Source organism: Malania oleifera, chromosome 3, assembly GCF_029873635.1.
Source record: "Malania oleifera isolate guangnan ecotype guangnan chromosome 3, ASM2987363v1, whole genome shotgun sequence".
Taxonomy (NCBI): Eukaryota; Viridiplantae; Streptophyta; class Magnoliopsida; order Santalales; family Ximeniaceae; genus Malania; species Malania oleifera.
This window is the reverse complement of record NC_080419.1, coordinates 103,554,439-103,626,527: the sequence shown is the minus strand read 5'-3', so window position 1 is coordinate 103,626,527 and position 72,089 is coordinate 103,554,439. Positions and strand designations below refer to the sequence as shown.

General features: G+C 36.1%; 2 protein-coding genes across 2 annotated transcripts; one reads left to right on the top strand and one right to left on the bottom strand.

The window, feature by feature from the left end:
• Positions 1-22,092: 22,092 nt before the first annotated feature.
• Positions 22,093-70,080, top strand: LOC131151646 (uncharacterized). Its single transcript, XM_058102926.1, has 7 exons — positions 22,093-22,379; positions 34,619-34,823; positions 50,236-50,437; positions 59,987-60,180; positions 66,631-66,784; positions 68,626-68,790; positions 69,373-70,080. The coding sequence occupies exons 1-7, from the start codon at positions 22,124-22,126 to the stop codon at positions 69,832-69,834; spliced, it is 1,638 nt and encodes a 545-aa protein (XP_057958909.1). The 5' UTR covers positions 22,093-22,123; the 3' UTR covers positions 69,835-70,080.
• On the bottom strand, positions 27,189-30,004 carry LOC131151645 (uncharacterized). The gene is made up of 5 exons (XM_058102925.1): positions 29,710-30,004; positions 28,933-29,612; positions 28,694-28,830; positions 28,500-28,575; positions 27,189-28,381 (listed from the first exon to the last, which is right to left on the bottom strand). Exons 1-5 carry the CDS (start codon positions 30,000-30,002, stop codon positions 27,276-27,278), a joined length of 2,292 nt encoding a protein of 763 aa, XP_057958908.1. The 5' UTR covers positions 30,003-30,004; the 3' UTR covers positions 27,189-27,275.
• Positions 70,081-72,089: the final 2,009 nt, after the last annotated feature.

The following is a 72,089-nucleotide window of genomic DNA, read 5'->3' as shown; positions in this document are numbered from 1 at the left end:
GAATTCTAATAAAATCAGGACTTAAATTGAGCTTTAAAAGGGCTTCGGCCAACCAAACATAGGGCGTTAAAAATGCCTCGGTCGACCGAATTGGTAAAAAGTAAATACTTTGACTTGGTACGGGCGATCGGGCCCGTATTTGAACTAAATGTCCATGATCAACCGAACCTTAGAGCTAACTCTTTTTACCAGCCCCGGAAGCCCGACCCTCTAGTTTAAAATGATCTCGGGCGACCGAATAGCAAGAATCGGCAATCCAAACCATGAACCGAGTGGCTGAACCTACAAAGGTTTGGGAAATCACCTTGGCCCAGCCAACCGGTTCTCTTCACAGTCACCCAAACCCAGAACCAACTTTGTATCTGTTCGGGCGACCGGCCCTAAGATCGGGCGACTGAACCTCTCGGGTTCACTTAAAATAACCACGGTAATTAGGGTAAAAATGATAACTAAACTTTTCTAATTCCCTTTGAGTCCCAACAATTATTTTTTGAGGAGAAACTATATATATCACTCCATATGCTCTAATTAGGCATGAGATTAACAAATTGATTAAGGAAAAATCCTATCAAATTCTTATACTCCCATTTGCCCATACAACATGTTTTCAAGCAAATTTTTTCATACTCTCTTTTACATTACTTGCTAAAATCTTTTTAAGAATGGAGAGATTTATTTGCTTATACTTCTCACTTGCAAATTAATTGCAAGTTGAAGGGTAGTTTTGAGCTTTATTGTTGCGAGTATTTTCCTACACAAATCTCTATATACTCTCAAATTTCTATGCTAATTTGATAATTCTTCATGGAGAGTTCGCTTGGTCATTTTTCCCATATTGTTCTTGATTGATTAGCATTGTTTGGGAAAATTATTTTAACTTGTGAGTTTCTTGCAAACAAATTGCAAGAACTGAAAGTTTGCTTTAATCCTTGATAAATATTTTGCAAACTTAATCCATAACCTCTTTTGTGCTTCATTTTTTAAATATATTATTGAGGTATTTGATTAAGGTTATTTAGATTCTTTAATTGCTTACACTGTGAATATATCTTCTAGAATCAAAACCTCACTTTACTCACAAATATACATATATACATATATACATATATACATATATATATATATATATATATATATACATATATATATCTTGTTTTGAGTTGATACATTGTTTAGACCAAATCTCACTTGAGCATTAATTCTTTATCATATGTGAGTGTATTGAGCATATTGTTGTACATCATTTGCTTAGTGTAAGAAGCATCTTTATTGTATACAAATATTGATATTTATTGTATTCCCGACGTGTGGTCGGAAGAGGGAGACTAACCCTGTGACTAGTCCTGGACTTGCTCAGACCCGATTAGGAGAGCACCAGACTTTCAGACCCGGTTAGGAGAACTAGGTGCACCATCCTGGTAAGGTATTGTAAATGGTGTTGCTCCACTCGCAAGTGAACAATTTAATGGAATCTTTTTGCTTATGAACTTGAGGCAGGGACGTAAGCATTGTTGGCCGAACCCCGATAACATTTCTTGTGCTTGATTTTAATTTCCTCAATTTAAATTTCTACACTTGAATGTTTATGTTTTATCATTTTGAATGAATGGGAAAAACTGAGTCTGCCATACTTGCTCTGATTATTTGCTCAATTAAATTCTTATTGGATAATTAGTATTCGTTTAGACAAACCCTAGGTTGAGCTATACTGAATGTGAATTTAAATTGAACCTTGGTATAAATTTTAAAATACCCCTTCTTGGGAATACACCAATTCCAACACATCCCTAAATGAGCTAACGGACATTCGGACCCAATAAACTTCTCAAAATTCGGGATTTTGAACTTCGGGGGGGAGGGGGGAGAATCAAATTTGACACTGAACAAGGGATAAAAGCATTCCCCGAATCAAACATGTTTGCTTCTTGCAACTATTCTCCCCGTATTTCACTTTTATGATTCGTTTCCAAACTAAGGGTTTGTTCTACATTTGTTTCTTCAGCTATTGCCCCTTCTTGGACATCAAGATTGATGACTGGCGGTGCCTGAACATTACTCTTCAGTTGGAGTCCCGGGTCCTAAGTCGTCATGATAAACGTGTGTAGGCTTAAGCCCAAACCAGCTAACAACTCCACTGACTGTGATGAAAGATGCTCACTAACAAGTGTAGATCGTGGCGGAAGCAAAGGCTTGCTTTCAGTTGCATGTTTTGGAGATTGTGTAGTTTGGTCGAAGAGGTGACTATCTCCATTATCTTACCCATCTGATCCTTAATCTCTCGAACATCTTGAAGGATATTCTCATAACTTTGCTTAAGAGCTCTTATGCGGTTTTCTAATTGATTCCACATTGTTCCAACTTTTCGTCTGGAAAGAGGGTGTAGAGAGATTGTCCTTGCTCTACTTAAGATTGGAATCTCGAATCTTGATTCTATCGTCTCAATGCACTGATTTTACAAAAAAATTGGGATGTGATTAATGACCCGTTGGAGAAGGTTCTTATGCATGGTTATGCGTGAAATTATGCATGAAGTGCATGAATGCAATGCACCCTAAATAACCATTTTTTTTTTCCAGAATTCTGGGAAAAACCTTTTCAACTAATGAAAGACTTCAAGATTAAACCAACCCTTAATGGACCACCATTTCAATTCAATTCCTCCCTCAAACATTCCTTTCCTTGGTGAGGTTCCATGCACCCTAGATACTGTGAAGGATCAGATTATGATCTGGATTTGGGGTTGACCTGGGTGAGTCAACCCATTGGATTTGTTTAATGTCGGCTTGTGGACTTTGATGTGCACTTGGACCTCGAGTGTTTTAAAACATGGGCTCCAAGCTACTTTTTGATGGGTTCAAACCTGAGTTTAAAAAGAGTTGGACTTGGATTGCTTAAAAGTATTGGCCTGGATTTTTAGGTAATAGGGTCGAGAGCCACTTTTTGAAATATGGATTTGACTTTTTGAAAATTAGACCTGGGCCTGGTTGTTTTTTTAAAAAACTAGACCGACCCACTTTTAAAATGATTAGGCCAAGTGCTTTATTTTTGAAAAATTGGGTCATGGTCTCACTATCAGGCTTTTCCGGAATATTGACTAAGTAGTATACATGTCCAAAATGGAAGCAAGATGCATGATATAGCACAAAAACATATACACAAAGGACTGGATTAAATCACATGGAGAAGGATGAGGATCCTATCCCAACCCAAGGTAGATGCACCTATTTTATAGGGTTTTCTCAAGGCTCTATCCTAGGGAGGGAATCATGTGGATAATTATGTGTGGGTAGGCTCTAGTCCCTATTGACAAAAGGTTCTTAGCGTGAACCCCATCCTTTCCCGAAGGGTTCAGACAAAGTTCAAACTGAGCGAAGTGGTTCGCGCGCCCCCAAAGAGCGAGTTACATGAGGGCTAACAGTACTCTGCTCCTTTCTATTCCTAAGAGTGAAACCCAAGTAGAAGGCTTGTGAAAGTGTGTGAATTCATAAGCTTAGCCTAATCCCACTATCCCAACATTTATTCACATGCTAATTGAAACATACATGAAAGAAAATATTCACAATTGAACAAAGATACTCACATGCTGACTCAAAAATATAGGAACAAATATTCACATTAATGAAAATATTCACATGCTTATTCAACAATATGAAGACAAATATTCACAATTCACATGTTTATTCAAAAATATGGAAGCAAATATTTACAATTCACATGCTTATTCAAAAATGTTGAAACAAATATTCACAATTCACATGTTTATTCAAAAATATGGAAACTAATATTCACAATTCACATGCTTATTAAAAAATGTTGAAACAAATATTCACATTTAATCAATCATATTCAAACCTATATACACAATTAAATGGTTTACCACAATATTCACAAAATATATACAACAGGTAAATATTCAAACATATATGAACAAGTAATCACAAGTATACATACAATATCCACAAAATAAAGAGTAATTAAAAGACTAATTAAATTTGAATTTGGGATAATTGACAATTAATTACTAGCTTAACTCTCTAAAGTCCCTAGCGGAGTCGCCAAGCTGTCGTGACGTTCTCGCACGAAGCGAAGCAAATTGAACAAGGTGGTTTTAAATTTCGAAGAAAACATGGTGTGATGGAGTCACCACTAACCTTTTGGAGTGTGGTTAAAATACTTGTTTACTACCCAATTAAGGGTAAAAGCAGTCTGTGTTACCAAAGTCGAGTTCGGGAGTTCAGTTACGCGAAGGGAAGGTATTAGCACTCCCTATGCGCCCGTTCTATGAACGGTACCTAATTAATCAAAAATTATCCCACAAATTAAATTTAATAAACCTGTGAAATTACTCCATTTCAAAAATTGTAAAGAAATACACAATATAAATGATATATAAGTATTCCCTCAGAACTGGGGTACACAAAACTGGAAAAGTTCATACCCTTGTGTTGCAATCATAGGGATATGAAAATCAAGAATATATTGTACAAAAATAGCTCCCAGAATTGCTTCACAAACTCCATAGAATTTTTCAAAATATCAAATTGTATTTTCCAAATTTTTCTAGGAGGGTTTTAAACTCATTCGAGATAAAAAGTTTGCAAAATAATTTTCTGGACCTCACAAACACTTTTTGGATTTTTTTTTTTTAGTTTTTCTGAATTTTTCGTGATTTTCCCGCATTTTTGGATTTTCGAACGATTAAATAATATGATACAAAAAATAAATAGAGAAAATAAGAAAACCGGTGTGAAATCGGTTTAGTGGGCCAACTGTGCAAATGTTCGTGGCGGTGTTTTAAAATGGGTGTAAGAGTTAGTGTAAGTGTGTGCATGAGTGTGTGTGTGTAAGTGTGTGTGTGTGTGTGTGTATGGGTGTGTGTTAAAGTGTGTGTAAGAGTGTGTGCATGGGTGTGTGTTAAAGAGTGTGTATATGTGCAACAATGTGTGTATGAAAAAGTGGGTGCATGCATGTGTGTTAATAGTATGTGTAAAATGTGCGTGTAGATGTGTGTGGATAAATGTCTATAAAAAGTGTGTGTAAATGTGTGTGGAAGTAATGTGTGTAAATGTGTGTGGACAAATGTGTGTAAGGAGTGTGTGTAAATGTGTAGGGGCAAATGTGTGTAAAAAATGTGTGTAAATGTGTGTAAGAAGTGTGTATAAACAGTGTGTGAGTAAAGTGTGTGTAAGAGTAAGTGAGTTAGTATATAAGTTAGTGGGGGAGTTGGTATACAAGTTAGTGAGTTAGTATATAAGTTAGTAAGAGTTAGCATGTCAGTTAGCATGGATTAGCATGAGAGTTACCATTGGTGCAAATGTGTGTATTGTGTGTGTAACAGTGGGTGTTGTGTCTTCATAGATTCCAGCTTAATAACCACTCCAAGTAGCAAAAAGATCAAATTAATGATCAATCATGGCTATATCAAACCCAACTACTACCACCTCCTTAGCTTCAATAAACTAGAGGCAACGTGGAAATCAAGCAAATTCTCTTCACTGTAGTGCCTACCTTTAAGCAATCTTACTCCTAGAGAGGTTTCTCATTGAATTCCATGCCATCATCAAGCTCCAAGAAGCTGCATCTCTTTGTGGCATTTCATCAAACACCTTTCATGCAAATCAGATTTCACAATAATAGAAACCAGAGGAGAAAACCGAAAACCAAAATAACAATCAGAAACAGTAGTGCTGAAGGTAGATTCTTCCTCTTGTTCAGATTCTCTTGAAAATATTACATGACTTCAAGAGTGGGTTTCCAAAGGCTCGGTCAGACATCTACTTCATGACTGGATTTCAGAAAGCCGCGGCAGCAATGTATACGGTGGAATTCTGTGGTGTTGAGCGGTTTGGGAGATTGTCGTGTGGCTACGGGAGGAGATGGGAGCGGAGGTGAGGATGTTGGAGAGGGTGGCCGTGGAGATGGTGTGAGGGAAGAAAAGGATGATGAAGAGCTACGTGGTGAAGCCTGGCGGCCGTGACGATGGTGTGGTGCTTGGCTGTTTGTGGTGTCGTGAGAGAGGAGGTGTGTGTGGTGAAGCCCAGCGACCATGAAGATGGTGTGGTGCTCAAAGGTTGCTGCGACGACCGACTGTGGTGTAGGGTGGCGACAATGGTGGTGGTTCTGCTGGATTTGCAGAGGTTCGATATGATGGTGATGGTTGTTGGGCAGAAAGCAGAGAGTCTGATCGAGGATGGTTGGAGGGGAGGTGGATGCTGGCTACGACTCTATTTGATGCCGGAGAGAGAGAGAGAGAGAGAGAGAGAGCGAGAGAAAGATAGGTAGTGAGGTTGATGGTGGTGCCGTGGTGCATGGGCAGCGGCGATGTGTGGGCTGCCTGGTGTGTGGCATGTTTGTGTGGAGATGGTGTGGAGCGTGGATTTTTCTTGCAGAGGGACAAGAGGCTGTGCGAGAATGGAGAATAAGGGAGATGGGACAGTGGAGAAAGAGAGGCAGTGAGGTTGACGGTGGTGTCGTGGGGCGTAGGCAACGACGATGGCGATGTGTGGGCTGCTTGGTGTGTGGCATGTTTGTGTGGAGCATGGATTTTGCTTGCATAGGGACAAGAAGTTGTGCGAGAATGGAGAATAAGGTAGATGGGATGGTGGAGATGAGGGAGAGACGGAGATCGAGGATTGAAAAGAAGAGGGTGATGATGTGCGCTGCTCAATCTATGGATGAGAGACCGAGAGAGATGGGAGATGCCGAGGGTGAGCTGTGATGGCAAATTAGAGAGAGGATGGAGAAATGAGAGATTCCGATCCGGCTGTTGAGAGCAGAAAGCAAGGAAAGAAAAAAAAATGGAGAGTGGGAGAATGGAGAGTTGGTGAGGCCGGATGGTGGCCGCTGGCCGTGAGGGATGCCCGGAGCATGTCGGAGAAGCACTCATTTTGTATACACTTTGTATTTTGAATTGGTTGTATTTTAAGCGTGGCTGTTAATCCAACCCAGAAGGATTGGTTATTAAGGTTGAGGTCAGCCCGACTTTAATTTGACCTAGTTGTATTAGGTGCTGCTCCACCCATTAAGTGAGTAATAGTGGTAATCCTCGGGCTTGCGAGCCGAGGTGGGGACGTAGGCATGTTTGCCGAACCTCGATAACATATTTGGTATTATTTTTACTTTACTCGCTTTTCTGTGAATACTTAATTGTATAATTTAAATTATAGTTGCATTTATTGGTTTACCTGATTATCTGCTCTAGATTGACCCTAGGATTGTGAAATACTAGGACTGAATAATTCCTAGGGGAGAAATTTTTTAAAATACCAATTCACCTCCCTCTTGAGATTGCACCAAAGTCAACAAACACCACACAAGGCCTTCACCATCCCTTACTACACAAGCAAATCCTTCACTCTCCTCTGCCACAAACCGAAGTTTCTGGTTCCGTTAAATTTAACAACATCAAATTTCGCCGATGAATTGCCTGATGCCATAACAACAACGCTCTGATACCAATTGTTGTGAATATGAACTTGAAAATTGCACAGCGGAATATAAACACAGCAATAATGAAGAAAAAGTAAAGAACAAACACGCAGTATATCTGAAAGCAAAGTAACAGCATGAAGATTTACGTGGTGCGGTAATGTTCGCATCTACTGGAGCAATTGACAAAGGTTTTCACTATGAGAATGTCAAAGAAAACAATACAATCCAATACAATGATCTTTCACTCTCAAAATATACCTAGAAAGGTATATTTATAAACACTTTGGAGGTTTCCCTCCAAACACCCAACCATATTTATGTTCACATTCAAATTTTGAAATCAGTCTCGCTGCCCCGAGCCAATTAGTCGACTAATTGAGCCAGTCAGTTAACTAATTCAGGCATAATGTAATTGTCTGCATTCTGGATTAATTATTCGATTGATTTGGCCAATAAGTCGACGGTTTACTGCTGCTTCTCTGCACAAGTGATTTCAATTATGTTATCTTTCTTTGTTTATGTACTCCATCAAATATAAAAGCCACAAAAAAACAACAATTTGATTAAATGCGCTGATGTATTAATTCAAGTTTGAACCATCAACCATCTTAAGCCAATAAAGGCACTGCTTAAGAAATAATTTGTTGGTAAGGGATTTGGACATGTACCGGCTTTCAAGCTTTTGCCAAACAGCCGCAGGAGAATCTTCCTCCATGATATGATAGAGTACTTCATCGGCCAAACATAATCATATTGTAGCAACAACTTTTGCCTCTAATTCTCTCCAATTAGCCTCATCCATACCTTCCGGCTGAACACCATACAAGACCTTCATCATCCCTTGATGCACAAGCAAATCCTTCATTCTCCTCTACTACAAACTGAAGTTTCCGGTTCCATCAAATTTGACAACATCAAATTTCACAGATGAAGTGCCAATGCCATAACAACAATGCTTTGATACCAATTGTTGTGAATATGAACTCGAAAATTGCATAGCGTAATATAAACACAGCAATACTAAAGAACAAGTAAAGAACAAACATGCAGTATATCTAAAAGCAAAATAACAATACAAAGATTTACGTGGTTCGACAATGGTTACATCCATGGGAGCAATCGACAAAGGTTTTCACTATGAGAATGTCAAAGAACACAATACAATCCAATACAATGATCTTCAACACTCATAATATACCCATAATGGTATATTTATAAACACTTCGGAGGCTTCCCTCCAAACACCCAACCATATTAACGCCCACATTAAAATTTTGAAATCAGCCTCACTGCCCTGAGCAAATCAGTCAGCTAATTGAGCCAATCAATCGACTAATTCAGATAGAATGTAATTGTTTGCATTTTGGATTAGTCAGTCGACTGATTTGCCCAATCAGCTGATGGTATACTACTGCTCCTTTGCCCAAGTGATTTCAAATATGTTTTCTTTCTTTGTTTATGTACTCCATCAAGTATATAAGCCACAAAAACACAACACTAATGAATAAAGGAATATCTTTCATACATCTCTTATTATCATCATTTTAAGGATAATAAGCCTTCGAGAGTCTCTCACATCTCAAGATGGATGCAACATAAGGTGAACAAGATTGCATATTTAAAATGTTTAAAATCTCTCTCAACTTAGGTCTTCTAATACAAGCCACGAATACTTGATGTAGACACCCCATTTTTACCCAGGCCCAATATATGTATTACTATTATTATTATTATTGTTATTTTATTATTATTATTATTATTATTATTATTATTATTTTATTTATTCTTATTATTATTATTATTAATTTTCACTAATCTTATTATTATTATTATTATTATTTTCTTTATTATTATTATTATTTTTCATTAGTATTATTAATATTACTTTTATTTTTATTTTTTACGTCTATTTTATTATTATTATTATTTAATATTTTCATTATTATTTTTATTATCATTATTATTAGTATTTTTATTACTATTATTACTATTATCTTATTTATTATTATTATTATTATTATTATTATTATTTTTCATTAGTATTATTATTATTACTTTTATTTTTTACTTCTATTTTATTATTATTATTATTTATTATTTTTATCCCTATTAATATTATTTTTAATTCTTATTATCATTATTTATTATTATTATTATTATTTTTCATTAGTATTATTATTATTACTTTTATTTTTATTTCTTATTATTATTATTATTATTTATTATTTTCATTATTATTGACATTATTTTTAATTATTATTATTATTAGTATTTTTATCTTTATTATTACTATTATTATTATTATTTTATTTATTATTATTATTATTATTATTATTTTACTATTATTATTTTTTATTTATTTATCTTTGTTATTACTATTATTTTTATTTTATTATTATTATTATTTTTACCTTATTATTATTATTATTATTATTATTTCCTTATAACCATAATAGTAGTATATATTATTTCCAAAAAAAGAAAAATACCAAAAACCGAAAAAGGAAATGTTTTTAGGGTTTTTTTTCAAAAATTATTTTTATAAGAGGGGGGCGCTGCACAAGGGGGCTGGGCACAGCCGGCAGGAAGCCAAAAAAAAAAAAAAAAAACCTCGCCTCTTATCTTACTCGCCACCATCTCCAAACCCTCAATCTCACTCTCATTCACACACAACCACTCCCAGCTGCATCAAACCCAGCAACCCTAGCCTCTCTCATCTCCGACTCTCCTCAAATCTCATTCTCTCTTCTCCCCCTCTGCTCTCTGTTTCTCCCGCTGCCCCCTCAGTTCCCACAGATTTGCAGCACCAGCGGACTCCTACAACACCATCTTCCTCGGCCGCTGCTGCAACGCTAGTCACCGCTGCAACTCCGGCGACCACGAGCAGCCCCTCCAGTCCACGCCGTGAACAGTCACCGGTGGCCTCCCCTTGCCGCCTCTGCCAGTAGCCACCACTGGCAACAGCTCCGTCAACCTCGGCCGAGTCCAGTCTCGGTTCTCTGTCGTCACTCCCCGCAGACCAGCATCGCCCCACTCCGGCCGCCCCATCAACTCGTGCTACTCGTACTCGCCGTCATCATCTCTCACGCTACTCGTCGTTGTCTCCATCACCGCACCCAGCTCCGGTCTTAAACTCCGGCTACAACCCAGTTCCTGCAAACCCAGACCCGTACCAACTCCTGCAAATCCAGCCCTAGCCACCGCACGGCCAGCCTCCAACCCTTGCTGTGAGTTCCTTCCACCTATTAACACATACGCACTAACCCACACACACACCACAAACACATACATACACTCTGTATACATGGAACTATTTGTTAGGTTATATTTTGTATATATGCAAGATTGTATATTTATTTTTGCAGGAATTAAATTACTGGTATATATTCATGTTATTTTTGTATTATTATTATTATTATTTTGTATGTGCAGTGTATGTTCATGTTATGGTATATTCAGAATTTTTTTTTTATATTTATATTGCATGTTTATTTTATTCATTAGGTTGAGATCATGATGGTGTTCTACATCTAGGTTATTTTCGTATATTTAAGCTATTATGAAAGTGCGGTGTATTCATGCTATTGGTTCGTTTGCATATTTTTTTTCACATATTTGTGTTATCATTAATGTGCGATATATTTATGTTGGTGGTATTTTATTGTATATGCATTTTTTTATTTTATTGCTTGTATATTGTTTAGTGGGGATTTAGTATTTTATTATGGTTATTCATTTGTTTGTATATGTATTTAGGGGGTTTATATGACAATGCATTTATTTTTATTTGTATATTTACTCAGGATGTCCATATTAATGTTTAATCGTTTAAGGCTTTATCCTTATTATGCATTTGTGTTTATATTGTATATTATTGCATATTTAAAATTATTGCATTGCTGTTATATATTTTTAACATTGTATATCATATTCTGATTTATTGTATTATTATTTATGCATATTAATGTTAGGGTTGATGTTGTTACCATAATTCCATTAATTATTTTCCATATTTATTATTGTAAATTTACACGTTGATTTTCAAGGCGATTTGTCTCCATAATTTCCATATTTATTATTTTTTGTATTTACACTAATTTTAGGGTTGACTAGTTTTCCATATATATATATATATATATATATATATATATTAATGTATACATTTACAGATTAATCTTAGGGCTACTTGATTTCCATAATTTGATAAGTAGATTGTTTCCTTAGTTTTAGTAATATTATTTCTATATGTATTTAGTAGGTCATTGATTGTGTGTTCATATTAAGGTAAGTGTCTTATAGTTAAAATATGCATATTATCTTTGTTACTATTGTAATATTGTTATTATTATTGTATTACTTCTATTACTACTAATACTACTATTATCAGTATTATTACTATTATTATTATCAGTTTTAATATTGGTATCAATATCGTATTAATTATTATCACTATTATTAATATTATTATTATTAATTAATATTATCATTATTATCACTATTAATATTATTATTACTATTGTTAATATTTTTTGTTATTTGGTCTTATATGCATCAGAGCATTTATTTTTATTAAAATATTTTCTTGATTTTTAAATTCCTATGATTTTATTGCGGGGGGTATTAGCCTTCGGGCTTCACGTACCCTTAGCTCTGAGGGAATATCTATATATATATATATATTATCTTTATTTATTTATTATTTTATTTATTTATTTATTTATTTATTACATGTACTTATAAATTCATAAAAAATGAGTAATTTAAAGAATTATTAGATTAACTTAGGGATAATTTTAAATTAAATAGGTACCGTTCGTAAGAACGGGCGCGTAGGGAGTGCTCGTACCTTCCCCTCGAGTAACCGAACTCCCGAGCCTAACTCTGGTAATGTAGACCGATTCTACCCCTAACGGGGTAGTAATCATGTGTTCTAACCGCACTAAAAGTTAGTGGCGACTCCTACACCATATTTTTCTATGAAAATATTAAAATTAATTTTAATTTCGTCACCCGGGGCACACGCGCTCCCGAGACGTCGCGACACTTGAGATTTGTCATGATGGATTTGTAGTCCTAAGCAAAAGAGACATCACCAAAAATGCTTCTTGTCAAACTATTGTGACAATGGTTGCTACATTTTGTTTAATAGACCATAAGTAATGCTAGCAAGTAATATATTATCAACCAATAGTATGAGAATCACAAAATTGCTCCCCCTTCACCTTTAGGTATGCACAAGGATTGACATTTTTTTTAGCAACATTTTCTTTAAACACAAATGAATCAAACTTTAAACATCACTATGTTAAAACTTATTTTTAGTTTATAAATAAACTTTCTCAATTTGTACATGAAATGTTCCTTACCTATTTCCTCAAAACCATTGGGCTACTCCATATGAACATCCTCAAAGAAGTCACCATTGAGAAAAGTTATTTTTACATCCATCTAGGGAAGCTTTAGATCAAGACAAGCTACCAAAACCATAAAACGAGTCATTCTTAAATACCTGATAGAAGGTCTTTTTGTATCAATGCCCTTTATTTGATTATGATTCTTTTATAGTAATTTGACCTATATCTTTCATTTATGAAATCATGCTTGGTTCAACATTTACAAGCAATTATCTTGCATTAGCCAGCAAACAACTCTATAAAAATCTAAGATTTGATTATGATAAAAAAAATTCCAACTCATCTCGTATAACAACCATCCATTACATGCTAGTTGGACCAAAACCAACCAATCCTTATTTCATACTATCATTTCATGTAAATATAATATGAAATCATCTAAAATTACATGTTTATAAAATATCTAGGATCTCTTAAATGGAGATAGCATGATTTGACTCAATTACTCTCGTAGTATTGGAAGGACAATGAAACCTAGAGCTTCTTGAGTTACTGCAATAGCCAATAACGAAATTTAAGGTCAAACTTCTTAATTATTGACTATATGACTTACTTCCACTTTGCACCCCAAACATGGAAGTGTCCCAATCTATGTTTTTACACCACAGTCACAAATAAATCTAACTGATCAAAGGGTTCATAATTCCACACAATTTCATTATGCCTCTTACAACCTCACCACCCAATATGACCTTATAATTTTCATTAATTTCCCTTACCTGAACTTAATATAAGCTTCAATGTTTTTAGACATATTTAAGGAGTTTTATATATATATATATATATATATATATATATATATATATATATATATATATATACATTTATTTATTAATGAGATCAACAAAACCATAGTATTAGGACTAGAAAGTAATAAATATGGTGGAATATTAATTTATAACCAATCATTGCTATGAGAGTAAGAGGATCGTAGTTGCCTGTGTGAATTAGTTCTAGAACATTATGGCTTTTGTTAGCCACTTTGATTCTAGATTTAGCTCAAGTTCCAACTCACACAGTTAGCACAAGTACCTAAATCGGTGAAATCTAGATTATGTAACCTTGATTAACCTTTTTCATTTTCTCTTCTATGCTATGATATATAAGACTAAGAGTTTTCATTTGCTTTACTACTTTTACAAATCAAAAACAACATTATCCACCCATGAAGAAAGAAAATCAACTAATTAAGGGTCCAAATCAATTATGTGTAAGCCATCAAACAGAGTATTAGATCCAATGACAACAAAATTAAACTTAAAATAACTTTTTTCATTATCAAATCGATAAGTATAACCACATTTTCTAAAAAGAGAAATGGAAATCAAATTTCTCTTTATAAAGGGTATTCAACTCCAAACTCAACATTAGAAAAAATAATTGAAGTCTAACTACTCCTATATGTTCCACTTTGAATTTGATTCCATTTTCTATGTTGATTTTTTTAAAATCTTATTCAATTGCGATACACAACCTCTGAATCTCTTCACACCAATCATTAAATTTTGAAATGAGTAATTTATTTATGTTGTAAGTTTCTCAAAGCATAGATTGTTTCAAAAGAAAATTTCCACCATTTGACATTATAGGTTTTATCCTTCCTCATTGTTCTTCATTTTAAACTACAGTGAAACCCATTTGATTTGAACTCCTTTCTTCTTTATGTGCACCAGAAAAAAGTTTTAAAGATATCAAACATCGATGGAGGAGACTTTACAATCTAATAAATTAGAAAAATCTTTCCATAAGTTGATTTCATTTCATTCAATTCGCTATTGATAATAGTTACTAAAGTTTAGAATATGCCCCTGCATCCTACTCCTTGTCAAGCACACTCTGTCGCATGGGGTTTTCTCCATTGAATGCTAAATAAGCATAAACATACTCTATCAGAGAGCTCACATTTTTTTAAAATAAGCCTTATCATTATCAAAGGCTATCTTGGGTTTTTTTTCTTGCTCATCAATATTTATAATTAGAAGAATGTCAAAAAATAACAACATGGAATCAAAGTGACTCAATATTTATGGTCCTCACAATTTGGTTCCAAAGAAGATTTTGAAGGTAGAAGGCTACATAGATAAAGCAATTGAAATAATAAAAAATCATTACGCTATGGATGTGGTAGCAAAATCATGCTATGAACTATGTTCCTTCTAATCCTAAGGGTCCCAAATTACAATGTTAAATCAATTTTCTCATGGTAAAAGCAATTTTGGGTATAAAATCAAAATCCACAAGTAATAAAAAGTCCAACCTAAGGGCACTAAACTACCATGGCAAACCAATTTCATTCATGGCAAAACAAAGCAATAAAATCTCATAACATCCAAAATTTTGATATTAATAAGATACATAAACTTTTGAATGTACAACACATAATTAACTTTCTTTTTCTTCAATGGAAATTTCATAATTATCAATATGCTGAGATGATAATGAACATCAATTATAGAATTTTCGACACCAATTATAATTCATAGATAATTTCACACGACCATTTCATGCACAAGAATAATTCCACACATAATGACCATCATTCATTAGGCTCACAACTAGTAAGAATGCAGTGAATATGTTCATTAATTCAAAACAACCTTAGTCAAGTTGGATTGGTATCAAAATTCTAAATTTTATTCCAAAATTATTCAATTTAGAATTTTCTCAAAATTGCATCATTGCTTGGGTTTAACATCAAAAACCCTCTAATGTTAAGAAAAACAAAAATGTGCTAATTCTATGAGTGTCTGCTAACAAAAAAGGTGGCATGAGTGTGTGTATACACATAAAATTGAATGAAAATACAAATGTACACTTGTTTATAAATATTCACAATTTAATTTTATTTTCCAACCAAATTCCATCAACACTGACCTATGTTTGGAGATGTTGAGATATGAATCGTATAATGAAGACGCACAGCGGAATAAACAACAAGAAATAAATAACACACAACCAAAATAAGATCAACACAAAGATTTACGTGGTTCGGCAAAGCTTACATCCACGGAAGCAATGACACACAAATTTCACTAAGGAAACCAAATTGTACACAATACACTTCAATAATGACCACTCTTTCTCTCAAAATATGCCTAGATGACATATATAGAGTTTCCTCAGAGGTTTCTCCCCATTTGCCCAACCACCCAACTTTCAAAAATTCAAAATTTCAAAAAACTGCCTCAGCCCAGGCGCCTCTTGTTGACGAACACAGAGCCTCATCGACGAGACCAAGAATACCCTTCGTTGATGAATATAGAGTTCTCGTCGATGAGTCCTAAAGTTTGAAAATGTCCTGCTCTCGGTAATTGTTCGTCAACGAGCTTCAGCACCTTCATCGACGAACCTCTACTGTTCCCTTATCGACGAGCATAGGCTCTCGTCGACGAGTCCTACTGTGCTGCCCCTTTCATGTTTTTCTTCATTCCTTCTTTGCTTACCAAAATAGAAGTATAAGAGCCACAACTAACAATCTCCACTTTGGCGATTATACGCCCCTTAAAAGAATTTCAAAAACATAAACTGTTTCTCTTTGAACTTAAAAACGTTTTGTTGGGTATGTCTCCCTTCTATTACTTGGAGACATAGAGTAAGTACAAGCAATGCATGAACTTCTATAAAGTAACTGATTTCGTCAGAATATCTGTTGTATTATCAGATGTGTGAACTTTCTCCAACACAAGTTCACCCGAAGCAATCAATTCCTGAACCTTGTGGAGCCTCACATCAATGTGCTTGATCCTAGTATGGTATACCTGATTCTTCGCCAAGTAAATGACACTTTGACTAACACAATACAACACCACACCATCTTGTTGTAACCCCAGCTTTCTGACTAAACCAGTAAGCCATAAGGCTTCCTTTGTAGCTTCGGTAACTGCCATATATTTCGTGTCAGTCATGGATAGTGCAACCAGAAACTGTACCATGGATCTCCAATATACTGGTCCTCCTACAAGGGTAAATACATATCCCGTTGTAGACCTTCTATCATCCATATCCCCAGCATAATCTACATCAAAAAATCCCATAACTGAAGGATAATCGTGTTGCTTGCCGAACATGATGCCATATCCCGATGTACCCCGCAAGTATCTAAGTATCCATTTGATGGCTTCCCAATGCTGCCTTCCTGAATTAGAGAGGAACTTGCTCACCACGCTCACAACATGAGTTAAATCTGGCCTCGTACATACCATGGCATACATTAAACTCCCCACAGCACTAGCATAGGGGACCTTTGACATATCCTAAATTTCCTCATCCGAACTTAGGCAATTTGCAATAGACAACTTGAAATGATTCACTAGAGGTGTACACACCGGTCTTGCATTAGTCATGTTAAACCTCTCAAACACCTTCTGAACATAACCATCCTAAGATAACCATAATCTCCCTGCAGTCTTGTCACAGCAAATCTCCATCCCAAGTATTTTCTTGGCTGAACCAAGATCCTTCATGTCAAATTCCTTATGCAACAGGTCCTTTAACTGATTCACCTCAGTTAAATCCTTTGCAGTTATCAACATGTCATCGACGTACAATAACATGAAAACAAGAGAACCATTCTCAAGTTTATTCACATAAACGAAACAATCATACTCACACCGTTTGTAGTCAATCTTCATCATGTACAAATCAAACCGTTTATACCATTACCTTAGAGACTGTTTCAGCCCATAAGAGATTTCTTCAATTTGCAAACAAAATTTTCTTTTCCTGGTTCAATGAATCCCTCCGGTTGTACCATGTAGATTTGTTCCTCCAAGTCACCGTGAAGAAATGCTGTCTTCACATCTATTTGTTCCAAATAAAGATCGTAATAAACTACCAACCCCAACACAACTCTAATAGAAGTATGTCGGACCACTGGAAAAAAATCTCATCATAATCTATCCCCTTCTTTTGTGAGTATCCTTTTGCCACCAACCGTGCCTTGAATTTCTCTTATTCATTTTCTAAAATTGCTTCCTTTTTCCTATACACCCATTTGCAACCTATCGATCTCTGCCCATCTGGAAGCTCCACCAAATCCCAAGTTAGGTTCTTATGTAATGATTCCATCTCCTCAATCATCGCTCCCATCCATCTATCTTTCTCATGGTCGTGTACTACCTCTTGAAAATAAGTTGGATTGTTGCAACCAGTAAGGAAAGCATAAGATACTAACTCATCAAAACCATACCTTGATTGAGGCCTGATAGTGCGTTAGGATCTCCGTATAGGAATATCATCAATTTGTTGGTTTCCCGAGCTAAAGCTCCCTACAACCATGGGACCATGATCATTTTCATTGCCTTGAGCTTCCAACTCCATCTACACAACATGTTCATCACTGCCCCAACATTCTGGCTCTTGTTTCTGTTCAAACTCTTGAGTACGCTTCATCATAACCTTCTCATCAAAGACTACATCTTTATTGATCACCACCTTGTTTGCCATTAGGTCTCACAACTTATACCCCTTCACACCCTTTGGATATCCCAAGAAGAAGCAATGACGGGACTTTAGGTCAAGCTTAGACCTCTCCTCATTAGACACGTGGACATAGACTGGACACTCAAATACCTTCAATTCAGAGTAGTCTACTGCACTTCCCGTCCAAACCTTTTTCGCCACTTTACCAGCTAGTGATGCCCTTGGTGATCGGTTAACTAAAAAACAAGCCATACTAATTGCTTCGGTCTAGAAGTTCTTCAGTAGCCTTGCATTTAATATGAGACACCAAACCCTATTAACAAAAGTTCGGTTCATCCGTTCTGCCACACCATTTTGCTGAGGTGTCCGATGAACTATAAAATGTCTCTTTTGATGCCCTGCTTCGTACAAAAGTCCATAAACCGAGAATTAGTGTACTCAGTCCCATTATCCGACCTTAAGTATTTGATTCTCCTCCCAGTTAGGTTTTCCACTTCAGCCTTCCAAATCTTAAACTTGGCAAACGTACTAGATTTGTGATGCATGAAGTCAACCCAAACCTTCTGTGAGTAATTATCAATGAAACTCACATAGTACACATGTCCACCCTTTGATGCAACTCTAACTAGGCCCCAAACATCTGAATGTACATAATCAAGAATTCTTTTTTTCTTGTGAGTAGTTGAACTGAATTTTGCCCTATTCTGTTTTCCAAGAATACAAAATCTGCAGATTTCCAATTGACATGATTTTAAACCTTTCAATAATTTTCTCTTGTGTAGTTCTTTCATGCCATGTTCTCCCATATGCTCAAGACGCATATGCCACAAGACGGTCTCATCTGATTCAGCATCCACAACTGCAATTCTACTTACAACAGTAGTTCCCTACAACGTGCAAATATTCTCATCTTGTTTCTGCCCTTTCATCACAGTCAGATTACCTTTTCATAAAATCAAGACTCCACCTTTGGACTTGTAATCAAAGGCATTACAATCCAAAGTACTAAAATATATCAGACTCTTTCTCAACTTAGGTATATGTCCTACATTACACAATGTTCTTACAACACCATCAAGCATCTTTATTTTTACATTTCCTATGCCAATGATCTTGGAAGAATAATCATTGCCCATAAGAACTAATCCAGAATTTACTAACCTGTAAGTGTTGAACCACTCCTTGTTTGGAGTCATGTGATAAGAACATGCCGAGTCAAGTATCCAAGAGTTCGTTAGATTATCCGACTCCATTGAAACTGATAGAACATTACCATCCACTGAATCCTCTTCTTGAACAATATTCACAGATTTAGAAATCCCCTCATACTTATTAGCATTTCCCTTCTTCCAATCCGGACACTCAGGTTTCACATGCCCCTTTTTACCGCATTTATAAGACCGGATTTCCTTATTCTTCTTGGATTGATTTTGGGATTTCTGATTAGACCCATTTTTAAACTTTCCTTTGTCTCGCTCATTACAACCCTTTACCACAAGTCCTTCCCTTTCATCACATGTTTTCAACCTTTGATGAAAATTTAACAAAACACTTGTTACTTCTTCCAAATCAAGTGTTTCTTTTCCCCACGTAAGAGTGGTCATAAGATTTTCTTAGGTATGAGTTGAGGGCAAAGAATTTAATGGCATCAAAGCCTTATCAACTTCATTAAACTTCACATCAACTCTCATAAGATTACTTATGATTTGATTAAACGCATTGATGTGTCGATCTAGACTAGATCCTTCTACCATCTTAAGCCAATATAAACGCTGCTTAAGAAAAAGTTTGTTATTGAAGGATTTAGACATGTACTGACTTTCTAACTTTCACCAGATAGCCGTTGGAGAATCCTCCTCCATCACCTGGTAGAGAACTTCGTCGGCCAAACACAAGCGTACTGTCGACGCTGCCTTTGCTTTCAAATCTAACCATGTTGCCTCATCCATTTCTTCCAGTTGAGTATCAAGTAGAGCCTTAGCCATTCCTTGTTGCACTAGAATATCTTTCATTCTCCTCTACCATAAACCGAAGTTTATGGTTCCATCGAATTCAACAATGTCAAATCTTGTAGAAGACGATCCCAATGCTATAACAACAATCACTCTGATACCAATTTGTTGAGATATGGATCATATAATGAAGATGCATAGCGGAATAAATAACAAGAAATAAATAACACCCAACCAGAACAAGATCACATACAAAGATTTACGTGGTTCAGTAAAGCCTACATCCACAGAAGTAATGACACACAAATTTCACTAAAGAAATCAAATTGTACACAATACACTTCAATAATGATCACTCTATCTCTCAAAATATGCCTAGATGACATATATAGAGTTTTCTCGAAGGTTTCCCCCCATTTGCCTAACTACCCAATGTTCAAAAATTCAAAAATTCAAAAATTCAGAAAACTGCCGCAACCCAGGCGCCTCTCGTTGATGAACACAAAGCCTCGTCGACGAGACCAAGAAGACCCTTCATCAACGAATATACAGTTCTCATCGACGAGTCCTGAAGTCTAAAAATTTCTTACTCTCGGTAATTGTTTGTCGACGAGCTTCAGTACCTTCCTCGACGAACCTCTATTGTTTCCTCGTTGGCGAGCATAGGCTCTCGTCGACGAGTCTTGCTGTGCTGCCCCTTTCATGTTTTTCCTCATTCCTTTTTTGCTTACTAAAATGGAAGTATAAGAATCAAAACTAACAGAAGATGTCTCGAATTTAGACTTGTATTGAATTTGAATAAGATATAATATAAAATTATATTGAAATTTGTCTAAATTCACTCGAATCTGAGTCCAAGGTCTGAAACTCATGCTCCTAAATGCAACATGAGAGTATATAAAGTGAGTGTGCTTTGGGGTTTCAATGACTTTACGTAAAAAATTTAAGATCAAAATTCAGACAGGACAATAAGGAAAAAAAAAAAAAACTCATTCAAAGTTTTTAAATTGTAAGAACAAAATCCTAGAAGAGGTTCCTTTGATCAAAGTGAGTCTTGATGAACACAGCAAATGAGTGCGCCTCAAAGAGAAGCACTCCAACCCCTTTCATTTCTTTACACTCAATATTTTTAAAGCAAAATTTAAACCACTTTATAGGATTTCTTCTATTTCTTTCTTATAAGCTTTAGTTTTGAAATCACTTGCAAAGTTTTGATCTTTGGTGAAGAAAACAATTTCAAAATTTCGAAATAACTTTCATGGCCCCGAGTTTGCAAAAAAAAAAAAAGAAAAAAATTCTTTCAATCTTGTCGACAAAATTCTAAAATGGATATAAAATGTAATATTTTAATTGTAAATTGGTTTGAAATTTATTTTGCGACGTCCAATTAAATTCACTGCTCAATGTTCCAAAAAAGAATTAAGATATAATTAAAAATTTATCAAATTTTAAAATTTTGGCCAAATACTTAAAAGTTGCGACCTTAACTTTCAAATTTTAGATTTGAATTTGAATGAATATAAACAAATTTTAATATAATTTTGTATTATATTGTACCTAAATTCAATACAAGTCCAAATATAAAAACTATCCAAATATATAAAAAACGTTTATATAAATTCGACAACTATTAGTAGAGTTTAAAAAATTTATTCATTTTTCATGTCATATCAAAATATTTATGAGATTTGATAAAATAATAACTGTTTGAATTTTAATAACAGAGGGTTTTGGTTCACCTTGTAATTTTAAATGACAAAACTATAACAGTTACATAATTTAAAATTTTTCAATAGTTTATTTCGGACAAAAAATTGAAGGTATTTGAGAAAAGTCAACGCATGATCTTCATCTTAGCCGTCCATCACATGATTTACAGTTCACACTTTTCCCCCAGGACACGTAATGACACGTGGCGATTTTAGATTAGCGCTCACAGTTTTTGCAAATATCTACCTACAGTCGAAACTGCTCGCTTGCTCCGAGGGGAAGAAAATGGAGCTCCCGCCGATTTCCTGCATCAGTATTCTCCTGCTTGGTGTGATCAGTCTCTCTTTCACTTCGCACGCTGTTGCTTCTGATCACTGCAAAGCATGGCTGGTCCAATCCATCCCCACCGACATGCCGCTTCTCTCCCGCGTCCCCGGCGTCCTCTCCACCGGTAACGCCCACTTACAACTTCTCCCACTTTTTTTTTTGCCGCCTTCGATTCCCGAGAAAACGTAGGAAAAGAAAAGAAAAAGAAAGCGAATGAGAATTTGTTGAGGCTTACATTGCTTTATTGACTTTAGTTGGGAGGTGGGTTTTTCAATTATTGGGACAAAGTCGGCGTAAAATCCAGGAATTTGTGTTCACATTCTGATTCTTTGCTTGGTTCTAGGGCTTTATTGCATAAATAATGGAACTTTTTTTTGGCTAATTGTCTCTGTTTGGTTCATGGGAAAATGTGGGAGAAACGAAAAAAAAACAAATTTGTACACTGGGAGTTATGGAAGGATAGAATATAGTATTAGTGGGAGTGCTTGTGTACTTGTGAATAGAGCATGTTCTAAGAGGGCATTTGTTTTGCGGCATCTTTCAAAATTTTGGAAATCACATTTGTTCAATGATAGGAATCTGTGGGCATATTGGCATTCCTGAACATATAAGGATTTTCATGAAACATGAACATCCTATTTCTACCTTCTCTTGTGGATAACTTTTATAGAAATCCTACTTGGACCAAATTACCCTTATTATTTTGGCTTTTCGATAATAATGCCCCTATAATATAATTATGCTCTATTATTAGATTTAAAATAATAATAAAATTACTAATAAATTGAGAGTAAATATTTTAAATTAGCACAAATATTTGTTATTTTAATTAGAAATTATATATAAAACATTAATTAAAATAAAGAAGTAATAAAAATTTTATGAGTTGAGGAATCTTGTTTCTTCAATATTCTTGAATTTGAATCTTGAATTTAGATCGAAGAATTCTTGCAATCCCTCGTTGCTTAAATATTCTTCAATTGATTTCATTAGCATCAAATATCCTGTGGCAAATCCACTTACGATAGTTTTTTTGAATTGGTTGTCATTTCCTTTTAGTTTCCAGTGACCAGTGAGATCTTCTTCTCTCTTGTTATTTATTTCTTATTACTATTATTAATAAAATTTTCCAATAGTTGATCACTTGTGGAGATTTGTGTTTTTGATTTGTAGGCTTAGTATATGCAATTTTGTGTTTTGTGTTTTTTATTTGTAAGTTTTGGAATATACAAAATTTTTCAAAAAAAAAAAAAGTACTATTGCATGGTTCTTTTTAGTTGTAGTATAGCGGGATTCGCACAAAAGATTGCATGTTTTAATTTTTTTTAAAAAATAAACTTAATCTGTCTTCAAGAGACAAAATGGGTAGGAGAGAAAGTTTGAGAAATTGAAAAATCAGGATTTAAACTATGCTACATTGGTAAATAGAAACATAAAATGCGTTGGTTATTTTTGTAGACAAAGACCGAAAAGATAATGTAGTAGATGTTAAAAGAACTGGAAATAAGATCATTGAAATCACGATAGGTTTAGGCCTGGAAATAGTAAACGTTATTAGTGCGTATGCTCCCCAAATATTCTTAGTAGAAAATCTTAAAAAACAATTTTGGAAAGATATGGATAGTATTGTATAAGAAATACCAATTTCTGAAAAGACATTCATAGGAGCTTATTTGAATAGTCATGTTGAAAAGGATAATATAAGACACGAGAGGATACATGGAGGCCATGGATATGGAGATAAAAATGAGGCCGGTAATACAATCTTAGATTTTGCTATGTTTTTCAATTTGGTTATTTTGAATACTTGCTTTATAAAAAGAGAAGAACACTTAATAACCTTCAAGAGTGGGTATAATATCTTGTAAGAATTTGTAAAGTTATTTTAGGTGAAAGTTTGACTACTCAATATAGAGTCTTAGTTTTAGATATACATAGTAAATATTGGAAGAGAAGGAGTAGCATAAATCAACGTAAGAGAACTAGATGGTGGGACTTGGAGGGAGATAATATGGTAAAATTCAAAGACAAAATGAGCAAAGAGTGTGATTGGATAGTAGGGGATATGGTTGTCCTGAAAAATATAAAGAACCAAGAAAAAATGCACAAAATGACTATTAGTGAAGCTAAACATAGAGCTTATGATACTTCATATACTAAACTAGATACAAAAGGAGAAAAAGACGTTTATAAACTTGCTAGAGCTGGAGAAAGGAAATGCAAAGATTTAGGTGATGTAAAATGTATAAAGGACGAGATACTTTGATAAGTTGTTTATTGAAAACCAAAATGAAAGATTTTCCTTGGAAGTGACAAAATGAGGAGAAGACTATTTGCAAAATTAGAGTCTTTGAAGTTAATATGACATTAAGAAAGATGAAAAGTGAGAAATCTATAGGAACAAATAAAATACCAATTGAAGTGGAAATGTTTAGGGGACAAAGGAATTATTTGGTTAACAAATCTATTCAACACTATTATAAAAACCAAGAAAATGCTAGTAGAATGGAGGAAAAGTACGTTAGTACCTTTGTACAAAAACAAAGACGACATTCAAAACTGTAATAACTATAGCGAAATTAAGATTATGAGTCATACGATGAAATTATGGGAAAGGGTAATTGAACATAGAATAAGATTAGAAACAAAGATTTTAGAAAATCAATTTGGTTTTATTTCTGGGAGATCAACAACAGTGGCTAATTAAGAAGTTTAATGGAAAAGTAGGGAAAAAAGAGGGATTTGCATATGATTTTTATTGACCTAGAGAAAGCTTATGATAGAATGCTTAGGGAAGTTCTTTGGTGGGTCATAGAAAGGAAAGGAATGTGTACTAGATATACAGAGGTCATTAAAGATATGTGTGATAGAGTAGTGACTAGCGTTAGGACTATAAGAGGAGAATCTAGAGATTTTCCAATCACAGTGGGTGTACATCAAGGTTCTACTTTGAGTCATTATCTTTTTAACTTTAATTGATGAACTAACTAAAAATATCCAAAATGAAATTCCTTGGTGTATGTTGTTTGCAGATGATATCGTGTTGATTGATGATAGTAGGAGCAGAGTGGAATCTAAGTTAGAACTTTGGAGTCACTTCTAAAAGGTTTAGGATAAGTAGGAATAATACAGAACATAAGAAATATAATTTCAATAATGTAAGGAGTAGAAATAGAGAGGAGATTAAACTTGATAATCAAGAGATTAATAGCACTGATAAATTTAGATATCTTGGATCTATTATGCAAGTTGAAGGGGAGATTGAAGAAGATGTAGTGCATAGAATTAAATAGAGTTGGGTAAAATGGAGGATTGTGTTCGGTGTGTTGTGTGATCGTAGAATACCCTTAAAATTAAAAGGAAATTTTTTTTAAGATGACTATAAGATCAGATATGCTTTATGGTTCAGAATGTTGGGCAACTACGAAACAACATGTACAAAAGATAAAAGTTGTTGAAATGTGAATGTTAAGGTGGATGAGTGGTTTAACATTAAACGAGAAAGTAAGAAATGAGCATATATGTAATAATTTAGGCATAACACCAATTGAAAATAAGGTAACGGAGGGGCGGCTTAGATGGTTGGGGCATTTGAAATGTAGACCTAGTAGAACATGCGTGAGGAGCAGTGAGTTAATTATTGTTTTTGGCATGAAAAGGGGTAGAGGCAGACCTAAAATAACTTGGAATGAGGTAGTGAGGAAGGTTTTAACAACCTTTAATCTAATAGAGGAAAACGTTTTTTATCGAATGAATTGGTGGAAAAGAATTCATGTAGCCAACCCCACCTAGTGAGACTTAAGACTTATTGTTGTTGTTATTGTTGTATATAAAATATTAAAAAAAAAAGGGGCAGCGCAGTGCACAAAGCTCCTGCGTATGCAGGGTCCGAGGAAGGGGCGGACCACAATGAGTCTATAGTACACAGCCTTACCTTGCATTTTTGCAAGAGACTGTTTCCACGCCTTGAACCCATGACCTGCAGGTCATACGACGACAACCTTACCGTTGCGCTTAAGCTCCCCTTCAAATATTAATTAAAGATATTAATTATAAAGTTTCAATTAAAATTAAAATAATTAAAATATAAAATATTAAAATGGGAATTAAAAATATAAATTTACATAAATTTTAGTTAAATTTTAATTATAAATATTAATAATGTTAACAAATTACAAATATTAATTAGAAAATTTTAATTTATAATTAAATTAGACAATATTTAAAAAAGGAAATATCTGTTGAAAGTTTTAATATTTATGTTAATTAACATGTTAATTGACATTTTTAATTTATTTTTTTATTAAAATTTATTATAATAGTTAATATTTAGACACCATATTTTCCTTAAGCTTAATTATTTCGGTTAATCTGTTATTAAGTGTTAAATGTTTTAAATTTAGAGTTGTTGAAATTTTTAGAATATAGATTTAATTAAGTACATATTCTTAGTAAGCGTTTGTATTGAAAAATAAAATTGTTCTCATATATTTGTTAGACACATGTCAAGGGTATAATGCATGGTTCGAAATCGCGGTCGCGGGTAACGTCGCGAAACGGTCGCGGGTGTCGCGGGTCGCGGGAGACGCGGGTGTTACGTAACGGGAAGCGGGCGTAACGGTCGTGAATTTTTTTCACGCATGCACAACCATGCGAAAATTAAAAAATAAGCATGAAATCCATTAATACATGATTTTTAATGAATTTTGAAGGCTTTCATTCAACCTACAAATGCTTTTTAATAGGCATTATGATTTTTATATTAATTTTAGTGCGCTGTTTACAAAAAAAAGCATATTTTTTTATAGTTTACATTACTTTAATGAGTAAAAAGATGTAGAAATGTAAGAATCAATTAATTTAAGTCATAAAGTTACTAAAAATGAATCAATACTCAATAGACTTAATACTCAATATACACATTACACATACATGAATTTAAAAAGTGATTAATATCAAATATCAATAAATAATTGAAAATACATGAATACAATATTACAAATTTATAATATAACACATGTCACCACCAAAAAGAATGACGTGGAGGGTCTTCATAATTTGCATCTGTATCTTGAGATTGGGATGGGAAATTATCTCCCCATCCTTGTGGAAATACATAGTTGAATGAACCCAAGTTTGCATCATTTTGTTGTTGCTCTTGAAAATGTACTGGTGATGAAAATTCTCCTGAATAATGTCTATAAGTTGGGGCAGGGGCTGGCTCTGGGTAGTGTGTAGAAGAAGACTCACTAGATCCTGAGATTCCTAATCCACTGGGATAAAAATGTGAGTCACGAGATGCATAATGTGGATATGCTGGATGAGATCCAAATGATTGTGATGATGAACCATCTAAACCAAAGTCGCCAAAACTACGAACCACACCATATGAATCTTCAGTAGAATCGCTAGGGTCACCACGAGCACTCCTCCTTCTCCTGGGTTGTGAAGATTGGTTCCCTGGAGGAATACCCAAGTCATAATTTTCAGGTATGTCATGTAATCCATAAGGATCAGAAGGATATATATCCCTTCCAAATGATGTCCCTGTATCATATCCATAATTATATTCTACACCGCCGCCTCCACCACCACCACTGCCACCCCCCCCAACCCCAGCTCCAGCACCACTATTACCATCATCATCACTTGGTGGGCTCAAACCAAGATTGTCATCACTTTGTGTACGTTCAGGGCTTGAACCTGAATCATCATGCGCGTTTATTGGTGGTTGATCACCTCCTTCTGTAGTACCACCAACCTCTTCATTTAACCAATTTGAATTGTCCTGACCATCGAGTAGTGGTGTCTCTCTCTCCTCTAACCATTGACTTAAAGGATCATCTTCTTCGAAAATGTAGTCCAAATTGATAGGATTGAAACCCTCTTCAATTTCTCGTTGGCTTCTTCTCATTGTACGTCTTAACTTTAACCTCATGTTGTAATGTACGAAAACAAGTTTTTGTAGTCTCATATACTTTAATCTATTTCTTGTTTTCGTATGGATGAGGCTAAAGGTGCTCCAATTACGCTCACAGTTCGAAGCTGATGTGGTCTGGCTAAGAACTCTAATTGCTATTCTTTGGAGCTCAGGAGCACACAAGCCATAATGAATCCACCATTCAGCTGCATGAATAATTAAAAAGAGTTTTATGTTAGTATAGCGTATTTCAAAAGTCAAATTTGAACACAAAGAGAGAAAATAGAGTAATTTTCCATTATTTAGCTATATAGCCATATTTACCAGGATTTGTTTGTTTCACTGCCCTTTGAGCCAACGGGGTTCCAAAAGTCTCCTGCCTATCTCGATATAGCAACAACTAAAAAATGATGATTGTGAAATATAATTAATTAATTAGATGTATTAATAATTATTCTTGAAAGTATTACAGAATACTAGAACAATTCATTATTCAATTTAATGGAACAAATACTTACTTGATTAATAGCCCGAATTTGAGTATCTATATCGGGTACCAACTTGGTTATCACTTTTTTAACTCCATCCATGACTTCTCTAGCAACTTCAGGAGAGGGTGGGGCACCATAAAGAAATTGTGGGTTCAAAAAATACCCTACAATTAAATTTAGAAACATATTAATCAATAGTTTTCTAATGCAACTATGCATAATTTAAAAGTTAAAATAATAAGAAATTGTATTTGATTTACACTTACCAGCAGCGTGCAAATCTTGGTGCAACTGAAAACTCCACCGGTTGTCAATAATTTTCCAATAGTCTTTGTAAAACCGGCAATCTTTTTGAATGGCCAACTTCGCCCTATCAATTGCCTCGTATATGAAGCCCATGGTTGGTTTTTCATCACCATCAACCAATTTAAGAACTTTCACCAAGGGTTCTTGCACTTTAATTATATCAGAGGCCTTTTGCCAAAACTCTTTGCCTAAGATAATTTTCTTTGAATCATATGCTGGGCCTGATTTTGCCATTCCAAACCTTGAGTTTTTCCAAGCATCAGATGTAAACATTTCCCTTAGTGCTTGTTTATGCCTGACAATAGTCTCCAAAGCAATGAAATTTGTGGCAAATCGAGTGATGGCAGGGCGAAGTAACTCTCTATTATTTGTGAATTTCTTCATGAAATTCACTGTCCATGTGTGGTTGTAAATAAATGAGGTTATTGTTCTTGCATCTTCTAAGACCTTCTTCACGTTACTTTTCTTACCAATATCTTCAAGAATAAGGTCTATGCAATGAGCTGCACATGCTGTCCAATAGAGATTGGGCCTCTTCTGCATTAATAATTTTCCTCCTGCCTTCATTGCAGCTTCATTATCAGTCACTACTTGGACAACATTCTCCTCTCCAATTTCTTCAACCACCTCATCCATTAATCTGAAATGAAATTATATATTCAATAATTACTACTATTAATTAAAAACATGCAAGTCCATAATACTATTTGTATATACAATTAAAATTAGAAAATTACCTGAAATAATATTCAGCTGTTCTGCTTGGCACATCAGAGGCATCAACTGATTTATGAAACACGGTGCCTCTATCACAATAAACTAAAAAGTTTATAATGTGTTTTCTAGTTGGTCCTGACCAACCATCACACATAAGTGTTACACCTCTTTCCTTCCAAATTCCAGCAAAAGAAGCTATATAATTTTTCATTTCTTGATACTCTTGCTCCAAATAAATTTCAGATATCTCATAGGGTGATGGACCCTTCACCCCCTTTCCAACCTCTGCAGCAATATCAAGCATAGGCTGCATAAATGGAGAGTCAGCTACATTCGCTGGAATCCGATTATAAATTAGGAATTTTCCAACCGCTTTTCCTAATTTACTTCTTAAACCTTTCAGTAACTTGTGTTGAGTTTTGGTTGTTTCGCACTCTTGCTTCTTTCTAAAATAGGATCCATTGCCTTTAGTCTAGCTTCAGGGGCATCAGGATTGATCCATTGTCGTCCACTACCTCCAACTTCTCGACCACTATAAGATCGAGCTCCTGCTCTATTGAAACCACTGGTAGCACCACTGCCAGAGCCACCTCCCTCTTCATAAATATTACCCCTTCCAGTTGTTCTTGCTCGAAATCTTTGTCTATCTTCCCATTGTTGTTGTGATCGCATGCTTTCTTGTCGAGCAAATCTCATACTTTCTTCTTCCAAGTCTTCTTCATCGCTCAAATTCTCAAAATCTCCTCTAATTTGGGCTTCTGCTTCTTCTTGCCTTTTTGTTTATCTCTTTTCTTCTCAGCATACTGTTGTAGATGTTTCATCATTTGTTCTCTTACTTGTGTGGTCACATTTGAGCATCCAGCTACTTGACCCTTTTTATGTGCCAAGTGTTGTTTCAAGCGTGTAATGCCCCCTTTGATTATCTTCCCACATAATTTACACATAATAACATGTCTATTACCGTCTACCGCAGTACCAAAATGCCATCCAATATCTTCACTAGGTAAGTTTTCATTTCCTCTATCACGTGACATATTGATAGACTTAATTTGATGATCTCTACACAAAATATAAAGAAATACAAAGTTACAACTTACAACCTTCCTACAATGACAGGAATAATATAATTAGTAATTTAGTAAATATTAAATAATAAGTACTAAATAGTCCTAATTTTAAATACTTATTACGTAAAAATAAGTATAATATTTGATTAAAAATAATAAGTAATGTTTATTATTTTTATATTTAAATAAACAAAATTATAAAATATTAGATATTTTATTACAAAAAAAATATATTCCTTTATCTTTAAAAAGATATTTTCATTATTTTTATAGCTTGATTTTATTTTCATTTATAACTATAAGAAATTAACAGGTGAAAAAGATTTTTACTCTATTTTCATATACATCATAGCATCACAAATAGAGATCCATACATTACAAATTGACTATTTAATTTTTTAAACATTTCTCAGTATATGGATTAAAATTAAAATTTTCTACAAATTCTAGTAGTAATTAGTAAAAATCAAATTTATTAATGTATTAACTATTAGATTAATTTTTTTTTATTAAGTTATTAATTTTTACTTTATTTGATAACTAAAAACAAAAAATAGATGTAAACATTTATTTTACCTAATTTTAAATTTAAGGTCAAAATAATGTTTTAAAACTTAAAAAATATTAATAAATAGGGTCAACCTACTCAAGAAATGGCAAGTAGATACACATGTAACATAAAATGGGTGACAGATGTTATTTAATTTTTTTTTCTTTATAATATGAATATTATTTAATATTTTTTCAATAGATGGGAGTGAATATGATATCTTCTTTATCAAAATGACCACTTTATCCAGCTGACATAAATAGTATGTTAGCCAATTGGTGCCATGAATTAATTTTATTTCTATAAGTTTGGCAAATCCTAAGACTAAATATTATAATAATTGTGCAGAGTATTCCTTGGAATTCTTTAAGAATGGTGAAAAATAGAGCTCAATTAAGCCTAGATAATATAAAATGCCATCACATGGATGTCTTGTGTACATACATTATTTTAATGCTTTGTTTAGATGGTGAATGCAGTAGTGGATTATTGATATTCAAATATTATTATAAAAAAGGCTTCAATTATTATTGGTAAATATTAATTATTTACTAACCTTAAAAAATATTAATTATATAATATTAATAATTGCTTGCTATGTCATGGAATTAATTTTCATAATTATCTTTTAAAAAATATAATACAATTAAAATATTTATAAATTAAGAAAATTTTATTTTACATAATTATTAATGATTTCTAATTTTTTACTCTATTAAATTACTTTTTTTTTAATTCAATTTAACAAACCTATTTTACAACAAAATATAATTTTAAAAAATAAACAGAATGAAAGGAATGAAAAGGGCTGTGGCCTGTGGTGCAACAAAATATAATTTAAAAAACAAAAAAAACATAATGAAAAGTGCTGTGGGTGTTAGAGTGTCTCATACGCTGAGGCCTGTAGTCGAGTCAGACCGAGAGAGAGGAGGGATTCGAGGGAACTCAGAGGAGCCTCGAACAGTCGAAGGAGCGAAGCAAAAGCAGCGAGCCAGAGATGACTCCAAGCTCCGAGTCTCCGAAGCTGAAATCGAGAGGCTGGCTGGTGCGACTGCGACGACTGGCGGAGGAAGGTGCCGACTGCGATGACTGGCGGAGCTGCTGCAGACCTTTTTCCGTCGCCGGTGACTCGCCAAGTTGCTGGAACTGGAAGCCTGGAACTGCAAGTCTGCAATTCTGAGTAGATCTGCTCGGTAGCCTCGAAGCCTTCTTATTGCCGAAGGCCAACAAATTTTCAAGGTCAGTTTGTAACTTTCCTTTTTAGCCTTTGAATGGCAGATGGGTGTGGGGACTGGGGAGAGGGGGAAAGCAGCGTTGCTGCCTGCTGCCCGTCAGCGAATATGCTACCTGTCGGCCATGTAACGGTCCGTAACGGACGTTACGACATGTAACGTTGGAGTATCGGCCGTTACGTGCCGTTACGCCTCCGTAACGGCCGTTACGGCCGTGAATTTTTTCCGAACCGCGATATCGGCCCGTATCGGTTTCGGGCCCTCTGATTTCCGTTACGTATCGGCCGTTACGCTACGTAACGGCCGTTATTTAAAACCATGGTATAATGGTCATCTTCTTAGCATATCTGCCCAAGATTCCCATGTTGAACCAAATATTGATATGGGAATCCTTTGTACATTCCTGGGAATCTTGCAACGTGAACCAAGCAAAAATATTCTCATGAGGCAGACATCTTATTCCTAGGAATATGATTCTCGAGAATATTATTCCATAGGAATATTTTTGAAGTCGTGAACCAAACGATTCCTGAAGGGCTTTTTAAGGCAATGCTGCCTGACTGCCACTAAAAGTTAAATGGGAACTTAGAATAAGAGTGTAAAGCCCAAATAATTTGTTATATTTTATCTATTGGCCTCGCATTGTGGCTCCAAAATTATTTTTTCTTTTAATGAGATGCCATAAAATTCAAATATTTTGACGGTAGCTTACAACTCTCAAGAAATAACTTCCAATTTAAATTTAAATAAAAAAGTCATGTTAATTTAAAAGGATATGATTAATAACTGTTCACATTTTACAAACTAGTTGTGGAGTGTGTGCTTGACATTTTTAAGTTTAGGGAAAAATACATGAGGTTTGGTAAAAAGAGGCAAACCTCTTGTGAGGCTTTAAAAATTCTATAGCCTTTCTCTAAGATTTGGTGAAAATTTCAAGGACCTCTCATGAGGTTTGGCAAAAAGAACCTGTGTCTCCCCGTATATTCGGCAAAAAGGCAAGGGATGGGGTGTAAGTGTCCCAAAAATTAAATGTTAGGGAGGTTTGTGGAATTTTTTAAGCTTAAAGGGAGGTCTGCGGCTTTTATTCAAATCTCTAGGGGAGGTTTGTGAGATTTTGAAACTTCTAGAAGATCCATGTCTTTTTGACAAACCTCAGGGAGGTCAGTATTTTGCAGTATTTTTTACCTTAAATGTACCAGTTTTAGGGGATAATGGCGGAGTTAAAGATAATGAGAAGTTATGAAGGTTTGCTTAAATTTTAAAATGAAAAATAATTTATTAATTACTACCTATGATTTCTAATATTGTAATTATAGCATAACTTGTAAATTTGAGGTCATTTTTGGAAAGATGATTGAAGAAAAAAGATGATTGAAAATTGCCTAGACTTCCCTTAATTAATAGTAGAAATAAGGAATCTTAATGACAAATTTAGTATAATTAATTCGTTGTCCTCTCTCTTCCACTTCCTGGTGAGGTACACTGTCGTCAGAATTTTTCTGAATGTCTTCAAGTTTGCTTTCTATAGATTTATGGTCGGTTTTGTGCTATTCCTTTATTATTTTCAATAAATGCTGCAACGAATAATGCAAGCGAGGGCAAATATTACCTCAGAGGTATTGATTTAATTACATCTCAGTCTCAATATTTTCTGAAAAATTCACTCTTAACTGCCCTGATATGAATATTATTGTTTGGCACATAACATATTTTCTGCTTAATTAATCTCTTGCAATTACTTGGCTTCACTGAGTTGAGATTGTTTTTATGAAACCTTAAAGCTCTCAATTTCTTTTCCTTTTCATTCATTTCCTTAGAACATTAGTTCTGGTTGGACGCTGGCGATATATTGGAAAATAGAAAAGGAGGAAAAAAAAAGTGACTTAAATTTTTCATTGTTGGGGACCTAACAGAACAAATTTTTCAATCACTGCAGCCTAATTCTGCTGCCTGATTTACTTCTGTGGAGTCTATTATTCTCTTGTACCTAAAGCAACATAAAATTCAAAATTTGTTAGTTTATTTGTTTAGATACATTTTTTTGGTTTTCATTTTTGTTTTCATGAATAATGTTCACCAGCGGATGTTTTTCGGTGGCTGGCTGGGAACTCTTCGCAGAGTCTCGACATAATTGCACAGTACTGGCAGTTAAAAGCACATCCTGATGATCCTCGATCAGGGGATTATGGATACTCTAGATCTAAAATGCAGAAATTTGGAGCTCAAGAAGGCTTTGATGTTCACAAAGCCATCACTGATGCTGCAGATCGCAATGTTAGTGTCAGGTACATTTTGAATCTAAATTGAAATTAAAAAATTTTAGCCTCCTTGTCAGTATAAAAGTTACTATTGTATTCCATGTATGAAAATGATTGGGAGTTGCATTTGATAAAAAGTTGCAAATCATTTATTAGCAAAAGCTACGATGATGATGTAGATGCTTAGAACTGAAGCTCAAAATTTTTACAGGTACTATCAGCTCCTAATATAGCTTATCACATGATACTTTGAATTTTGAAAGTTAATTATACGTTGCATTAGATGTGGTGTGTGTGGTCTCTTGAACATGATAATGTGTGATGCTATGTCGTTAATGACGGACAGGAGGTTTTCGCCTAGTAAGGGGTGAGGGCCAAAATATGGAATATGAAATGTTATTAAACAGGACAAATTTAAAAGGTAACAAGTAAAATGGTTGAATTCCATGCGGATTGGTTTGATCAATTAATTTTGACTTTTTAATTAACATAATTGGTTCAAAAGTCTTGATTTTCATTACAACCAAACTTTGGTAGCTTTTTTATCCAAAAAAAATAATATATTTGGCATTCAGGCAATGATAGAGCAAAACTGCACAAATATTGAAAACATAGAACAGGTCACATAAGTACCAGGTAATGAACAATTTTTCTGGATGAGCAGCAAGCATACACACAATGAGCAAAGTGAAACATGAAAGGAAATCAATGCCTGTGGCAACCAAAGGATGGCAACCAAAGGAAACTTGTGTTGTGAAAGCATTCTTGTTGATCAGCATTTAAAGAATAGTGAAAAGCAGCCACTCAAAGGCATGCAACATTTTTTACAGACATTTTTTTTGGGGTGGCCCCGGGGGGGGGGGGGGGGGGGGGGGTGGGGAAGGGGACTGGCCATTACTTTTTACACATTTTTGTAACAAAAAAAAAGAGCCATAATAAGTAATTCTGTGGTAGATGTCTAAACCCCTGCAGTGCACATGCCTGTGCCAGGACTCCCAAGGCCCACAACTGGTTACTACCGAACAAAAAATGATTATTGTGGATGAATCATGTGAAATCCAGTTGCGTTTTTGTATCTGCTGTCTTTGATATGTAAAGTTGGTTATTCTTGTTGCTTAGTTTTTAATTGTAAGAAAGTTAGTTCCAATGAGACTCTTGCTTGAATTTAGTTGAATTATCTGGTTTTTATATGTCTGTTGCCAATTAAAAAACTACGAACTTCGGTGGAATTATTTGTTTCTCTCTATAAATGAAAGTGCCTGGGCTTAATAGGTGCTTGTTTAAGAACCACCATTTTCTTTTTGCTGTTGAGAAAAAAAGTATTCATAACAATAATGAAGAAGATACAGAATGGTTCGGTAATTTGTGTTTTTTACATGTTGAATTGCCTCTCTCTTTTAATATACCAGTGCTTGGATGATTAGTAGTACTTTTTCAGTTAAATTTTAGCTGAAAAAAGTACAAGCATGCTGTTTGTAAATTATATCATAATTTCTTATAATTATAATCTTATCATATGTTATTTTTGATTATATAGTTTTATTGTTTGTGCATGGAATGGCTAACAATTTTACTTGTCAAGGGCAGGGGGTTTATTGTGATTTGGTGAAATATCTGCTTAATTGACCTTTTTATTTTTTGTGTTTTGATGAATATGATTATAATAATTCCTTTGTTATTCTTTATTTTGAAAGTGGGTGGGTTTTCAGGGGTCAAGGATGTTTCTAAATGAAAATTCTATCATGGAATGTTGAGGCCTAGGGGGTTTTGGGAAACAAGGATTGTTTTGGATTCGGTTAATAGAGTCAGCCCCTATATTTTATTTTTGCAGGAGACTACATCAGGGGCAACTGATACTCAGCTCTTTAGGAGCATTTGGTACTTGAGGTTTAGAGAGTGGATGGTTTCTCCTTCTTCAGGGGATTTGAGTGGGCAATTTGTGGCTTTGGGTGTTGGTGGTTTATTTCTGTGTATGGTCCTACTCATTCTTCTCAGTGTAATGCCTTTTTTAACAATTTGGCTTGCTTGTATGGACTCTGCAATCCTTGTTGGGGTTTCTATGGTGAATAATAGCATGAGGAGATTTGATTCTTTTATTCAGGTGTGTGGTTCAGGGATATGCCCTTAAATAATGGTTGTTTTACTTAGGTGGCTTTGAGGCAAAGACGAGCCTCTTCCTGTATAGATAGATTCCTTTTACAAATGATTGGGAGTTGTTCCTGAATATTGTGCAAGCGGTGTTGGTTAGACCTACCTTGATCATAGTCTGATGCTTTTGGATTTCAATCCCATTCACTGGGGTTATATGTGGCTCGTGCAGCCTTCCTATTGGACATGATTTGTGATTGTTGGAAGGAGTGTCATGTTTAAGGGTGGAAAGGATTTTAAGGTGATGAGGAAGTTGAAGTTTGTTAAAGATAGCTCAAGGAGAAGAAAATGAAACCTTGAATGATATTGTTGGATTACCACTTTACCAAAAAGCTTAAGCTGTTAAGTTGTGGGCCAACAATGTATATCAAGCTTTAACACTCCCCCACACGTGCAGCCCGATAGAAAGTGTAGAGGTAAACACACAATAAATAATACCCATTATAGGTTTTTTAAATACCACACAATAAACGCGGGCAAGGAAACTAGAACCCAGGACCTCCTAGTAACTAGCTTTGATACCATATTGAGATTTTTTATTAAATAAATGACCTAACACAGCAGTAGGTCTCTCCCTCTATTTATAATACATTTCAAATGCATTTTAATGACCACAATACCCTTACTAACCTTCACTTATTATCATAACACTTGCACTAATAATAATACTAAAAACTAAAATGACCATTAATACTCCCCCTCAAGTTGGAGCATAAATATCATATGCTCATAGCTTGTTACAAATAAATTTAACATGAGCACTCACCAATTTCTTTGATAAACAAATTAGTGAGCTGCATATCGGACTTCACATAAGTGGTGGTAACGAGCTTCTGCACAAGTTCATCCTGAACAAAGTGGCAATCAACTTCAATGTGTTTTGTTTGCTTGTGGAAGATCAGGTTGGAGGCAATATGAAGAGCAACTTGATCATCACACATCAACTTCGTAGGCTGAGAACGCGGAAAACCCAATTCTTCCAACATGTTTTTTAGCCAAACAAGCTCACATTAGTGTGACCCATGGCCATGTATTCTGACTCAATACTTGACTTGGTCACCATAGTTTGTTTCTTACTCTTTCAAGAAATCAATTACTGCCAACAAAGGGAAAATACATGGGTTGTGGATCTTCTGTCTAAAGGTGATCTGACCCAATTTGCATCAATATAACCCTGAATATAAGTATGATCCTAATCTCAATATAAGAGACCTCTCCTAGGTGTACCTTTAAGATATCTCAATATGTAAATTACTACGTTCCAATGACTTGTCCATGGGGAATCCAAAAATTGACTCACAACACTTGTTGCAAAAGATGTGTCTAATGGAGTGATTGTGAGCTAATTCAACTTTTCTATGAGTCTCCAGTATCATATAGGATTAGGCAAGAAAGTTCAAAGTATCTCTATCCAGCACTAACTTGCTGTTAGGATCCATGGCTGTATCAATCGGTTTGGATCCCAAGACTCCAGTCTCATCCAAAAGATCAAGAGCATACTTTCCTTTGTGATAAAAGAGTTCCTATACGAGATTTGGATACTTCTATACCCAAGAAGCATTTTTTAGTGGTCCCAAATCTTTCGTTTGAAACTTAGTTTGTAGAAAATGTTTTAGGCTTTGAATACCTTGTTCATCATCACTTGTAATTAAAATATCCTCTACATATACAATAAGAAGGATCCTACCTGATGAAGTATGATGATACAACATAAAGATCCAATGCACACCATCGAAGGTCAAACTCAAGTACTACAACATTGAATTGACCAAACCATGCTTTGGAGATAGTTTTAAACCATATAATGCCTTCTTACGCCAACACACTAAACCCGACTCTCCTTGAGCAACAAACCAAGTGGTTGCTCCATATAAGCCTCCTCCTCAAGATCACCGTGCAAGAAGACATTCTTCACATCTAACTAATGCAGAGTCTAGTGACAAGTGGTGGCCAAGGAAATAAATAGACGTACTGATGTAAGTTTGGAAACTAGGGAAACCGTACACGTAAGTATACCCTTTAACAAGAAGACGTGCCTTTAGTTGAGCTATAAACCATCCAAGTTGACTTTCACAGTATATACCTAGCAACAACCAACCACAGATTTGTCAAAAGGAAGAGATACCAATTCCCAAGTATTATTGTCCTGGAAAGCATTCATCTCTTCAACCATTGCATTCCTCCACCTAAAGTGCGTTAAGGCCTCAAAAAGAAATTTAGGAAGCACAATAGATAATAGAGTAGTAACAAGACAATAATAAGAGAGCGATAAGAAGTCATAGCAAACAAAGTTGGAGATGAGATGTTGTGTACAGCCTTTCTGGACAGCAATGAGAGGATTAACATCATGGGAAATATGATCATCAGATGAGGAAACCAAAGGCGTGGTAGTAGAAGCTAGAGGGGGCTCTCTTGTAGCTGTTGTTGTGAATAAACCTGCAAATTAAGACGGAGGAGACGATGAGAAGGTCTCAAATTACATGGAAACATAGGAGGATGATTGGGTAAGGACAACAAACTAGAATCTGGAAGATTAGGTAGAAGAAGAGACTCATTGAGATTAGAAGCACTTAACTGTAGTATGGTGTAGAATCAAAGAAGATCAGCAAAAAACAAAGAAGCAATACAGAGTAGTACTATAACAATGATATCCCTTTCGAGTGTATGAGTAGCTTGCGATGCAGAGTAGTACTATAATAATGATATCCCTTTCGAGTGTATGAGTAGCCTAAAAAGACACATTTATAGTGTGAGAATCCAACTCATCCACTTCGAGAGTTAGCTAATGAACAAAGGACACAAATCCAAATATACGAGGTGGTAGAGAAAATAGAGGTGAATTAGGAAAGAGAACTGAGTAAGGAAATTTACAACTAAGAATAGAGGGTGGCATCTTGTTGATAAGATAGCAAGCAGTAAGTACAACATCACTCCAAAACGCTTTAGGTACATGCATTTGATAAAATAAGGTGTGAATGATTTCAAGGATATGCTTAATTTTCCTCTCTACAACCCCATTTGGTTGAGGAGTGTGGGCACAGGATGATTGATAAATAATACCAAATTGTGTCATACAAAAAGTGAATTGAGCACTAAAATTCTCTTTAGCATTATCACTCAGATGTATTCAAATTGGCAAATCAAATTGAGTCTTTATTTTAGAATAAAAGGCACAAAATATATGGAATAACTTAGAAATTTTTTTTATTAAATATAGCAAAGTCATTCTTGAATGATCATTCACCAAGGTTACAAAGTATTAGAAACCCAACTTGAACACAACTCGACTAGGACCCCAAACATCATAATAGACTAACTGAAAAGGCTTGCTGGCCGTTTATCGACTCGGTAAGCAGAAGGGGAATAGTGATGCTTTCCCAACTGACAAGACTCATATTTAATATTAGTAACGGAACTCAAATTAGAACTAGACTTTTCATATATAAATCGTGAATAACCACAAAATCAGGGAAGAATATTGTTGAACAATTCATGGCTAACTGACATAAGATGGAAAGGAAAGTTAGGAATATATAAAACAGAAGGAAGAGAAATAGAGGAAGTGGGATATACGCTCCATATTCCCTAAATCGAAGTGGTGGATCCATCAGCAAGAATAACGTGAGGTAAGTTTTCAGAATACTGGAGAGAAAAGGAGAAATCAGGTATACTTGTGATATGATCAATGGCAGTAGAGTTTATAACCCAAGGACTAGGATGAAAAGTACTGGATGATAGACAAACTGTGGGGTTACTTGTTTGGGCAAGGGATGCAATGGGAAGAGAAGCTTGTTGTGACGCTTGATACTGTTGGAGCTTGGAATGCTCTTCCTCTTACATAGATATAGTACATTTTTCTCCTTACTTGGCCCTAAAGGTGTGGGGTCTGTGGTGGTTGCATTGGCAACATGTGAAGGTTTGCCGTGGAGATCCCAACACTGCTTAATAGTTTAACCACCTTGTCCACAATGAGCTCACTTGTGAGGAGTGCCTCTACCTCATCCATCTCTTCCACCATAGCCACTTGAACCACCTTGATAACTTTTGCAGCTGCTTGATTGAAAACTAGAACTACCGTGTGTGGCAGAGGCTGTCCTTTTTGATCTGCATGCAAGAGCAGGAGAATGTGTGCTAAAGGAAGCACAAAGGACGCGATAATAAACATCGTAAAATAATGGCAACTCTGCACTACTGAGTATTTGGGATATGACTGCCTCAAACTTGGGTTTCAAACTTGCTAGAACCCGAATAATTGTCATCTATTCCACTGCTTTTGCATATCACGAACTAGGGGGGTTATTGGTTTCACGATGTTAAGCTCCTCATAAATACGTTTCATCTCTCCCAATTACTATGTAATGTTCCTATCTCCCTACTGTAATTGAAATTACTTTTAGGACAAATCATACGTACGACTAACATTACTAGAGTATGGAAGCTTGGCATAATGGCAAAACTCTTTGCACACGTCTAGATGCATGCACATCTGTGCTATCTGGGGTCCATTAAGTTCCACAAAAGGGAAACAATCAAAGCATTGTCCTGAGTCCACACTGCTTTTCTCTTCTCATTAGGAAGACTAGATTGGAAAAGTGGTTAGATTTTCCTAATCCTGCTAAATAAACCCTAACAGCTTTAGACCATTGAACATAATTCTTTTCCGCCAGTTTTTCAGTTATTTGTGGCAGCAATGAAATGAACATGTTTTGGGGATTCATAGACTCTATCCCAACACTCATAAACCAAACCACTGGCAAACAAGAGGAATCTTCAAACTAATTGAGACAACCACGAACGAGGTGAACCACTGAAACTATCATGGACAAATCACCAACAAACTGATATAACATTGCCACAACCTTAAAAAATCAACTTATGAACACTTCCATTGCTCCAAGAGACACACTAGTGGCCTTTACTAACACCAAATAACAATTAATGGATTACCATGAGTGCATGGTAAAAAAATATTGGATCTTTGAGCAAAACACATGCACAACAACTTGATATTATGGTCGATGGAAGGAATAGGAACATTCCAGAGAAAAAAGGCAGAAAAGGCGGCTGAAAACTCTCTCGTATGCCGGCACATGGGGTCAGGATTGTTGATAGTCGGCCGGCGCATGGGGAGGTTTTAGGTGATGAGATTTTGCAGGGTTATAGTTCAGAGGGTTCTGTCTTTTGCTACGTGGTTGGTTTTGTGAAATATTAAAGGGTTGTAGCGGTTCTAAGAAAGGCAGCAATTGGAGGGTGTTTTCCAGCGAGGAACAAGTTTGATTTGATGTTAGGGTTTAGGTTGGATCGTGCCTTGATACCATGTTGGATTACCATGTTTCTTTAAAGCTTGAGCTGTTAGGTTGCGGGCCAACAATGTATATCAAGTTTTAACAGATATTATTGGGTTGGACAGATTGGAGGAGTGTGGTTTGTTTGGGAAAGGAAGATAGGGTGAGGAGAGTTCACCTTTGTAATGAGTGGAGGTGTTATTGTTAAGGGAAGAGGAAAGTTGGCATTAGAATTCTAGGGTTCATTGGGCTAATGAAGGGGATTGTAACTCTAGAGTGTTTCATAGGGTAGTTAGTGCTGAGAGAAGGATGTGTTTGATAAAAGAATTGGAGTTGGATTTACGAAGCGTGACGATGGATCAGCTGCAGATCGGAGAGGGGATTACTAACTTCTATAAAATGCTTCGTGCTGATGATTGCAAGAATACGATGATGGTAGAGGGGTTTGTCTCAAAACCTTTTGGGGAGGAGAGTCAAATTCGTTAGAAAGGCCTTTTGATATGAAGGAGGTTAGAAGGGTTGTGTTTGATATGGATAGGCATTAGGATTGTACACGGTTCGGTTTTGGCCAGAACCGAAAACCGAACCGAAATTTCAGTTTTGGGATTTTCGAACCGAAAGCGAACCGAACCGAAATTATGCTTTAATTGAAAACCAAAAATGTGGCGGTTCGGTTGCGGTTTTTCGGTTTTAAACCAATTTTTTTTACAAAAAAAATAACCTTTATTTTTCATAAAATTTTTGAAAATTTATTGAGTATTTTAATTTTTTATAGGGACTCATAATTTTAACAAAATAAAATTTGTTGGGCACTTTTAACAAAAATAACCTTTATTTTTCATAAAGTTCTTAAAAATTTATTGAGCATTTTTATTTTCTATAGTGACTATATGACTATATTGCATGCTATATTTTTACTAGCCATATATATATATATATATATATATATATCTTATATAAATCGGTTTTCGGTTTTTTTCAGTTCGGTTTCAACATAAAACTGAAACCGAAACCAAACATTTTTATTTTGGGAAACCGCAACCGAAACTGAAAACCGAAAAACCGAACCGTTTATGGTTTCGGTTTGGTTTCGGTCCGGTTTTCGGTTTTTCGGTAATTTTTGTACACCCCTAATAGGCATAAAGCCTCGGGATTAGATGGTTTAACCATGGTTTTTTTCCAAGATAGCTGGGAAGTGTTGAAAGACCATATGATGATGTTTTTTTGGGGAATTCCATAGGAATGGAATAGTGTCAAGAGTATTAATTCTACTTTTTTCACTCTCATTCCTAGAAAGGAGAGGTGTAGGAGGGTGACTGGGTGAAGGATTTTAGGCCGATAAGTTTTTTGATTAGCATCTATAAGATTCTCACTGAGGTTTTGTCAAGGAGACTCAAGGACCTTACCTTATGGGGTCCATATCTATGGCCCATTCCATTTTTGTCAAAGAGAGACAAGTCTTACATGCTGTCTTTGTAGCAAATGAGGTGGTTGAGGATGTGGAAAGGAGGAGATAAAAGGGGGTTATTTTTAAATTAGATTTTGAGAAAGCGTATGGCATGGTCAATTAGGGTTTCCTAGATAAGGTTTTGGTTAAAAAGAGATTTGGGATTTTGTGGTGCAGAAGGATTAGAGGTTGCCTTAGTTTGGTTAATATGTTGGTGATTGTTAAATGGCCAGCCCTATGACTTGTTTGGGGTTTTGTTATATCCTTTCTTACTTGGCTGGTGGTGGATCAATTAAGCTTGTGCTTTGTGCCGAGGATCTAGGTGTGATTAGGGGTCTGGTGGTTTGTAGGGAGGTGGAGCCGGGAGGCGTCCCATTTGCAATTTATAGATGATACTGTGTATGTATTTTTTTTCTTAAGAGAACAATGTTAAGAAATCGAAGTAATTAGGAGCAAGTAATGTTATTCGTAAGAATAGGTGGGACACTAGGGGGAGTACCGTTGTCATTCATGAGAGCCTTGGGAAGTCTGTTTCCTATGTATTTGGTTATTTTTGCCCCCTCATTTGTTTCATTGTGGGCATTAGAGATTGCGAGCACCAGGTTCGTTTTTGGTATGATATTTGAGTGGGTGAGACTTTGTTTGAATTTTTAGTGCCATGTTTGCATAGATAGACTTCCATCCCTAATGCACCAGTTTCAGAATTTTATTCTTCTGAGGGGGACTTTGTCTCATGGGACTTCCATTTCTTAGGAATTTAAATGAGAGAGAGAGGTTGATAAGCTCACTTGCTTTTTTCTGCGTTCTGAATTCTTTTAATCCTAATATGAGAGGGGAAGCTTTGGATTGGGGATTTTTGGGGGTCCTTAATCTTTTTTCATTCACATAACAAAATCTTTAAATCTTAGTCCATTCCATTTGGATGATCATGTTCAAGGCTAAAGTCCTTGTTGCTGGTTATTTAGTCATTTAGCATTATTATTATGTGTTGTTATGTTAGTAATTGTGAGTTAGTAATGGCATTTTATGATCATTGGTATTGTACTTGACATATATTATAAATAGAGGGAGAGACCTATCATTGATGTAAGGTCTTCCATTTTACTCAATTACTCAACATGGTATCAAAGCAAGATCCGACCAATACCCTACTTGCATGACCGCCGCTAAATCAAAACATAAACATCATAACACCATGCAACCTGCTGCTGTAGAAGGGTCATCAGCATCACCAAAGTCCAGGAGCAGGTTCAGCAGTAGTCGGAAAAAGTAGCAATCACTGGAAAAATCATGGACACTGCTGTCCTCTTCAACACCTAAAGAAATACGTCCTATTTTGCAAGACTAACTACGTAGTAAGCCACGGAATCTGCTGATCTGCCAGCCCTCAAAATTTCACAGCCGAAGGAGCCTCCACGCATTGCCCTGAACCCAGCAGTGCCGACCCCAAACGTTGGTGCGTGAGACACTTTTGAACAGTCATTTTGCTTCGATTTCCTCCTATATGTCTTGAATCCTTCCTCACACCATAATACGAAGTTGTTTGTCATCTTTTTTGTCTAAAGATATTACCTTTTTTAGTTGCTCATGTGTGGCATTCTGGGAATGATTGCTTGCTAATGCCTGAAGCTGTTGGTCAATGCTTATTGAGTTCATTGAGGCCTGAAACAGTGGTATTGCTTGGTTCTTGATTCATTTTTATCTTTCTTGTTCATTGTGTGCTTGTGGTTTGCTCCAGTTGTTGAACGTTGTGTGTTGGGATGGTGTCCATGAATTTCAAGAGGATGTTGTTCACTGTGTACTTCATATTTTCTACTGTATAGAGGTTGTTTGGTACTTCTAGAGCAATTTGTTGATTTCTTGGGGCTGTGTCTAAGTCTCTATGATCAGTGGCAGCATTTATACATTGATTTTGTAGGGCTGTGGCAGTGCTATGTCCAGTTGGTGACGTGTTTGTGGTTGAATCAGAAGTTGACTGGTTTGTGTTTGATTCAGTTGGTCCAGAAGTTCAGTTTTGAAATCCATAGAGAATTTTGTTCGCTGTGTATTTCTGATTTGCTGCCATGTTGAGGTTGTGTGTGTGTTGAGATGACATCCTCAAATCCCAAAAGTGTGTTTCCATCATCAAGCATTTGTTCAGGTGAACAGTATACTATAACTATCTCGGAGGAAGAGTATTCTAGATTCCTACAGTATCAAACATCCCAACAAGCATCTCATCACATCGCATCTTTTTGCTAAAAAGGGTAATCCTACAGTTTGTATGTCATTTGGTATCTCTCCCACTAGTCCTTGGGTTATCGATTCTGCTGCCACTAGCCATATAACGGGTGCAACCAACTTCTTTTCTGCCCTCCAGTTTCCTATAAATCTACCTCAAGTTACCCTTGCTAATGGGTCCACTATTGCTGCTAAGGGGATAGGAATAGTATATCCTACTCCTTCCATCTCACTTTCTTTTGTTTTATACATTCTTAAATCTCCTTTCAATCTCATGTTGGTTAGCAAGCTTACAAAGTCACTAAATTGTTTTGTCACCTTCTTTCCTGAATCTGTGATTATTTAGGATCTGAAGACAAGGAAGACAATTGGCATATGATGTGAGACTCATGGGCTGTACTACGTTGAGTCGCTTTCTCCTCCCATTGCCTGCACAGTCACTGCTACACCACTTCAAATCCATTGTTGCCTTGATCATCCATCCTTGGACAAATTGAAACAACTAGTTCCTACATTAAGTTTTGTGTCTAAGCTTGAATGTGAGTCTTGTCGATTGGGAAAACATCATCGTGTTCCATCCTTGGGGTGACAAATGTGTAGTTAGTATTTTCATGCTAATCCATTATGATATTTGGGGTTCTAGTTGTGTCACGTCGAAGTTGGGGTTTGGTACTTTGTTACATTTGTTGATGAGTACTTTAAGATGAGTTGGTTGTATTTAATGAAAGATATTTCTAAGTTGTATAATATCTTTTATGCCTTCTGTTCTCAAATAAAGACTTAATTTTTTTATATGCCATTCAGGATACTTCGTAGTGATAATGCTTAGGAGTACTTTAGTACCCAACCCACTAACTATATGACTAATTCTGTTTTGATCCATCAATCCTCTTGTGCTCACATTCCACAACCAAATGGAGTTGTAGAGTGGAAAAACTGACATATTCTTGAAGTCACTCATATCCTATTGTATCAAATGAATGTCCCTAAATTTTTTTGGAGTGATGTTGTGCTCACAACTTGCTTCCTCATGAATAAAATGCTATCCTCTGCCCTTGGTGGTAAAATCCCATATTTAGTTACTTTCCCTAGGCTCCTTTGTTCTCCTTTCCTCCTCGTATTTGGCTGTGTGTCCTTTGTCCATTAGTTAACTCCATTAATGGATAAGTTGGATCCTTGTTCTATTAAATGTATTTTTCTGGGCTATTCCTATACTCAAAAGGGATATCAGTGTTATAGTCCTACTTTACATCAATTCTTTGTCTCTGTTGATGTTACCTTTTTTGAGTCTACACCATACTACTTTCATTCCTTGAGTTTTGTTTACCTTAATGAGTCCCTTCCTCTACCTTGCCTTCTGATCCAAACCTATTCTCTATGCCCAATCCTCCTACATCTTTATCCAATTTGAGTCCTTCTCACTGCTTGGATCATCCCAATTTGCAGGTATGCACATGGGGACTCAAGGGAGTAAAGCCTCTAGTTCCCTCGTCAAATGATCGTATTTCCTATGATGTTGATCCTCCTATGGCTCTTGGGAAAGGTGAACACACTTGTGCCCAACATCCAATCTATATTTTTTATTTTTTTTATTTTATGATTTCTTGTCACCCTCGTATTATTGTTTTGTTAAAACTCTGTCTTTTGTTGCTCTTTCAAAGTCTATTTCTGATGCCTTATCCCATTTTGGCTAGAGGATTGCAATGGTTGAAGAGATGTGTGTGCTACATGATAATGATACTTAGAATTTGGTACCTCTTCCTTTGTGTGAGTTTGTGGTTGGTTATTTTTGGGTGTACAATGTGAAAGTCAATCTTGATGGTTCTATGTCTCGTTTAAAGGCCCATCTTGTTGTTAAGGGATATACTCAGGTTTATGGTTTGGATTATTCTGACTTATTCTCTCTAGTTGCTAAAGTTGCCTCAGTGCGTTTGTTCATCTATTTAGCCACTACTTGCCATTGGCCTCTACATCAGTTAGATGTGAAGAATGCTTTCCTACATGGTGATCTTCATGTGGATGTCTATATAGAGCAACTACCTAGGTTTGTTCCTCAGGGAGAGTTAGGCTCAATGTGTTAGCTTAAGAAATCATTATGTGGATTAAAACAACCTCCTAAAGCATGGTTTGGCTAATTTAGTGTTGTAGTACTTAGTTTGGCCTTCGACAGTGTGTAGTATATCACGTAGTATTTTATCATCATACTCCATCTAATTGGATTTTGTTTATTGTGCATGTGAATGACATTGTGATCACTGGTGACAATGATTGAGGTATCTAGGACCTAAAGCTTTTCCTACAGAGTACCAAGGATTTGGGACCATTAAAGTACTTCTTGGGTATAAAAGTATTGAGATCTCGTATGAAAACTGTCTTGCCACAGAGGAAGTATGTTCTTGATTTTTAGATGAGACGGGGCTGTTAGGATCCAAACTTGTTGATACATCCATAGACCCCCATAGTAAGTTAGTGCCATATATGGGTGACTTGTTGCCTAACTCAGGACGGTATTGGAGACTTGTTGGAAAGATGAATTATCTCACAGTCACTTGACCAGATATATCCTTCTCAACAAGTGTTGTGAGTTAGTTTCTCGATTCTTGAGAACACATCATTGGAATGCAGTAATTTGTATTTTCAGATTTCTCAATGGTGCACCAAGGAGAAGTTTCTTATATTAGGATCGAGGTCACACTCATATTTAGGAATATATATAGATACAGATTGGGCCAAACTGCTTTCCGACCATAGATCCACCAACTAGGTGGTGTATCTTTGTCGGTGGTAATTTGATGTCTTGGAAAAGTAAGAAACAAATTGTGGTAGCCAAGTCAAGTGTTGAGCCAGAGTGTAGGTCTATGGCACACATTCCATGTGAACTTGTTTTGTTGAAGAATACATTGAAAGAACTAGGTTTTCCACATTCTCAACCTATGGAGTTTATGTGTCATAGTCAAGATGCTATTTATATTGCTTCCAACCTAGTCTTCCATGAGTGGACAAAGCACGTTGAAGTTGATTTTCACTTTATTTCGAAGTACGGAAGCTCATTACAACCACTCATATGGGAAGTTTGAGTTTCAACTTGTTGATTTGTTCACTATAGTTTTGGGCGGTGATTGTGTGAAATTCATTTATAACAAGTTAAGAACATATGATATATATGCTCCAGCTTGAGGGGGAGTGTTAATGGTTATTTAGTCATTTAGCATTATTATTATGTGTTAGAGTTATGTTAGTAAATGTGAGTTAGGAAGGGTATTATGGTCATTGGAATCGTAAGTGACATATATTATAAATATAAGGAGAGACCTATCGTTGATGTAAGGTCTTCCATTTTACCCAATTATTCAACAGTCCCTTTTTAAGCTTTTTGCTTTCATTTCGACTTTGGTTCTCAACATGATTCATACGAATGACTTGCTTGAGGCTAGGAAGCCTCATAAGGTTCTCGGCCAGATGTTTGCGTGGTGTATTGTGAGGAGAATGAGACTAATTGTCATTTATTTCTGCATTGTAGGGTGGCAAGGTTTTTGTGGAACAAGCTGTTCTGCTTTGGTCATTGGAGTTGTACTTGACATATATTATAAATAGAGGTAGAGACCTATCATTGATGTAAGGTCTTTTACCCAAATATTCAAGAGTCCCTTTTTAAGCTTTTAGCTTTCATTTGGACTTTGGTTCTCAACATGATTCATACGAATGACTTGCTTGAGGCTAGGAGGCCTCATAAGGTTCTCAGCCAGGTGTTTGCATGGTGTATTGTGAGGAGAGTGAAACTAATTGTCATTTAATTCTGCATTGTAGGGTGGCAAGGTTTTTGTGGAACAAACTGTTCTGCTTTGGTGAGTTTTGGATGGCTATGCAGGCTATTCATGAGTTTATAGTGGTGAACTTCGGGGGTTTCGGAGAGGATAGAAGAAGTAGAACTTTTGGAATTGTGCACTTTTTGCTACATCGACTTTGGCCTAAAAGGAATGGTGGAATTTTTGAAGACAAGAAGACTTCTTTAAACTTGATCTTGGAGAAAGTTACTCTTTTTGCTTCCTTTGAGCTCATTCTTTTGGGGTTTTTGAGGGTCTCTCACTGTCCAATATCCACAGGGATCGGAATGCATCATTGATTTAACTCTTTTTTTATTTTTTTTGTTCCTGTTATTTTATTTGTTTTTTGGGAGGATGCCTTATCCTTCCTACTCTATAATCTTCCTGTTCTTGCTTTGATTCAATTTTTTGTTATCTATAAAAAAGAAATATTGGTTAGCCATGAAAAATGTTACAATTTTCTAGTGTACATAACTAATTATTTGTTATTGCTTGTTAACTTAAATATGATGTAGGTTATTGCAGCACTCTGGAGTATATCCTGATTATGCCAAAGAGCCGTCTGAAATTGCTTCTAGAAGGACTAATGTGAAAAGTGTAACTTTATTGCTTAGTAAATGGTGGGGATCTGGTATAGTCCATGCAAAGATTTGGTTATCAGATTTTCGACACGTTTACATTGGATCTGCAAACAACGACTGGAAATCTCTCACACAGGTATTTTAAAGCATTATGTTGTGTGATGCTCATCTAACGACAATTGGCATATTGAGGTAGGGCTGCAAATGAGCCGAGCCGAGCTTCAGCATGTTCAAGCTCTGCTCAAAGGAAGAAGTAGGCTTAGGCTAAAAAATGTTGGGCTTGAGCTCAGCTAAGAAATTATTGGCTTGGGCTCAACTTGGGCTCTGCTCTGTTTTTGGCTAAACCGAGAACTTACTGAACTAAACCCAAACCAGTTGCTAGCTTTTAATAAAAATTAACTTTTTTAAAAATGGTCTCAAACTCGTTATCAGGGCTTAAGGGCTTAAAAGAGGTCAAACAGATAGGCCTGCAAAGAAGCAGACCCAAGGTGGGTCAAGATGCCAAGACAGGCATGTACATCTGCATGGGGCATGAAAAATAAGCAACATAAGGGCTCACACTTTTGTTGGAAGTTCGATGTGGGACAAAGTTCTGCATGGGGCCTGGCTTTTATAAACAATATAAGAGCTCACCCTTTTGTTGCAATTTCGATGTGGGACAAAGTTCTCCCAAGCATGTAGCTCTCTCCCCCACTTTAACTCCCAATTCCCATTCCCACATTGGAAGATGGAAGTCTTCCTAGGTCTCCCCTCTTTCTATATAAGCTCCCTTCCCCACATGTGTTAATTAACCGACACTGCCAGCTTACTGTTTTGTTGATTTCTGAATGAAGCAATAATTAAATTAATAACTTAAATAAATAAAACATTTTTTTAAGTACCGAAACTGAAATCAAGCCCATTACCAAGCCTGTAATTGAGGTGTTCATCAGCTGAAATGAGTCAAGCCCATCTGTGTTCAGGATCGGCTTGTTTAGTAAATGAGCCTGAAAATTGGGCTTGGAAATCACTCATTTAGATAATAAATGAGCCTGAACGAGCTCTTACTGAGCTGAGCTCCCAAGCCGCTTATGAGCGGCTTGGTTTGTTTGCAGCCCTACGTTAGTGGTGGTGGGGGAACATCTTTTGTTTTTTCTCCAAGTAAAACTAAAATTTGCCTCCTCTAATATACCAAATTTTCCTTCTCTAATATGCCCATGCGAGAATGGAGCGCACATCTAATTCTTTGAAGTTTTAGCATACATATTAATCATATGAAGAGTAACTGTATCAAAACTTGTCTGTTTTATCGTGGTTAATATTGATGGCTTCAATATTACTGCTCTACATGATTTACAAGGTTGTTAACGAGTTTTTTCTTATATGTTCATTCACCAAATATGGGTGAAAAGAGGGAAGGTCTTATTCCTTATCTAACTCAAATTTCTTCGGTTAATGAAAGCCAAAATTTTCCTTCTCTATTACACACCTGCAAGAACGAAGCAAACATCTCTCTCTTAGATATAAGCATTAGTATAACAGTATCATTAAGAGAATTATCAAAGCTTGTGTTTTCAGACCAATGAGTTTGGTTGCTGAGTGTTTATTAGATTCCAGTAAAGATGTTGGCTAATAGATTGAGTAAAGTCTTGGGTGATTAATAGATTGAGTACAATCTTGGGTGATGCAGTTGCCTATTCTCAGAGTGTGGTATTGGGGTTGTTAGAATTTAGATGCGACATTATTAGCACTAAGTAAGTTGTGTGTGATGTCAAGAGAACTCATAGAAGAACAGTAGCTCCTGCGCTTGATTTTGAGAAGGCTTATGATTGGGTGTGCTTTAGATTTGTTAATAAGGTGTTGGAGACTAGATTTTTGGGTGTAAATGGAGAGTGTGAATTTGCGCATGTCTTTCCTTAGATGTTTTTGCAGTTATGGTTAATCATGAGCTTAAGTCTTTATTTAGAGGGTATTAAGGAAGTGGGTGAAAATGCTATTTTATTTTTATCTGATAGTGTGTTGTGTTTTCCTAATTTTCTGATTCTTTTGAAGTGTTGGATGGTTTGGGTTTGGGAAAACTAGGGTATGCTTGATTAAGGTTTTGGATACAGTTTTCTGTATCCAAAAATACAGGATACAAAGAATACACAAACTTCGCTTTTGGTTAAATGTTTTCAAAAAATAGTTTTTGAAAATGTATCCAAAAAACACCCCTAAAAGATATAGGTTTTTAGGGAACAATTTAAAGTCGTTTCTTGTGTTTTCAAATACAATTTTCTAGATACAATGGAACACAGAGTATGGGTAACTTGCTTTTTAATAAGTATAATAGTAATAACAATAACAATAATAATCATTTCTATTATTATTTTTTTATGAATGTGCCATTTGGATCAACCTTAATCAATCACAATTTCATTGTTTTCATTTTTGGAAACAATTTTGAAATAGCTAACCAAACACTTGAGTATAAAAAATGAACGATGCAATCCCTTATTTTCATTTTCAAAAAACGACAATATGGAAACTTGTTTTGGATCTTTTAACCAAATGGTGTAATCGAAGAGCAGCCTTAGAGGGTACATTATTATGGTGCTTTCCTTTAGAGCCTGTGGCACAAGGCGATCCATTGCAAATAACTAAATAGAGGCCCCAAGTGTCCAACAAAAAAGTTGGGAGTATGTGTTGATGCCACTTGTGCGAGTCATGGAAATGTATCTCTTAGATGTCTCATTTTTTTCTTCCTTAGGTGAGGTTTTGAATTGGTAATGAGGTGCAGTTGCATTGGGTGTTCCATTCTATATTGTACATCCTTGCCCTTTTTACCTTTTGAATTGTCATATTGCTTGTATTTCTCATTTCTTGATATCTAAAGGGAACATGGCTTCTTTGTGCTTTTGTCTTTTTTTCCATAAGCATTTAAATGAAAGGGAACAGGCAATCTTGTTTAGTTGTTATGGGTGCTTGAAAATATTTGGCTGGGTCATGATTCCTTTCAGTTTCTAGTTAGGTGTTCTTGGAAAGAGGACGTGGAGAGGTGTTGAGAAGGGTTCAAGTTTATGAGGAAGCATAAGTGGTTGAAAGAGAAGTTGAAAGAGTGGAATAGGGAGGTGTTTGGGGATATAAGGATTAGAAAGGCCAGTATTTTAGGTGACTTGGAATTTTTAGATAGAAAGGAAGAAGATGTTAGTCTCTCGAAGAGTGAGGAGGTGAAAGGGTCTCGTTGTAAAATGAGTTGGAAGATTTGATTTTCAAGGAAGTGAGAAGTTGGAGACAGAAGATTGAGTTTAAAACTTTAAATGTGTTGAAAATGATGATTGCAACTCCAGTTTTTTCTATAGGCTAGCAAATAGGACTTGAGGAAGAATTTGGCTGAGGAATTGGATGTTTTGGGGGTAGGGGTGGGGGTGGGCGTGGGGGAGATTATTTTAGATCCTAGTTGGATAGCCGCTGTGATAAGTGATTTCTGTCTAACTTGTGTACTAAGGAGGATGCTTGTAGACCCATGATTAAGGGGTTAGAGTGGGATCCCATTTTCTAGAGATCATATTTCTTGGTTGGAGAGACCTTTTGAGGAGGAAGTGAGGAGTACAGTGTTTTGGATGCAAAGAGACAAGCCTTTGCACCAAATGGTTTTAATTTGGCCTTTTTCAAGATTGCTGGGAAGTGATTAAGGGGTACCACTAAGTTACTAGCTAATAGGGTTGAGTGTAGTGCTTGATGAGACCATGTCTAAGGCTTAAAGTGCGTTTGTGAGGGCTAGGCAGATAGTGGATGCCATTTTGATTGCTAGTGATGTTTGTAGAGAATATTAGGAGGAGAAAGAAGGGGTTCATTTTAAAATTGGGTTTTGAGAAAGCCTGTGATAGAGTTGAAATTTCTTATATAAGATATTTGTGAGGAAGGAGTTTGGAGGGAGATGGTGTTGTTGTACATGGGGTTGCATGTCCAATGTGTTCTTCTCAGTTATAGTGATTGGTGAAACTAAATCTTGGTTTAGTGCCTCAAGGGGTATTAGATAAGGTGACCCACTCTCTCCTTTTTTTGTTTGTTTTAGTGGCTGATGTTTTGAGTAGGTTGGTTGATAAGGTGGTGGACAACGGTTTGATAAAAGGTGTGGAAATGGTGGAGGGAGGGGGTGGTGGTTTCTTATCTTCAATTTGCTGATGTTGCCATTTTCTTTTTAGATGACCATAGCCCTTTCATGAATATTTTGGGTCTTCTCCATATTATTAGGAGCATTTCTTGGCTTGAGATTAACATATGGAAGAGTGGTCTTGCTGCTATTAATTTGTCTGCTGAGCAAGCTGGAAAGTTGTCTCTTTTCTTAGGATGCAATATGTTGGATTGACCTTTGTCCTACCAAGGGGTCCCATTGGGGGAAATCCTAGGTCTATGAACTCTTGTGATCTAGTTGTAAAAAGGGTGTGCAAGTGTTTATATGGTCGGACTGAGGTTCTTTTTTTCTCTTGGGGGCAGAATTACCCTTATTCAGGCTTGTCTTGTTGGTATCCCATTGTATTATTATCACATATTTAAGATTCCTGTGAGATTGCTAGTAAGATTGAGAAAATCCGGAGAGATTTTCTGTGCTTCAGGGGTGGGGGTTATAGGGAACATTTGGTGAGTTGGGATGTTGTGCATATGTCAAAATTGGAGGGTAGCTGTGTCTTGGAAATTTGGTGTCTAAAAACATTACTCTTTTGGTTAAATGGATTTGACAGTTCCCCTAAGAGGATTCTTCCCTTTGCAATGGAGTTTAGGCTGAATGAGGACAAGTGAGATACCAATTTGGGGTCTAGATGTTCTTTAGAAAGCCCCTGGAGATCTATCTCTCAAACTTATCCTCTCTTCATTCACCATGCTAAGTATGTGTTGGGAACGGGTTCTTCTATTTGTTTTTGTATAGACCATTGGCTGGGGAATGTTGTTTTGCCTTCCTCTTTTCCTCATTTTTTCATTTTAGCTTAGGGCAAAATAGCGTTATTTCTTCTTTTGTTGTTGATTTTGGTCATCCTTTGCCTTTTTGGAATTTTCGAAGATTTCTTAGTGATAGGGAGATGGATGTGCTCTCTTCTTTGTTGATTTTGTTGAATAACTGCCATATCTCTTTGGGTGTGGGTAGTTATTCTTGGTCCTTGGATCATTTGGGGGTGTATTCATGTAAATCCGTTTGTGATTTCTTGACTCAAATTTTTCTTTTCCTATTTGTAAATACTAAAGAGCGCGCCCCCCCCAAAAAAAGAAAAAATTTAAGGCTTTTGTCTTGTTTGGCTGTGTTTAGTAGAGTCAATAACAATAAATTGTTATATAGGATAGGAGACCTATATGAAAGCATTTTCTCCATATCTCTACGTTCTTTCTCATAACAGCTAAGAAAACAACATCTCATTTATTTTTGCATTGTGATTTTCCTACTAAGTGTGGAATAAGTTATTTGGTTTAATGGAAGAGAGTTGAGTCTGTCTAGAGATGGGAGGATTTTTTGGTAGTTTCCTTTGTTGGTTTTGGAAAGAGAAAAAACTGGGTCCATAGGTTGAATGTGGAAAACCAAGTTCATCTAACATGTTCTTTAGCTAAATTAGCTCACATATAGTGTGGTCATGGGTTGATACATTGACTTAGCACTTGACAGGCCACCACAATTTGTTTCTTATTTTCTAGAATATCACGTTGCCATCCACAAAAAAACACAATACTTGATGATCTTCTATCGGAAGGTGACCTAGCCCAAATTGCATCTTTATACCCCTAAACATAAGTGTGATCCCAATCCTAACATAAGAAACCTCTTAGGTGCATCTTTGAGGTATCTCAAGATATGATTGCATCCAAAGGACTTTCTCTTGGAGATCAAGAAATTGGCTAAATATATAAGTCCCTTGGGGTAACAGAGCTATGCAGTTACTCCATATAGGCCTCCTCTTGAAGATCACTATGTAGGAAGACATTCTTCACATCTAATTGATGTAGGGGATAATGATGTGGTGGCTAAGCAGATGAACAAATGAGGCAACTTTGGTGACCAAGGAGAATTTATTAGAATCCAAGTTGTAACTTGAGTAAATCCCTTATCAACAATGTGGGCCTTCAAACAAGCCATCAAACCATCTGGATTGACTTTCCTTGTATACAATCAATCATAAACTTATTGCGAGGAATAGTTACTAGTTCTTAAGCAGCATTACCTTGTGACACGCACATCTCTTCAATCATTGCAGTCCTCCATCCAAGTGGGATAGGGCCTCATAAATATATTTAGGAAGAGTAACAAATGACAAAGTACTAACAAAAAATAATTCAAGGGTGACAAGAAATCGAAGCAAACAAAATTAGAGATTAGATGTTAGGAGCAAGTGGTTTTACCTTTCCAAACAACAATAAGAAGATTAGGGTCTTGAGAAATAGGATGGCATGAGAACTAGAGGCATAGAAGTTGAAGCTGTAGTTGGCTTTCTTTCCTTGAGTTGTTGTTGTGTGTACACTTGCAAATTAGGATGATCCAAATTCCAAGCAACGAGGACTTGGATGAAGATGCAAGAGGACTGGGTGGGGGTAATAGTTTAGGATCTAGAAGGTTTGACTAAAGGGACTACTCAAGGTCAGTAGGACTTAAGAATTGAGAGTAGTATGGTCTAGACTCAAAGAAGATGATATGAATCAATATAAAGTGGGACCTTTAACATAGTTATCCCTTTTGAGTACAACAGTAGCCTATAAAAATGCATTTGATAGCACAAGGATCCAACTTATCCATTCCTAGATATTTTATGATATTTTACCACCAACGATGGGGAATCCAACTTGCATGGCTGATGCAGAATTAGTTGAGCACATCCTTCTTAATTGCCCATGGGCTAGGAATCTTTGGAATATGGCTTTGACTTTGATCAGACAGCGGTGGGTTATTGTCAACTCTGTGGGAAGAGAGCTCTGGGCCTGGAGAGGGATTCAGGTAACAAAGGAGAAGAGAAGGGCTTTGTCTCTCTTCCTCTCGCAATTTTATGGTTCATCTGGAAAGAGAGGAACAATATTGTTTAAAAACTGAACCTTAACACTCCAGATCAGCAAAGAGCAGTGGTTTATTGCGGTTACGAGCTGGAGTAGGGGGGTTTGTTGTGAATGATTAGAATGTAATTCTTAATTTTTGTGACACCCTTTAGGGTGGTTGACTTTTTGTACCCCAGGATGACATCCCCTTGATGCCCTCTCAATAAATTTCCTTTATTAATTTGAAAAAAAAAAACCATCAAGGATAGAGGATGGCATTTTATTGATGAGAGAGCAAACAATGAGCATGACATCACTCCAAAAAACTTTGGGGACTTACATTTGATACAATAGGGTACGAGTAATTTTGAGAATGTCCATTTTTCTGTTTTGTTACTCCATTTTGTTCGGGAGTGTGGACACGAGATAACTCATTGATCATACTAGAGTTAGTCATACAGGTAGTGAATTGTGTACTGAATTACTCCTTAGCATTTCATTAAATACAACCAAGTATCCTAGAGTAGTTACTCACAATGTAACAAATATTGGAACCCCAACTTTGACATTACATTACTAGGATGCCAAACATTGGAATGAACTAACATGAAAGGTCTGACTGCCTGTCTATTGACTTGGGAAGTAAAGGGAACATGATCTTGCCTTCCCAATTGACAAGACACACACTAAAGCTTTAGACACCAAACTCAAAGTAGGAACTGGCTGTCTAACTTATCCATGAAGGATGACCAAGGCAACAGTGGATTTGAAGCGGTCTATCGGCAACACTGCAGGTAATAGGAGGAGTGAATGACTCAAAGTAGTAAAGTCCACCAGCCTCACGTCTTGTCTTCCTCTTGTTTATATCCTAAGTAACAAATAATATCTCGATAGAATGTAATAGCTTACAGATCAGTTGCAGCAACTTCAAAATCTTACTAATAGGCATTTTATTAAAGGGGAATTTAGTAATCTATAAAACAAAAGAAAGAGAGATTGAGTAGCATCTACTGCTTCTATCTCCTTAATTGCAGTAGTGGACCCATTAACAAGGATAACTCAAGGTAGATTTTTAGAATACTGGAAGGTAGAAAAGAAGTTGGTTACGCCTGTCATATGGTTAGTGGCAGCAGAATTGGTAACTAAGGACTAGCGGGAGAGACACCAGATGACATGCCTTTTTGAGCAAAAGATGCAATGTGATGAGATGCTTATTGAGATGCCTGACCCTATAACAACCTTGAATACTCCTCCTTTGAGACAGTTATAGTACGCTCTTTGCAATGGTTGAAGAAGTGATTGATGAGGGAAGCATATTTTTGGGATTTATGGACTCCATTCCCAACACTCACAAATGATACCAACAATGAATAGGATCAAGAAACAACCATGAACCAGGTGAAAAATTGAAAAGACCATGAAGGAGTCAAACAAACTAGTATAACACCGTCACAGCCTTGAGAAACTAACATGCGACCCTAATAGTACCAAACAACCATTAACAAAGTCACACAAGTGAATGACCAAACAAGGTTGGATCTGTTGTGAACAAAAGACATGACTAACAACTTGTTACTATGGAGAATGGAAGTATTTAAGGCACCAGGGAAAAAATCAGAGCAAAAACAGTGCTCAACAATCTCTCACGCCAGTGTGTGGGATCAGAGCTGCTGGCTTTTGGCTGGTGCATAGGGGCTCCTCTCGTGATGAAATATCACAGATTTATAGATCAGCAGGTCCCGTGGCTGTGTATGGGGTTGGTTTTGCAAAATTTGAATAGATTCTTGGTATTCTGAAACAGCAGTGACGTCCAGGAATATTTTTGGCAACAGCTCTGTTTTCCAGTGACTCTTGGAGTTGTTTCAGGTCCCTGGTAGACTCGCCCCCAAACCTGAGTATTGAGCCTTGACCAATACCACTATGGAGCTCATTCGATTATTCTCTTCATTGCGTGGACTTGGGCTTGCCCTTTCCTTTCCCCTGGTGTTATGACGTGATAACATGATTGCTACCTATTTATTGGCTAACCCATCTTGAAGACCCATACCAAAAATGTCAAACTTGACTTTTTTTGTTCGTGACCTAATAGAAAAAAATCTTTTGGATGTTCAGTTTATCTCTACCAAAGACCAGCTAGCTGATATCTTCATCAAGTCCCTCTGCATGGTTCGGTTCTTGCTTCTTCAGGACAATATCATACTTATTCCTTGCCCTTTTTCGCTTGGGGGTTGGTGTTGAAAATAATATTCTTAGCTTTACTCGCCTTCTCTTGCTCTGCTTGTGTATTTTGAATTCACTCTCCTACAACCAAGACATGAAATGATGAGTGAGAATAATTTTCATTGTGCAAAACCCTAGTTTAAACTCTAATCTTGCTGCCACTTTACTGAACTTAGAATGTGAAAATGGCTCTTACTTCCATTCCTCAAGAGAATGAACTCTTTTTTTGTCCTCATATACTCTTTTAGGCGAGCTTGAAATTCCTTAGGTGCACCTGGTCATTGATGGCAATACCAGTAGTTTGGCTCTATTCTCAGTTATTTAAATATATTGCCAGCAATTCATGCATAGAAGCTATCGTACAAAATCCTTCTTTTTTTCTTTATCCTTTTTTATTATTATTTAATTAAATTTATTATTTTCTACGTCTTGTCTTGTCGTATTTTTGTTTGTTGAACCAAGTAGTAAAGAATGTCCCAGTTTTTTTGACTGTTAGGTGAAAGAAGTTGGAATTTATCTTGTTGATTGCCCAATAGTAGCAAAAGCAGTTGCGGTCTACTACGACAACCTATGGAAACTTGCATCTCTAAATGTTACAGCTTACACAAGAGCAGTATGGGATCAGCAGTGGCAAATCAGTAGAAAAGTTCCTTGCTGGTCACATTTCGTCCATTTGAAGGAAAGATGCAGGTTTGTCAAACAGCAAATGCTGGCAGCGAGATTGTTTCAATAGTCATATAATTATTGTAAATAATGCTATGGAACTGTAAGTTTAATATTTTATATGTCTGGAAATAATTTATTGCAGCTAATTACCTTTTGCTTTGCCACTTTGCCTATAAGCTCTAATATGAATCGTATGATTACTTTGAAATTTGATTTCTGTAGAGTATTCTTCCTCATTTGAGATTTTTCACTCTTTAGTATTGAATATTTTTATTGTTGCTGTGTAAGAGGGATTGGTGTGGCCAAGGAGGTACTTGGATTTTTAAGATTAGTCAGCACTAGACCCAACTCTGTTATCAACTTTGATAGCATTTGTTAATGGTTATTTGGTCATTTAGCATTATTAGTATGTGTTAAAGTTATGTTAGTAAGTGTGAGTTAGTAAGAATATTATGGTCATTCATATTGTACTTGATATATATATTATAAGTAGAGGGAGAGACCTATCATTTAGGTTAGGTCTTTTTACCCAATTATTAAACATGGTATCAAAGCATGATTCTGAGACCTAAACCCTAATTGTTAAAGCCACCATCAAAACCAAAGCCTAAAACCCTAAATCCGCTGCATGTCTACCATTATAGAAGAATTTCTAGAAACACTATAGCCCTAGACAACAGCCAGCAGCTGCTGGAAGTCAAATGAGTCGCTGGAAATTTCCTGGGCGACACTGTCAGTTCAGGAACACAAAATCTATTATAGGTTTTACAAAAACGGAACCATAGTCACCCAGAGACACTGCCGATCTGCCTGCCACTGAAATCCTATCTCCAGACAGTGCCCCATGCATCCTCATGCGCTGGTTGAGGCTGCTAGGGCCGACCCCATGCGCTGGCTGTTGAAGCCACTTTCAGGCATGTTTTTGGCCTGAATTCATCCAGCAGTGCTTGAATCCCTTTATAAACATATTAATAAAGTTTTTCTTGATGTTTGTTGTCCAAAGGTCTCACCTTTTTTAATTGCTTATGTGTGGCACCAACCTGAGGAATGGTTGTTTGATGCCTCCTGAAGTTGTTTGTCAACGGTTATTGAGTTTATTGGATCTGAAACAGTGATATCTGTTGTGTTTTTGATTCAATGTTCTAATTCCTTCCATAGACCATAATATCAAGCTGTTGTGCATGTGTTTTGCTGAAAGATTCTTTCTTTTTTGAGTCTTCGACTATGCACTTATGGTAATCCATTAGTTCTTGTTTGGTGTTAGTAAAGGCCATTAATGAGTTTCTTGGGCAGTGGCAGTGTTCATTAGCTTCTTTAATGAGGCTGTGGCAGTGTTATATAAATTTGTTGGTGACTTGTCCATGGTAGTTTCAGTGGTTCACCTTGTTTGTGGTTGCTCCAATTGTTCTAGTGTTGTGTGCTGTTCGCCTTGTACTGACTTATTTGTGACTCGTTCATGGTGGGTCACCTTGTTCGTGGTCGTTCTGATTATTCCAGCAATTAATCTTGTTATCATTGATCTAAGTTTGTGAGTGCTGGGATGGAGTTTGCAAATCCCATAAGTATGGTTCCCTTGTTAGTCACTTGTTTGAGTGAACCACATACATCGATGACCATATCATAAGAGGATATTCAAGGTTTCTACAGTATCAATCGTCTCAACAAGCGTTTTATCACATTGCATCTTTTGCCTAGAAAGGTAATCCTACAATCTATATATCATCTGGTATCGTTCCCACTAGTCCTTGGGTCATTGATTTTGTTGTCACTGACTATATAACAGGTGCAACCAACTTCTTTTCTGCTCTCTAGTATCCTAAAAATCTACCTCAAGTTACCATTGCTGAGGGGTCCACTACTGCAGTTAAGGGGGAAGGAATAGTAAATCCCATTTTTTCAATCTCTCTTTATTTTGTTTTATACATTCCTAACCCCCTTTTTAATCTCATGTCAGCTAGTAAGCTTATAAAGACTAAATTGTTTTGTCACCTTCTTTCTTGATTCTATGTTTATTCAGGATCTAAAGACGAGGAAAACAATTGGCACAAGATGTGAGGTTTGTGGGCTTTACTATTTTGAGTTGCTTTATCCTCTCATTGCCTGCACAGCCACCACTATACCACTTCAAATCCATTGTCACCTTGGTCATTTCCTTGGACAAGTTGAAATCACTAGTTCCTAGATTGGGTTCTGTGTCTAATCTTGAGCGTGAGTCTTGTCAATTAGGAAAATACCATCATGTTGCTTTTGCTTCCTAGGTCAACAAATGGGTGGTTAGTTTTTCATGCCAGTCCATTCTAATATCTAGGATCTTGGTCGTGTCATGTTGAAGTTGGGGTTTTGGTACTTTGTTACATTTGTTGATAACTACTCTAGGATGAATTTGTTGTATTAAATCAAAGGCCGTTATGAGTTGTTTAGTATCTTTGTGCCTTCTGTTCTCAAATAAAGACTCAATAATATGCTAGTCAAGGTACTTTGTAGTGATAATGCTAAGGAGTACTTCAGTACCTATTTACTACCTATATGAATAATTCTAGTATGATCCATTAGTTCTTTTGTGCCCACACTCCACAACAAAATGGAGTTGCAAAGCATAAAAACATACATTCTTGAAGTCACTCGTACCCTATTGTATCAAATGAATGTCCCCAAAATCTTTTTTGGAGTGATGTTGTGCTCATAGCTTGCTCCTTCATCAATAAAATGCCATCCTCTATCCTTGGTGATATAATCCCATATTCAATTATCTTACCTAAGGTTCCTTTGTTCTCCTTTCCTCCTTGTACATTCAGTTGTGAGTCCTTTGTCCATCAGTTAACTCTAGGAACAGATAAGTTGGATCCTCGTGCTATCAAATGTATTTTTTTGGTCTATTCCTATACTTGAAAAGGATATCAATGTTATGGCCCTACTTTACATTGATTCCTTGTCTTAGTTCATGTCACCTTTTTTGAGTTAGCACCATACTACTTTGGTTCCTTGAGTTCTGTTGACCTTGATGAGCCCCTTCCTCTGCCTTGCCTTTCAAATGCCAACCTATTATCTATGCCCAATCCTCGTACATCTTTGTCTAGTTTGAGTCCTTGTCACTTGGATCATCCCAATTTGCAAGTATACACATGGTGACTCAAAGGAGGAGAGCCTCCTTCAGCTTCTACTGTTGCATCCCTAGTTCATTCGTTAGATGATCTTAATTTCATGATGTTGACCCTCCTATAGCTATTCAAAAAGGTAAAAGCACTTGTACCCAACATCCAAACTCTAACTTTGTTATGATTTCTTGCCATCCTCATCTTACTGTTTTGTTAGTACTTTGTCTTCTGTTGCTCGTCCAAAATGTATTTTTGAAGCCCTATCTCATTTTGGGTGGAGGACTAGAATGGTTGAAGAGATGTGTGCCCTACATAATAAAGATACTTGGGATTTGGGATCTCTTCCTCCATGTGAATTTGTGGTTGATTGTTGTTGGGTGTACAATGTGAAAGTCAATCCTGATGGTTCTGTGATTTGCTTGAAGGCCTGCCTTGTTGCTAAGGGATATACTCAGGTGTATGGTTTGGATTATTCAAACACATTCTCTCCAGTTGCTTAAATTGCCTTAGTGCATTTGTTCATTTCTTTAGTCGCTACTTGTCATTGACCTCTACAACTATTAGATTAAAGAATGCTTTCCTACATGGTGATCTCCAGGGGGAGGTCTATATGAAGCAACCACTTGGGTTTGTTGTTCAAGAGGAGTCAGGCTTGGTGTGTTGGCTTAAGAAATCATTATATTGATTAAAACTAACTCCTATAGCATGGTTTGACCGTTTAAGTGTTGTACTACTTGAGCTTGGCCCCCGACAGTGTGCAGTAGATCACTTTGTATTTTATCATCATACTCCATTGGATGGGATTTTTCTTATTGTGTTACTGTGTATATGGATGACATTGTGATTGCTAGTGATGATGTTTAAGGCTTCCAAAACCTAAAGCTTTTCCTACAGAGTAAGCTTTAGACCAAGGACTTGAGACCATTGAAGTACTTCTTGGGTATAGAAGTATCAAGATCTCATACAAGAACCGTCTTGCACAAAGGAAGTATGTTTTTGATCTTTTAGATGAGATTGGGCTATTTGGATCCAAATCTATTGATACACCCATGAATCCCAATAGTAAGTTAATACCAAATATAGGTGATCTGTTGTCTAACTCAGGACAGTACTAGAGACTTATTGGACAATTGAATTATCTCATAGTCATTCGATCAAATATATCCTTTGCTACAAGTGCTGTGAGTCAGTTTCTCTATTCCCCGAGAAGAAGTCACTGGGATGCAGATTGGGCTTGGTCGCCTTCTGACCAAAGATCCACAACCAGGTATTTTATCTTTGTTGGTGGTATAATTTGGTGTCTTGGAAAAGTATGAAACAAATTGTGGTGGCTAGGCCTAGTGTTGAGTTAGGGTATAGGGCTATGGAGCACACTACATGTGAACTGGTTTGGTTGAAGAACATGTTGGAAGAACTAGATTTCCACACTCTCAACCTATGGAGTTGATGTGTGATAATCGAGCTACTATTCATATTGCCTCCAACCCAATCTTCCATGAGCAGACAAAGCACATTGAAGTTGATTGTCGCTTTATTTGGGACAAACTTGTATAGAACCACTCATGTGAAATCTCCACTAAAGCCTTGAGAGGGGCTTGTGTGAAATTCATTTGTAATAATCTCGAAGCATATGATATATATATATATATGCTCTAGCTCGAGGGGGAGTGTTAATGGTTATTTAGTCTTCTAGCATTATCAGTATGTGTTAAGAGTTATGTTAGTAAATGTGAGTTAGTAAGGGTATTATAGTCATTGGTATTGTACTTGACATATATTATAAATAGAGAGTGAGACCTATCTTTTAGGTTAGGTCTTCCATTTTTTACCCAATTATTCAACAGCATTAATAGAGCTTTGTGGGAAATAATTATTGAGGTCTTCAGCAAACAGGGATAGTTTGTGGAGAAGAGTTGTTGGGTATAAGTTATACATGGGAGTATAGCTGTCTGGGAAGTCTTAATTATGAAAAACGATTTTAGATCTCCAAAGGGACTTCTGATTTTTTCAACAATATCTTTTTTGAGATTGGAGAAGGGTGAAGAGTTAGGTTCTGCCTTGATAATTGGTGTATGGAGGCAGCTTTCAAGGGATTTCTAACAATATAATCTGAATTCCCAGCATTGCATCGAAATGTCCCTCAATAATAATGATGTAGTGCATTTCTGTAACATTAAAATGGCAGTCCAAGGTATATAAATTGGTGAAATTTAACTTTGTACTACAAAGACTTTCCAAGACAAAAGACTAGGATACAATAAATCGCTTGAAAGATATATTGTTGTTGGGACAACTTTTATTGTGTTTCTATAATGAATTTCTACCGTTATGTGTTTGTGTGTGTGTGTGTGTGAAGTCCAGAAATTTTTTATTTAAGATGGAAAAATACCATACTTTGGTTTTTACTTCCTTTAAAGATGATGATGCATCTGTTAATTTAGAGTTATGGCCAAAAAGGGGGGGGGGGGGGGGAGGGAGTGAGAAAACAGAGGGAAATACAAGATACAGAAAGGGGATCCATATCTTTTTTAGGATTTAGATTCAGCAAGACAAAAAAACCCTTCTGCCTTTTACTTCAAGAAGCATGAAATATAAACTCGTCAATAAATTTGGTGAAACCTTCTACATGGATTTGGTGGATGTCATTTTCCTTTTGCACTCAAGGTGATGCCTGGACAAACCAACCACAAACAATGCTAGCTGCATCAGTTCCTTCAGCCTTTGATTGTATACTTATTCAGTTTCTCCATCTTGATTGACTTTTGTTAACAGTGGGAGGTCCTTAGCCTCAGCATTTAAATTTGATGGTTCTATGCCATCTTGGTTGTGGTTTGAATGAGATGATCAATTATCTTGATTGGGCACTGCTCAGTTGTGTATTTATGTTTTTAACACATCCCAATTGAGTTAGCCTCTTGATTAATCACAGTTGGCTCTTTACTGGAATTTCTTTGTCCAATTTTAGATGTAGCTAACTGTGAAAGGGTGTCTCTGGGCCACAAGGCTCCTCACTTTGCGAGGGTAGGGGGAGGATCGTCACAGTGTATGCAGCATTCCCTCTGCTTTTATGCAGAGAGACTGTTTCCTTGGACTAGAATCCCTGACGAGCTGTTCAGAAAGAAGCAACCTTACCATCGATCCAAGGCCCAGCCTCTGCATATTTTGTGATGGAAACTAACTGTAGAAACATTTAAATAGTGATGGAAACTTTGTCTTTAGTTTTCCCTGTAGTATTCAGTGAGCATATTTTGTGCATATGAGTTTCTTCTTATGGTTTATTTCATTGCTTCATGCCTATTGCTAGAAAAATTTCCTAATTTTTTCTTATGTTCTTCTGTGTTCTAATAATGCATCCTCGTGTAACTTCATGTGATGATAGGTCACCCCTTCCTCATTTCATGAAAATTCCCCATGTCACTGGTTATCCAGAACTCTCTGACCCTGCTATGTTTCAAATGCCGATTGAGACTCCTGGACAAAACTGCTCAACTTTGCAGCCTCTAGCCAGTTATCTCTCTTTTGCTCCTCCAGAGGTAAGCATTCATTTCCCAAGGTACTGTCTGTTGGTGTGGGTTGATTCTATACATTCACTATATGAACTAAAAGGTCATATGAGAACTCCATATCCATTTTGTTTTTAAAGGTGTTATGGCACCAGTTCTTTGTTTATTCTGGAATATTGTAGGTGTGATGATACAAAATTATGATGGCATTTTTTCTTTTTGAACTTTGATATGATCCTTTATGTGTGTCTTGTCTGTGCTAATAATAATCAGAAATTGCACATTGTCTCCTCACTTTTTTGTGTGCATACTAAAGTGAAGGAGATATTACAATATTATACCCACTGCACTAATTCGCTAGTACTCCTCGCCAGCTAAAAATGTATATGTGCCTTGCTAATACAAATACAACTCACTTTAGAGCCCCTTGAAGATTTTTTAAACAAATCAGCTAATTGACTATTAATGTACTTGATCTATGTGATGATGTCCCCCATGTTTTTGACTGCAAGCAGAATTGCAAATGTTTCTTCTTCATACATAATGATGTTTGTTGCTTAGGAGATTATTCTTTACTTGCAAAAACAATTGGATGGCCTTGTTGCATGAGAACTGCTCCAATGCTTGTACCAGACGCATCTGTCTTTATTACAAATTCTTTAATCCAAGCAAGTTTGAAGATAATCCATTGTTTTCAAATTCTTCAAGTCGGCCATTGGGTCTTCATTGGCCAACTTTGCAAACCTAGTCCCAATTGCCTTTGCATGATCTTCCCACTTCAACAGATTCCTAGTAGCATGGGTCTTAATAAAAAATCTGGTGTGATTGCAAGGCTTTACCCTCTAAATGTATGGCAGCCAAATTGATTTTAATTTTTTAAATCCATTACCCTAAAACTTTCCCACCTACTTTGGAAACGCCACTCTAGTGAACCTGGTTGAAGCTTGGTTTGATTTTATCTCATTATGTGGCTCAAACCGGCGATTAGTTCTCAAAGCTCTGCAGAAGATATTTCATTCTGCTTCAATGCTCTATCATACTGCTGTTTCATTTAAAGAATTATATCTTGAAATCTTGAAATATATACCATCTGCCATTATGTGAAGATCGAGCTCTAATACCATTGTTGTATATTGATAAACTTGCTGGTGAATTGAATCAATGTGTGTTGATAAGCTTGCAGGAGATTCTAAGAGAAATCTGATGAGAGAATTACTCCAAGAAAAACCTCAAAATTGTGTTCATTTTCTCCTTTATTGCCTTTACAAAGTTGTACTTATATCCTATGACTCCCACCAATTTCTCTTAGTGTTATTAACTAACAACATAGCCAACTAACTACTTCTAATTTGTATGTTTCTGCTTACTTGGAAATTGCGTAGTGCCATGTAATTCCACAGCTCATATCATCATAAGAGAAAGGAGGCCAAAAAATGTCATTCTCAGCTTCTCACTGTGTTATTAATACTTATTAAGGAGATTACAATATTTCTAGTAGTGTTTTGTTTCACTTTGAAAATGATTGCAATGATTTGTCAAATTGTTTTCAGATGTCTTCTGAATAGACCTGGTAGGTGAAAATTTAGTTTAATCCAGTTGGCATGAAAAACTTTCTCAACCAAATCATTGAGTTGTTTGTTTCTTTTCTGCGTGATCGCCTATTGTTGCATGCTTTTAATGCATGTGTTATGGTTAATTTGGATGCTGGATTTTTAACATATCAGAAGCATATTTCTAGATGGAAAAAAAAAATCAAACTTAAATTTTCATCCAAGGCCTAAAAGTCCTTTAAATTCTTAACAAGTGGTATCTAGGATTTTCAATACATGTGCTGTGATTTTGGCTTCTCTTATGTAGTTTATGGTTTGCAGCTGTTGTTTGGCAAGTATCAGTCTGATGAACAGGCATGGGTGGATACAATTAAATCTGTAGGAAGTGGAGCCACTGTTAGAATTAGTACTATGGACTGGCTTGGGCAATCCCAGTACACGAAGAAAACAGTTTATTGGCCATCCATGTCCTCTGCAGTATCAGAGGTAACTTTGATTTTCATTAGTTTCAGAAGGTATCAGCCTACATTGGACACCTGACATATATACATCCATTGCATCTTCTCTTTTTGTGGTTATCTATGTGGTTACTCTAAATATGATCATTTGTTGTAACATAATTCATGTTCCACACAATTGTTGAGCACATAGCTTACATGTGCTCTCAAATTGTTTTGTAGCTGGAGTTTTTGGAACCAAATGGAAGAAAATAAATGAAATCCGACTTTAAAAAAAATAATAATATCCAAAGCTCTCAAAGGCATCCAATATCACTTAAAACTGTGCTGTCACAGTGAAACATAAAGGGAAATGGCATTAAAAATTGTAAAAGAAGTTTGAAATGACACTATTCCCTGTTATTCTTTAAATGATTTCTCGCATGTGAAGGAATAAGTTTGTTCTGACTTATGACAAACCAAACTCATTTCAAATTCTATGCAAAATAGGATCGTATTGCTTTATCCTTTCAATTGGTAAATCAACTTCCCATTTTCCTTTATCCTTTTCAATTGCTTTATCCTTTTGAATCTGTCCAAACTCCAGACTAACAAAATTTCTGAATGCTAGGTTATCTTCTCCAAGCATGCAACGGTTAAGATACTAGTAGCATACTGGGCACATTTTATCAACAACACAGATCAGTATCTGAAGTCCCTTCTCTACTCCAATGTTCTCTGTTCTTCATCGAAGTACAATAAGTGTTCTGGCAAAGTCGAGATTAAATATTATAAGGTACCAGGGTTTGACTTAACTGGACCCGCCATTCACAAGGGAAGAAGAACTGGCAACATTTTCCCTGGTTATACCAGGGTCAACCATGGAAAATATGCAGTCAGTGATGTGCGAGCCCATATTGGTACTAGCAATCTTATATGGGATTATTTCTATACAACAGCTGGTGTAGGTTTTGGGACATACAACCCAGCTATTGTTGCACAGCTTCAAGAAATCTTTGATGCTGATTGGAATTCGCCATATGCTGTTCCAGTTGAACCGTTGCAGGAAGGTCGCCATTATTCTGCCCGCTAAGTGCTTGGGTTTGTCGCATATCAGCTATGGGGATGGCATGTGCAGGGGATGAAGGTTAACATTCTGGATGGATGTTTGTGATTTAGTTGTAGCTGATTTGAATTAATTCTCTTTTGAATGCAAAGTTCAATGTCAAGAAAAACTTTCACGAATACAAGCTTTGGAAGGTGTACTCAACAATTCATGTGATTATTGATTTAATATAGCCAAGAGGCAGAGAAAGGTATATTATTCAAGAGAGAAAAATTGTTCCTCTAGAGGTAAGTTTGTATTTGCTCAATTTATTTATATCCTTAATTTGTAGCTTTAGGCAGCTCAGAGTGCATTTATCTTTCCAATTTGAAGACTCGGTGGCTGAGCATTGTGTCTCAGGACTTGATCCAGATTAAGGAGGCCATTGTCAAATAGTGGATGTTTGATTGCCTTTGCCGATAGATACAACAATTCTTCGGGTCACTCTGACATTCTACTTGCCATCGTGACGTTGTTAAACAACACTAGTAAAAAAAGGTTATCAGCTCATAAAAATGGTGGAAACCAGTAGTTCAGAAAAATATGTTAATTTGTTTAAGTGCTAATTACAGAATTTCACTAGTTTGTGGCATATGCCCAGTCACCTGCATGCGTAATGGATGGGTAAGAGGCAAAAGGGAAGAGTTTTCAATAGAAGGAAATTAGAGGCTTAAAAGAAAGTGAAGTTGGGGCCGTTATCCTTCTCTTCTTTGAATGTTTTAGATAGGAATATAAGGAAACATAAGCATTCCACACTTGATCAGGAGTGTTTGGAGGGAAGGAATACCGCCTTCCAAAAACATTTTGAGGTGGTTTATTATTATGCGTGGATTTGTTACTTTTACACAATGATTTATTGAGCACCAAGAATGGAGATGACCATTCAATTGTCTCTTATCTTGAAGCAAATTTAGTCAATCAATTTATACACTTCTACAAGCCCTCCCATTCCACGTTATGCTCCTCATTTTAACTATCAAATGAAACTCTTATCTCAAAATATGCTAATGTTGTTGGCCTAAAGAAACTCATCGTTAGTAGAGAACGGTTTGCGCTATGTCTTAAGCATCTCATGCCAAAGGAAAGTAACCTAAAGGGAAGGGTATCTTTGATAGCTCAAAAGACCTTAAATGGTTGCATAGGAAGGGGACTATTCCTTCGAAAGAGAAATGATATTCATACGTGGGATAGGTGAAGAACCCATTCCTTGGGCTTTAGGACGTTGCCTATGGAGTCCATTTAGGGCTTTAGGATGTTGACTATGGAGGCCGTTAATAAGATAATGTGTAGAGCCTTTCCTACAACCCTTAAAATATTGGCCCAAATGTGGTACTCAATCCTTATGCTCATTTACTACTTCATTAGTATTAGAAGGATGTAGAAGATATCCGCCAACCTTGATAGTATAATAATCAAAGACAAATAGAGTTGTTGCAAGAGTGTGTTAGGCATTTAAATGTTGAAGCTTTTGGGATGCTCAATTTGAACTATAAAGTAGCAGTAGTTGTCTCCATGTATAAGTAGTCATGTATTTGTTTCTTGAGAAGGCTCCTAATAATTAAATCCAATAATCCCTTAACCCAATTCTTCTTAATTATTCTTTAGCATGACTCTTCCCAAAGTCTTGCTTCTTGTCCTATATTATCTCCCTACCAATATCATTGGTGGTTGCTCCAAGAAAGCCAACATCATAGTGGATCTCATAGTGGTAAAAACTCCCTTCGGCTATAATGACATCTTAGGTCATTACAACTTTAATAACGTTAATCATGTCAAATATTCCATTTAATAGTGAAGTTTCCGAGTTAACATGGAATTAAGGAACTTAGGGTTTACCAAGTGATGGTGAGACAATGCTATGTTGCAACCTTAAAGAAGATAGAGACACTTAGACATGGATAGCTAGGGCTGCAAATGAGATAAGTCGTTCATGTGCTACTCAGTGCTCGATTTGATAATGGCTCGCTCGAACTCGTTTATTAAGTTAAACGAACCAAGTTTGAGCTCAAATTTTGAGCTCGTCAACTAAACAACCTAAGCTCGAGTCGATTCATACTCAGTTTGTTAGACTCACGAACTAGTTCGTTTATTAATTCATTTACTTAGTTCATTGGTAAGTCGTGAACTAACTCGATATTAGTTTTGTGAACTAGCTCAATAGTAGGCTTGTCAACAAACTCAATGTTAATCACATGAAATATTTAATTTTAAAATTTTTACTTTAAAATATATTTTTCTCAAAT

Coding starts and splice junctions, on each gene's coding strand:
- LOC131151646 (XM_058102926.1), top strand. CDS start 22,124: ATGACACGTGGCGATTTTAGATTAGCGCTCACAGTTTTTGCAAATATC. Junction 60,181..66,630: donor CATTTGAAGGAAAGATGCAG/GTTTGTCAAACA, acceptor ATGTGATGATAG/GTCACCCCTTCCTCATTTCA. Junction 68,791..69,372: donor TGTCCTCTGCAGTATCAGAG/GTAACTTTGATT, acceptor TCTGAATGCTAG/GTTATCTTCTCCAAGCATGC.
- LOC131151645 (XM_058102925.1), bottom strand. CDS start 30,002: ATGCAGCCTATGCTTGATATTGCTGCAGAGGTTGGAAAGGGGGTGAAG. Junction 28,831..28,932: donor CCAAGATTTGCACGCTGCTG/GTAAGTGTAAAT, acceptor ATTTAATTGTAG/GGTATTTTTTGAACCCACAA. Junction 28,382..28,499: donor AGTGAAACAAACAAATCCTG/GTAAATATGGCT, acceptor TTATTCATGCAG/CTGAATGGTGGATTCATTAT.